Source organism: Pinus tabuliformis, chromosome 5_1 (genome assembly GCF_031772625.1).
Source record: "Pinus tabuliformis cultivar Carrire ecotype Pingquan chromosome 5_1, CPIR1, whole genome shotgun sequence".
Lineage (NCBI taxonomy): Eukaryota > Viridiplantae > Streptophyta > Pinopsida > Pinales > Pinaceae > Pinus > Pinus tabuliformis.
In genome coordinates this window covers 323,276,362-323,348,450 of record NC_142305.1, presented here as the reverse complement: position 1 = coordinate 323,348,450, position 72,089 = coordinate 323,276,362, and the positions used below count along the sequence as shown (strand labels likewise).

The 72,089-nt window shown below is 36.9% G+C and overlaps 1 pseudogene; it reads right to left on the bottom strand.

Annotated features, from left to right (window-relative positions):
- Window positions 1-34,190: 34,190 nt before the first annotated feature.
- On the bottom strand, window positions 34,191-45,235 carry LOC149164662 (putative LRR receptor-like serine/threonine-protein kinase At4g37250; annotated as a pseudogene).
- Window positions 45,236-72,089: the final 26,854 nt, after the last annotated feature.

Genomic DNA, 72,089 nt, shown 5'->3' with positions numbered 1-72,089 from the left:
GAAAGAAATGAGGTGGAGTGAGAGTGATTGGATGAATGAGATGGTGAATGAAGTGGGCGAAATGAGATGGAACAAGGAGGAGAGAGAGATTTTTTTTTTTTTTTTTTGGAAAATGTGAGGTGTCAGGTGACCCTGATTTTCACCTCAGATTTTCTGCATAGGACTGCCAATCAGAGACTGGTTTTCAGGCCTATACATTTGTTTTTTTTTTTTTCAAAAACCAAAGATTAGGCTGATGGAGGAGAAGAATCCTTCTCCACCAACCTGATTGCAGAATCTTCTTTAAACAACTTGAAAAATTCCTCTTTTGAGAGTGGCTTTTGGTAGATATTCAAGCGATGGCCATTCACAATAAGAGGAGTATGAAATTCATCAATAGTTTTCACTCGAACTGCTCCATTGCTAAAGACTTCATCAATCTCATATGGCCCAAGCCAATGAGTTTGAAATTTTCCTTTGAAGTCTTTAAACTTTGAATCAAACAATAGAGCCCAATCTCCTTTCTGAAACTTCTTCTCCTTGATGTATCTATCATGCCATTTTGTTCTTTGATGCTGAACTAGATCGGTTCTTAAAATGGCATCTTGTCTTATCTCATCTAGTTCATTTAACTGCTCCATTCTGTGCTTCTGGGCTTCTGAAAGATTCATCCCCAACTGGACTGCCATCTTGAAAGTTTTGACTTGAAACTCAATGGGGAGCATGACTTCTTTCCCATAAACAAGTTCATAGGGAGAATATCCTGTGGTACTCCTCCATGTAGTTCTATAGGCCCATAAAGCTTCAGGTAGCCTTTCAGCCCAATCTCTTCTATGCAGATGAACAGTCTTGGTGATGATATTCTCAAGGACTTTATTTGTAGATTCCACTTGACCATTTGCTTGCGGATGGTAAGGAGTAGATGTTCTATGCTTGATCTTGTATTCCTCCATCAGCTTCTCCATCGGATTAGATGTAAATTGGCTTCCTTGATCTGTTACAATTTCTCTTGGGACACCAAAACGAGCGAAAATATCCTCAAAAAGAAATTGAACAACTGAATTTTCAGTGGCAGAAGGGAAAGATTTTGCTTCTACCCACTTAGTAACATAGTCAGTACAAACCAATATATACTTCTTTTGTTTAGATGGCGGATTAATGGGTCCAACGAAATCTAAAGCCCATTTTTCAAAAGGTTCGATGAGTACCTGTGGCTGCAATGGCATCTCACTTGAAAGAGTTGGTCTCCCAATTCTTTGGCAGCTGTCACACCTTCTGACATATTGCTTTGCATCTTTGAAAAGAGTAGGCCAATAATATCCCAAAGAAAGGATTTTATAGGCTGTTCTCTTGTCAGCGAAGTGTCCACCGCATGGCTCGTCATGGCATGCCTTAAGGATGTCAGGCATCTCATCTTCCCGAACACATCTTCTAATCACACAGTCTAGCCCTGTTTTGAACAATTCATTAGAAATCCATGAATAACTTGAACTCTGCTGAATAATCTTTCTCCTTTCATTAGGAAAAAGATGTGGAGGTAGTTTCCTTGTGACCAAATAATTAGCAATATCTGCATACCAAGGGGTTTTAGTAATTATTGCAAACAAATACTCATCAAGAAACTTATCCTCTACAGGAGAATCTTCGTTAGCATTTTGAATTCTAGACAAGAAATCAGCTACTGTATTTTGTTTTCCTGGTCTATCTAACACAGTAATATTGAATTCTTGTAAAAATTGAACTTCGAGCTCTAGCTAAAAACCTTCCCCTAGAATCTCTAGCTCTATGCATGTCATTTTTTTTTATTATTTTTCTTCAAGTCAAGTTAATAGTTCTTTTTCTGATCTTCCAGGTCACTCTAGGTGCAAGAAGAGAGCATACTCAAGAAACTACTAAATCAATAACTTTCTCTTTTCTGATCCTCCAGATCACTTTGAAGTGCAAGAGGAGAGCATACTTTGATAGGTTATCAACTTCTTTTCTTGAAATTTTATGTTTTTTTTCTAAGAATATGGCTACTTAATTTCACTTCCCCGGCAACGGCGCCAAAATGTTTAGTCAATTTAGTGTTGTCTAAATTGCTATCATAAATTGTCAACCCAGGGCTCGTAAGCTAATGAAGTGAAGGTGTACAGTATATACTTAAGTAACCTCTTAGATCTTTTTGTCGTTTGGGGGTGTTGTGGTCAATTTAACTTCCTAAGATGGAGTGATGATTTTATAAACAAATGAGTGATTTGTGTGTGTATGGTGGTTTCTAAATGAGTGAATGTGTGTAACTGGTGGTTTCTAACTACCTTCTAAACTTGCAAAGAAAGAGCTTGAAAGAAATAACTTGAAATGAAACTGAAAGCAAAGCATAAAAACCACTTTCTAATGGCACTAGTCACTACTCATGCTGCTGCAATAAAAAGGTAAGAAAAACCACTTTAAAGACCAATTATAATGTTCATCTCTTCCTAACACTCTGCTTCCAACATATAGTACTATGTGAAACACGATTAAGAAGTAGTTAGATATAGGTCTAAAAAGTAATCAAGCTCTAAGATGACAAATTATAACACCACTGTGCCTCTCTCCAACATTCTGCTTCCAACATACATTGTAATGTGTAACAAGTGCAGAAAGAGTTATTGATATAAGTCAAAAACTACTCAAAGCAAGCTGTGATTTATTAATATTCTGATCTCTTAAAGATGAACAACTTATGATAAGGAGACCATCAATATGTTAGCATACAACTTGAGAGACTAAACTAGAAATCAAGCTAGAAAAACAGAATAAAGGCAGCAACTATGAATATGACAACTGAAAATACCATTAGAGATAAAGCAAATACAACAAAGACACACAATACCGGGCTAACACCTGCAGAAAACAATCCTGATCAGTTAAAGTAAATGCTGGAAATGAGATGACAGTGAAAGTAAATCAAAACTGTACATGTATTAAAGAAAAGGAAAATTGTTGAATTCAAAAGAAGGAAATGGCAATAACATAAAGGTAAATTTACTGTACAAAGGCTGTTATGAATGGGGGCCCTCCATCCACAAAACCCAAGGAAAGATCAACTACTTGAAGGAGTCAAAACAGCACAGTCTTCTATTAACTCATATGCAGAAATTACAGTAAAAAGTGCTGAAACAGCAGCTTCAAAACAGAGTTTCTGTACACACTAAAATTGTAGCAATTACATAAACAAAGCAACTAAAAACTAATCCTTAAGCGTGCGCAGACGCTGGATTTTATAGGCGTATGAACAACTGCCTACTGCGTAAAACATGAAACTAGAAATTAACTGACAGTCATGCTAATTAAATGGTACAGCAACACGTAAACAGGTCCGTGTGTTATCTGGAGGGTACGGTCGTCATGGATGTTGAATCCAAGGTTGGATCCTGTCTCCCATAACCTGCATAGCGTGGAGGAATCGCCATCTGGAGTGACGTGACCTATCAGCTCACGCAGCACCGTTTGAGCTGGCTTTGTTGACCGAAGTTTGATCCACGTTGACCGGAGGTGTGCGTGGCGTTGCTGACCAAACCAATAGCATAGGAACCTTTAACACCTTCATTCCCACGTGCCCATGTGATTCGTTTTTCAAAATGACACGTGGAACATAGAGATCAATGAAAAGGCTGCGGAATGACTAGATAGCTGCGGAATTGCTGAATGGCTGCAGAATTGCCAGACAGCTGCGGAATCTCTGTGCATATGTCAAAAATCTAGACAAACAGTCAAACATTAGCAAAGTTAACCAATCATGCTTAAAGACATCAAATGTAATGATCTGGATAGGTTTATGAGGAAAATAGGGCAAAAGAGAGGGATAAGTGAGGAAAAGTTGTAGGTAATGATAGATAATTAGGTGCAAGTTAGAGGCTCTACATTACGTTGTTGTCCTTCCCATGATGACTTCCTCTCCACACTCTCTACTATGTCTCCCAGCATGTGCATGCCACTGATAATAGCATCCAGCTTTTGGTCTAAGGCTGAGGGTTCCTCTTTAAAGGTGGTTCTTCTCTCAGTTCTAGCTCTGTTTCTTTTGGCAATTAGATTTGCCTCTACGCTAATAGCAACATTTTGCATGTCTGCAAAGGTTTGAGGGGCTCTTTCCCTCAACTGATAAGCCATGTCAGTGTCAAAACCATCAGGGAATTTATACAAAGCAAGATCAGGTGGAGGTCTTAAGTTCTGTGGTATTGCATTATAAACATTATTGAATCTTGCACAATAGTCCAAGACAGACTCTTGAGGGCCTCTTTTGATGGTGTCATATTCAGATAATATATGCAAGGGGTCTTTCTTTTTCTCCCATCTATTGATAAATGACTGGTATAAGGCTTCTGGGTCTGCTATGGAATTGGCTGTGAGTGATCTAAACCAAGTCCTGACATTAGCTGTCAAACTTTGGACAAAAATTTTCATTCTCACGCTATCATCATCTATCTTGTAGTTCTCAAAATAGTCTTGCATATTCTTGGTATGCTGGAGGGCTGTGCAAGAACTAGTTCCATCAAAATATGTGATTTTAGTTTGATAATCCTGAGGCATAGCCCCTGGATTAGCAGGTAATTGCAAGGGCGCATATCTATTGGCCATGTTTACAGGGATAAATGGAACAACAGGAACAGCCGGAATAGCTGTAACAACAGTGGTGGTAATGGTAGTATGTGCAGTAAATGGAGGTGTGGAAGGAGTGCTTTGAGAGGTGGACGATGAACAAGGGGAAGTGGGGGTTGACCGAAATAAAACTTTGACAGGGGTTGGAACACAGCTTGGCTGAACTGTTTCAGGGCTAAAATCAACAAAATCTTCTCTTTGCTCTAGCTTCCTGAGGTTCCTTGGGATTAAATTTGGATTTTCAAAAGCAGCTGGGGGATTTGGGTCTGGATTTGACCTTGTATAACGTGAGTTCCTTTTGGGAGCCAGATTCTGAATTTGTTTTGGTATTTTCTATGAATGTTTTTAGAATTAGCAAGGAACTAATCAAATTTTGGAATAGCTATCTATAGCTTAAAACTAGCATGAAGATTGACTGAAGCAGCTTTTATTTACTCCTGTAAATGCAAAGCAAGAACAATTTCAAAGGCTCCCTGGCTGACATTCAGGCTTCATCTGTACTTTTAAGGAATATACAGCAATTGGAAAATTCATTGTCCCCAGTGGAGTCTTGTTTGAAAAAGACGATGTGGAGTCGCCAGGTGGATGATTTATCTTTTGGGGTGTCTGATCCCTGTCCACCATCACAGATCAGATCTAAACATGAAAAAGTTTTGAAGAAAAGGAGCACTTTCTCCAGAAAACAAGATTTCCTCTTTGAAGCAACCTTCCAATTTGTTTCTTGTATTTTTCTGAGAAGTTCCCCAGTGTGGTCGCCATTTATGTTAACACTCAGGTTGTTCCCTTTGACTCCCAAGGGAATACGGCCGAGGCAACCACAAACCAATCTTTGGACTGCAGGTCCTAGCCTACCTGCAACCAGAGAGGGCTCTCTCTTTATAATTTAACTTCGTTGAGGATGGTTTTAGGCTAGTTATTGAGTTCAAGGGGTTTTGTTTAAGTTTTGGTGGGAAGGATGATGCTTTCAAGCAGAGAGGATATGTATAGTATGATAAGTTCAAACCATTGGGCGTGGAGTCATGGAATAGGACTACTAGTGCGTTGTCTTAATCACAAGAGGAATATGGAGAAAGATAGTTACACATGAAACAACTTTCAAGCTAAATGGAGATGGATTGAAGGTTAAGGAATGAGAGGCAATTAAGAATCTCTCTTTCAGCTTAACAGAGGGAAGGTGAATGAGCTCTATCTAGGAGTAGTAAAGAATCCCTAGATAACTGTCAAACATGGGTGAATTAGGGTAAATATGAGCCAAAGGGAAATCATATTCATTACCAATTCAGTTCAGATGAAAACATAAAGAAACAGCAGAAATTGAGCATAGAGTGCAGTTAAACAAGTTCTAAGCTAATCTTTCTTTCTGCTATTTAGATGGTGATACATGTATGATATGAGCATATATCAATGAAAACAGAGGTAAGAGGCACTTATTGAGTCATATTGCAGCACAAGAATTCCACATTCAATTCTTCAAAACATTAATACACAACACACAGTCCATTCTCCAAGCTTTCAACAGTCTTTGATTAAGGAAAATATCAGGTATACAGAGCGAGTCTCTCTTGGAGCTATACAACCAACCAACCCCTTAAACAATGAATTAGGGTGGTTTTATAAGTAAAATATCTACAAAAAATTAGATCTCAGACAGATCTATTGTAATAAGTGTATTTAACCTAACATATGTCTAAAATAAATGCGAGAAAATATCTTCGAGCTGCGTTGGGGGCAGCTGTATCAAAAAAGGGTTAATGTGTTGTCTTTATGGCTCTGTGCTAATCACTTAGCCATAACTGTGCTTTCGATTTTAATCCATTGCTGTTCGGTGGCTTTAAATGCTTCGACTGTGATCGGAGAGCTTTGATGGGCTTTCACCTCTTTCTTTAACTTTGTTGGAGGTCATTCATTGTTCACCTGCTTTGGGAAATAAAGATTTCCATTAAAAACATTTGACTGATACTCTTTGCCACTTCCTTGATATGATTTGGCACTGAATGTGCGCCTTTTCTCACCTCTGAAACTCTTTAAATTGTTCCATCGACCTTTCATGGCTTCTATTCAGCCCTCTACTTGCTTTAGAAACTATCTTTGCCCCTTTTCTGAATCCTGCGCGAAGAAATTCTTGTCATTTTGCGACTTTCAGACCCCGCTGGTAGCCGAGCCATGAAAGGGCTTTCCATTTTGGCCTATTTCCCTCAGCGATGTGCGATTAGCACTAAGCGCTAATCGCGCATCAAAAACTGCCTCGGTTCTTCATTCCGGGCATCCGTTGTGCAGATTTCGTGCTTCGCTCTTTTTGACAATGACGTTAGCATGACGTCAGCCGTGGGTCCCAGTATGGCGGTGACATGGCAGGGTGATGTCAGCAGGGTGACGTCAGCAGTACGACCGGGTGACGTGGCAGTACGGTGGGGGTGATGACGTGGTAGTACGGTGGCAGGAGGCCGACGCAGGTTGATGACGTCATGATGACGTGGTGCTAGCGTAGGAGGGCGGAAGGCGGTATCCGGTTTTATGTCGCACCGCTTTTGTGCAGAAGCGGTTTCGGAGGAAGGGGCTCCGCCACAGCCGGGAGGGCGACGCGTGGCGGGAGTACGACGGGAAAACTGCCCATCTCCCGGACGCTAACCCTCGGCATGTCGGGGCACAAAAAGACCCACCCACCGTAGATCTCGGGCGCATCAGATCGGACGGTCGGCGGCACGATCAAAACGACGGAAGGATAGATACGGGGCCCGCAGCGCTTTTTATTAATTGTTTTAATCTGGCGGGGGGGAAACTTTAGGAAAGTGGGTTTTGGGTTATATACAAGCGGGGTGAAATATATTTACATGCATGACCTTAGGATAAGGGCGGGAAATGAGTATTGTAGGGTTAGGACTTAGGGGAAATGGTTATTAGTGTGACCAGATGTCAGACTAACTCCAGGTTAGGACACAGAGGGTTAGTAGGAGCCCCAGATGGACTACTATTTCCCAGACTTGATAAATATGGCTATAATGCCAAGGGGAGGGGAATATGTAATATTTTTGGGATTTTATACAGTTCTAGTAGTGAATAGGGATAGGAAAGTAGCTAGGGAGCTACATAGTAGAATTAGGAGTTAATATGACTTTATGAGGTGAAAGTATAGGGGAGAGGCTAAGTTTGTGAACTGAAACTTAGACATAAGAAGTGCATGGACTGTGGAGACATGATTTTACACAAGAAATGTGGCTTCTTTTCACTGAAGAAAGTCAAAACTTGACTTGGTGCTTTACAAAAAATGAAGTGATAACAGGACTGGTTGGGCAGATCCCAAGGTCCTCAAGGGGATGTTAGTGAGTGATTTGGGGAATGAGAAGAAGGGGGAGTTAGGCATGCCTCGCTTGAGCTCCTCTAAATGGGAATTGCCTTGCACTTGTGATTTGAATAGATATAACACTTGAAAAGACGAAATGTATCACACAGCTTGATTCTGTAACCACAAAACTACTTACCCAGCCTACTTACCTAGCATTTTTTCTTCTTTTTGCATGGGTGCACTTGGACTTGCAGACCCTGATTATTCCTTTTTTCTTTTTGCTATCCTCCTATCTAAATCTACACTTATTTCTTCCAAGGGCCCAGATTAAGCAGTTGGGCTCCTTTGTTTCTCTACCTATCTACAAATCTGCCAAGATTAAACTGTTTGGACAGATAATGATTCTCTATATTCTAAAACAAGAAATTGAAACCTAGGGAGGCCAAGATTAAGCTGTTTGGCCTTCCCTTAACAGAAAATTCTTCAAAAATGGTTAACTCATCAAAATTTGGAATACAACAGTGGCATTTAGACTGGCCCACTTTCATGGCCTCTTCTTTGGCCTCTTTTTGGAAATATGGAGCATTGCAGCATGCAAAGTATGACATATTTGGCACTTTCAACTATCAATCATGAAAGATGAACACCTGTTGCAACAGGAGGCTAACAACAATCACCGATATCTTTGGACCTCCGATATGCGATCTCTGATATATCAGACCTCTGATATTCCTTCCTAAGGCTTTAATCCTTGAACTTCAGCAGACCACATCTTTTGATGCAAGAGTCCATTGTTGGACTTCCACATATCATTGGAAAGCTTGTTCAGAGAAATTTCCAATGGAAAGGGTCTGATTTAGGCTTTGAGTCCTTCTTCTGCTTAGAAAATGACTTCAAATTGGTCTACTCATTTACTCTTTGGATGGATTAAAGCACATTTTGCAATAAGTGAAAACACTATGAATGCCAAATTACATTGAAATTCTTGAATATTATTAAAATTATCAATAATGAACATGAATAATGAGTGATAAATGTCGTTTTTATTATTAATTTTATTCTCAAGATTGGGTTGCCTTGGAGATTGGATGGTATGGATTTAAAATAAATGAAAGAAACCAGGGAAAAGCAATGTTTGTTCCCAAATAGGTCACCTAAAGAATGTTGACCAAGAGAAAAGTTTGTGTGCTTTCTCTAATCGACCACTTGAATCTCGCCGGGCAAGTGAGATACTGGGACTAAGCCCATTTATTTTATGCTCAAGAGAGGTAGTGGATAGTTTCATGAATTTACAGATGCATTTAGAGTATAAATAGTCTGATTTTTAAATTTATAGAAGGTAAAATATTAACAGAATTAAACTTTCAAAATAAGTAAAATAAAATAATCCATAAATAGTACACTGTACAAAATATATCAACAAAAACTTAAAATACAAATTTACTAGACCACCCAATAATCAATGTTTTGGTAGCCATTGGCACAAAAACTGTATTTAATATGTTGAAAAACTACATAATCAAAACTAATTTTTTCAAAGATAATTATTGACATAGATTTAATAAACTCAAAGAAATACACATAAAATATGATTAAAAAAAAGATTGATTTTTATTAAAGAAAGTGAGTACAAGAATTTGAATGACGGGTTTCTATGAAAGTCCTTGATCAAACTTATTTCTAAATGTTTACAATGTTGCAAAATCATATACAAACATTCGGTACAACATAAAGGTGTGTAACAACTTCAATAAACCCTTCTATCAACCTAATATGCTTTGAATCTTTTTTACTTTATCTGCAAAATTTAAGGCTATTAGCACTCGTTATAAGGAATTAGACCTTCTGTCAACAAAATAGTTTGTAGAAAATTCAATTTTAATTGTAAAAACTGCAGAAGAATTGAAATTTTTACTTTGTAACCCTTGCCTCTCTTTGGAAAAAAGTTTGGTTTCACCAATAGTTAGCCTCTTGAACTCATAGAAATAAAATCAGAGGGAAAATAACAATTTAGTAATGTTATTGCATACCTCTCCTCACAATGTAACCTCTCTTCCCTTCATAGATTTAGTCCCCTTTTGTATGTCTTCATTACAGTTGGGAAGTTCAAATTCTTTGGGGAATTCATTATTATTTTATTTTTTGACCATGTTTAATTTAATTACGATGAGTTATAAAGGGGTGAGTTAAATTAAATTTAATTCTTATTATAATTCTTTAGATAGGTGGGGTCCTTATTTTCCTTAAAATTACTTTATTTAAAGTTCACTTCCCAACCATAAGTATTTGATTAATAATAAAAATAATTATGAGGTAAATATCGAAAAATATGTATTCTAAAAAAATATTGTTGTCATACCATGCCATATAAGGTTCAACATAAGCTAAAAAATAACCATAAACCATATACACATGTGTTAGCAATAAACATAAGACTTAAATGTATCAAATCCGCCTTGTGCCTCCCATATTTTCCATCAAAAGTATGCATTATGAAAATCATTTAGCGATGGAAAAAACTCCTCGTGTCTCCAAGAATTATACATATATGAACCATAAAAATAGAACATAGCATAAGATAAGTCTTCTAAAATTATAACACATATACTCCTCAAAATAGATATTCCACAACTTAAAATATAATGCTATCATGTATTTCAAAATTGAATGATAAAGTTGTATTATGCATGCCAAAATGTTATGAGTGAAAAATGAAACATAATTTGTATATGTAATGATTTAGGAAAGTAAACTAGTCTAAAAATGATCTATCCATGAAAATAAACATATAAAATATGAAAACCACATATATCTAATAGTTTGTCATGTGATGCTAGCTTCCCTTTGATTGTACTTTCTGCCTGTTATTCATACCGATCATGGTGAGAATGGGAAGTAACAGAGTGTGAGGATCCATGGGAGTAGTCAAATTTCATAACTTGCGCCTTTTTTTTCCCTATATCACTACAACCTGAGGGACTTAAGATATTTTTTGTATGATAGGAATAACATGCGAGGCTGCACATTGTAGGTGCCAAGATGGTTGCAACAATGGAGGGGTGGCGAAGGAGGAAATGAGGAATTTGGCCATACATGTGTTGGTTTTTGTTGTGGGTAAGTATTATCTTTCTGACCATTGTTGTCGGGGATAAAAAAATTTTAGGAACATGAGGTGACACAGGTATTCCAATGCTTGGCAGATGATTAGGAGATGGATGGAGAGGGAAATATGCTTTTTGTCTTGCGATATTTAGGAAATTGGTTTGCAGTAGTTGGTTTAGCTCATCGGATTTAGCATCAAAATGGATAGAAGACCTAGGTCTCTTATTCCTTCTCTACTATGGGTTTTTTCCTCCTTCTCTATTATCATCTCCCATGATTGTGCCTACTAAAAAAGCACATTCTTTGGAAATAAATTTATCATGTTAACTCAGTAAGAAATATAATCAGTAATCTATTCATGCTTCTACTATTGTAAGGGAAAATGAAAACTCATATGGGAAACAATGACTCGGAGAAAAGGGAAAACTCATGTATGTGTCAGTAAGAATACTATGGCATATATTGATCATTTATCTAAACTAAATAGTAATGAAGATAAATCATGACACTGCAACCATATGTTAAGATACAAATAATAATTGATGTGTGAGACCCCCTTTTCTTTCCAAAACACATGTGAATGGGCATTCAAACTAGATAGACGATAAAAACATGTGTTTGTGAGGTGATAAAATAATAGACTATGCGTTCAAGTGAAATCAATAAAAAATTGATGACTAAGTATGGAAAATATGTAATAATTAGAGCAAATTTTAATTCATGATTTTGTAAATACAATGTAAAAGTAATATTTGAATCTAGTGGAGTTGAAGATAGTTATGATACTCCCCACAAAGACATTTTTCATGGCGAGATATATGAAGTGTGATTCTCCCATTATGAGGTACCTCGCCCAGACCTGAGACTAGAGTGTATCAAGGGTATGTGAATGTTAATTTGTGTTAATTCGCCAATATAGTGGGGAGAACCTACATTTTTTTAATACCTATCACATAAAGATATATGAGCTTTAAGGAAAGAAATAGAATGGATCATTTGTATCTATGTGTGTATTCCTTACTAGAAGAATTTTGTGCTCTAAGTTAACTGTGATACTTCATGTTGACATAGGGCATGTGGTGAGTTTTTTGAAGAAAATTTGGTGTGTGCGAGGGGGTTGATATTTATATGAGGAAATATAACCATAACTTGAGAAAGATGGGTGTGATACAATGGAGAATTAGTAGGCGAGGGAAACTAGGTTGTGTTTCAGTGGGTATGCGATTAAAGTACAATATATATGACCAACACATACAAGATACCAAGTTATCATGCTCCATATGAGATATAATGAATTTTGTGTGAGGGGGCTATATTTATTAGAGGGATGGGAGTGTGACAATGGGTGTTTGGAAGATGATGACTGCAGTTGAGGTCCGTAAGGTTGGTCGATGTTGTTTGAACAACAAAATTTTTTTGTTATCATATGTCATGACACAGTTGCCACATTGCACCATACACACCTAGTGGAATCATCAGTTGAAGACGAAAAAAACAAGTCATCAAATTATTGACAATATAGTGAAGGCATATGCCTTCATTTGACCCTGGAGATATAATTTTTTTCAAAATATATTTTTCTTGTACAGATAAAAACAAACTAAACTAGGCATGACTTATATGTAATTTTTTTGATAGACGAGGGCAATTGACGTGAGGCCGAGAGGCCCTGAGTTTATTTTGTCTTTTTATAGTCTACATACATGCAAGCATCTTGCGGCCATGGATTACCTGAATGAGTTAAATGGTGATAAGTCATTTTTTAGAGGACATACTAAAGACTAGTAATAGAATATGTGTGTGTGTGTGTGTGTATTTACGGAAGCATAAAATTGAGCACTAAAAGAAGGGACCATCACTTAATGATCACGTAGAATGGAACATACCTCGCCAGAAATAATTTGTGGAATAGAGAGGGAGTGTTTCTGTAACTTTACACAAGGATATGTAAAATAGGGATTGATTCTCAAGATAACATACAAGGTGATAGACTTCATGGCATTATTGGGCCTAAAACGCATACTGAGATTAAAAAAAAAAAGAGTGGAAATGAAGAATTATAGGTAAAAGGGGCTTACCTAAGACATATCCAAAGAAAACTGGTTAATAACCATAAGATTACAGTCCATGAACTCTAGTAGAAGAGGTGACATACATTTTTTCCTATGTTTTTATGTTGCGATAGTTTAGTTGTGATCAGTCTAGTGTTCTAGTTTCTTGGCACTTTCATTCAATAATTGTTATAGGTATTCCTTCATTCATAGCCATACTAAACTTGAACCAAATGTGCATGAGTATCTAAAAAATTGAGGAGTGGCGGCTTAGAAGTCATACTGAAACTCATGCATTTAGTTAAGAAAATGACAATTTTTAATCCAAAGTACTATGAAAATGAATCACCATTTTGATCGGCTAGAAAATTCTGTTTGGAAACATAGTGCAGTCTACATGGCCATTTACACAAGAGGCTCCATTGAATTGATTGGTATTAGAACCCCATCATGTCAGCGGAATTTGCTACTAGATGATTTACACGTAAAATATTATCATTAGCTTCCACATTGAATCACTTAAATGTATGTTCAGGTACCATTGTACAAATGATGAATAGTAAAATCACAATTTGAACCATATTGATATGCATTAAAACTTAGGGCTAGACTCTGTGGACATGCATTGGTGCAACAAACCTATACCCTCCACAAAATTTAATGTGCATTGTTGTTGATGAGTTTCAAATCACATAAATACTTCCGGTAGGTCTTGGCAGTGTCAAATATGCAAACATAATCCCCTTCAACAAAATACATGATAATTTTTGTATGTGATCAGGTGCTCAAAATTAGGTTGCAATGCGACGGATCAAAATCACACATTGGTGAAGGGAGGTGTTATAGTATTGGCCCCCGGCAGGTACTGGGTTGTGATACGATCGTACATCTTGCACAACACTACAGAATTGACTACGACATGTTTGGGTTGCGATGCGATATCGCAATCGAAAATCGCAACATGGTACAATGTCCCATATATACAAGACTCTGGTTCTTCACCGATGGCGAAATGCAATAGGTTCCTAGGATGCGATGCGACTATAGGATGTAGTTTAATGGTCTGTCATGTCCATCGAATCACAATCACACATTGCCCGCCTTGTTCATAGACCATAAGCCTGCAGGACTCCACCGATTGCGATTTGCAATAAGATAGTCAGTGCCAATAGATTATGGCACATCATGCGGTGAAATGTTCACCTAGTTAGCATATTTTTGGAGCTAATTTGTAGGATCATGCCGGAAATGGGGCAATTTGTGTAGCGAATAATGGGAAAACAAGGGGAAGTCATAACTTCTTCATTTTTCCACCAAATTGGATGCAAAAAGAGGTTAGATATGTTGGAAATAATACTGAGAAGGGGGGGGTGAATCAGTATTAGCAAATCAATAATTTTTCATTTCCATAATCAGATTTATATATGCTACTTTAGTTAAGGGAACTCAAGTGTACACACAACTATGTTTAAAGGGAACTAGCGTATATCCAACAAACTTATGATTCAGTTAATTCATCATATGTTGATCTTTAATCAGTGCATCAATACTTCATTAACCATATAAATAGTAACTAGGTGCAGTAAAAACAAAACAAAGCATCACACATAAGAAACACACATGAACACCAAGATTTAAGGTGGAAACCCAATGTGGGACAAAAACCACCTGCTGTTGTCTTCTTTTAATATAAGAAATACCTGTTTACAATCTTGTATTGGTGCAGACTCATACTAGTACGCAGGCACCCACCTGCAGAAGGCTACAACCTTCTCTAGTTCTCTAGGTTCTACTGGAAGGGAGCTACAACCCCCTAGCTCTTGTACTAGCTGATATGTTTACTAGTACGTAGGCGCCGACCTACAGAAGACGACGACCTTCTTTCTTCCTTTAGGGACCACGTTTCATAAATTTTCAGACTGGATACTCCTGGAACACAACACAACAATATAAAACTCAAATTTCATACTGGACCCATCAACAACATTGAAGCTCAAAATCAATCACCACTGCAATACAACCATCAGATACATCTGTATCAACCAATCATTGAAACTCAATCACCAATCTCTGAATCAACCACAACTGAATCAATCAGTCACTGACAACCCATCATTACTGAAGCAAATCACAATCAACTAATCTAAACATTCAGAATACTGTCATCACAACACAGTCACCAGAACACAGAGCAGAACCCAGAACTCTACAACAACCACTAGAACCAACTACAAATTCAAATATCATATTTCATAATGTATACGCTACTCTGATGAGTTGAACCAACGTGTATACTCACTTTTAACAAAGCGAAACAATGTATATGTCTGCAAACATTAATTCATAATTTTGTAGCTATTCCAGACTTTAGTCAGACCCAGATCATAACATTTACAGAACAACACATGCGTCAGTATTCAAATCTAGACTATACATGATCAAACCATATAATGATAATTCATTTCAAGCCTTAATATCCCGATCCATCATTAGATCTTGTCCCTCATCAATCGCTAAGGTTCATCCTTGGTTCAGATCAAGCAAAGGACCATAAGCCAATAACCTGCATACTATATCTCACACTTCATCAGATGATCAATACTTGCACACGTGGCCTAATTATCTTCTCCTCCTTATATAGTCTTAGGCCATTCGTAATACCATGGAACAAAACCACTTAGGATCAATAACTTGGACCAAATACCTAGGGTCAATACCTCGGACCAAATACCTTGGACCAATACCATGGATCAAAATACCATGGACCAAATACCTCAGACCAAAACTTAGTTTTCCAAGATATACGCTTGTTTCCTTCTATGAAAGTGCATGTGTATGTATACGCTCCTTTTGTTCAGTAAACCTGAGTGTATACATAGCTTGGTCAAGGTGAACCTGCATATACCTCCCTTTCTTCATTCTTTGTAGTTTGATCTTTCATCTGAGTGAGTTTCCATCAAGGATAACACCTGTATCATAATGCCAACAAGATAGCCATTTTTGAGTATTCTAGACTGACTAGAGTAGGTTTCAGAAGCATTTGAGCATTATAAACATATAGTTTTACACTTTTGATAATAATAGAGAGGCCCAAGCCATTGGAAGCTAGAAAAGGAGACGTAGCTCAAGAGGGGTGAACTCCTTTATCATGTTTTGTTGTAATGTGTTTTTGATGATGTTTTGTACATGTTTATGCCACTGTTCAGTTTCTAGTTTACGTTAAATTGCTCATAAAATTAACATAAAAACTCTTCATTTTACTTGCAAAAATTGATGAATCCTGTTATCGCAAAATCTAGTGTCCACTCAGAGCTGCTAGTCCCACTAAGACTGGTAGCTATCTTAGAAACAAACAAACTAAAGCTACTTTTGCTTTCCTTTATGAGAAGTAGATAAGAGGGGAACAAAGGACACCAACCTCAGTCTTGCGCTTGGTTCCTTGCTTAGTTCCTCTCCCTTCTGACAGATCCTTGCCGCTTTGCCTTCGTCTACCCAGCTTCAAAGAGCACCTGTGGATCAAAGCAGAATAATACTATTGAAGAACAAAGATCTACAATCATAAACAATATAGGACCAGATATATATTGACCACACAAATGCATAGATCATCAAACATGTAGGAATGTGGAGGAAAACTTGAATAGCTTTATTAATATCAAGAAAAGCAAAGAGGATTACAACCTATTGTTCTGACCCAGCATCATCCTCCTAGCATGAAAGCCCTTCTTCACCTCATGAAAAGCTTAGATCACCCAATGCTATGATGTTCCACCAAGAAACCAACAACAGTTCTTTACAAGATACAAAATCCCAGCCTCTGGATCTCTAGGATGAGGGATCCATATATAGATGATTGCAGGGGGGTGAGTCAGCTTCTGGGATTTTGATTAGTGTCCTCTCTCTGATAGTTCTTGATTCCACTTGGAGGTTGATGATATCCTACTCATCCCTGGGCGAATTCAGAGAGGTCAGTGTCATAGGAGAAGTTTCTGGAAGATTCTATGATCATCCACCTCGCAAACTGTCTCTGCCATTTGTGCACTCTCGCCCATCGCACCCTGTAGAAGGGCTTTTCGGTATGCATCACACCCTTTTCACTGTGCAGGTAAGATGCATCGCACCCTCTACACTGGGCAGTCTGTATGGTCCAGTTTTGACCAGTTCTGGGCAGATTCCTGTGGAGAACTTCTGGGAGATGATGTAATCAGCTCACCTTGTTCTTTTAGGGTATGGAACAACAATTTTAGGGACTTAGGAGCCCTTGGTTTATGGACATGTTTGATTGGGTTTGCAGTGCCCAAAAACGTCTATAACGGTTGCCCCCTAAAGCATGAGGTCGTTAATCTTTTGATGTTGGGTGAAATGCTTTATCATGAGGATCCGAAGTTTTTTTTAGCTGGAAGGTGACCTGTAATAAGATACAATACAATACATTATCTTCATAATATTTTTCATGATCTAGACAAGGCGGGCATTCCCATGCTCAACTTTATAAATTCATTTTCATGTACATAAGATAGACAACCGTCTGAGAGGCAGACTGATGATTCTGATAGAGTCATCATCCTTTGGTTTGGATGATCATCTGTGCAGCAACAATGTACATTTGATGTTTTTATTTTCCTGAATATATCGCAACCCGGATGGATGAAACTAGATCCAGGGTCTTCAAACTCGTTCAATCTTCACTCAGAGTACAAGTCGATCCATGTGAAGGATGTCCTGGAGTCGAACATTGAAAGAAATTGCCTCATTACTAGCTAATGATGTAAGTTGTTAACAGGCGTGAGAGGAATCACCGATAATGATGATGACCCTCAAGGTACTATAGTACAATTTGCATGGTGTGGAAAGGGACTTCGCGTCGAACACCACACAAAATCTTTCGGTCAAAGGCCATTGATGTAAACCTGTTTCTGGAAGTGAGAAACTTGCCATTGAGGCATGCAAGCTTCAAAATACTGAAAGGGTTGTTCCTAAGTCGACTTCTTGGATAATGAGCTGATGTCGACAAGAAGCGACCTGTCATAGGAGGGCCTTAATGGATCCCACATACACGACACAGAACAGAGTAAATGATTTTGGAGGTGAAAATGATCTGATGATACAGGGTTTAGGGTGGTGCTCATGAAAGAATCGAGCGTGAATGTATTGTAGCAGATGAGACATAGGTGAATTCTCTGAGCGAGTTCTCTTGAACATACCGGCGACACTGACATGGATTGGTAGCATTAACCCCAAATATGGATGGTGTGATGGACCAATGGTGATATGACCAGTGAACGAAACAACCCAACCCGACTCGAATGCCGAGTGAAAGTGTCATTTTCAAGAGCGACTTGCTACCAATAAAGTTTCTTCAAGTTTTCCTCCCAAATTTTCCCCAGTCATTGCTGACCAGTACCTCTTTATTTTTGTCAAGCTTGAGGAGGATAACATATGCTTGTTCTATAATTTTCCCTTTGGGCAAACCCGTCGCTATGTTTTAGCGAGCCTAGCGATGGTGAAACTCATTCTTGTCTGTATGGACAAGTTTGTTGCTATTCGGTTTTAACGAGTTTAACGACAAAGATAACTCGGTCCTTTTCAATTTTAGAGAGTTTGAAAGGGACGTAAAGGAAACTCCAATAATCTTTTTTCGTCATATAATCCCTTAAGTCCGAAAAAGTATAAACTAATATGAAAGGGATGAATTTTAGGTAATTTTAACGAGCTGAACAAAACATGCGCTCGATCTTTTGGTGTAATGATCCCTCAGGTCCAAAAAGATTAAAATCTAGAGGAGGGATAGCACTTCCGGTAGCTTTAACGAGTTGGAGAGGCCAATTGCTCGGAAATATTTTCATATTTTATGAGTCAGATGAAAAGAGCTTAAAGGAGACTCATTTTTTGAGGAACGAGTGATAATTTCAGGTAGCAGCTGATTCCAGGTAAGGTTTGGAATTTTCCAATCACGGCAGTGTCATAAGGATGGCTAACAGGATCACTCTTCGCAGCTATTCCTCAAAAGGGGTAAACAATCAAATGGAGGTGAATGATCGACTAAAACAGAGTGGAGGTGATGGTAAGAACACAACTAGGGCTCAAAAAGCTGATGATAATGCATTCACAATGGTTATTTACCAGAAATTGGTTCATTTTTTAATGAGCTTAAACTCTGGGGGAATGTTTTCTCATTGCGAAGGTTTAATTTTTAACGAGCTTGAACTTTGCATAAAAACTGCTCGTGATAATGATCATCGATTTAATTTCATCGCCAACCACATTTTTCCTTCAAAGGTTGTACTGCCAGTTCAAATGCTTCATCAAATTGATTAGAAACGAACAATATATGTTTCAAAAATTGAGCTAAAACACTAATATTTTACTCGAATTACATGAAAAGTAATTTAAAAGTGGTTTTTACCCCTAATTTTACCATTTCATTTGAACTTTGGTTTGTTGGAGCTCTGGAGGTGCTTTTCCCCTTTGATTTTCACCAGCTGATTCCGGGAGATTCTGTGGACGATTCTCGGTGCCGTCTGGACCAGGTAGGAGCTAAACCTGAGCTCTTCAGTTGCATTCCTTCCTTTTTGATTTCTGTGCATGTTTCCCTGTTTTTTTGAGCCTCTGGGGTTTGAAAAATTCTCCCTGGCTCCATCGCACCCTTCCTATGTCAAAAGGTGTGATGCATACTAGCTTGGCTATGGGCCAATCAGTATGCATCTCACCCAGTACACTATTGGGGGTGCGATGGGTGCGAGAAGGGAAATTTTTGCATTGTTTGCTCATGGAATTTTTGCTTGTTTTTTTCCAAATCAGGACCCTGACTCTTCTCTTGCTTGTTTTGTAGAGATTCATCAGAGAAAAATGGTTGTTACATGGTGAGAACACAAGCATGAAGAAGATAACATGCTTGCTTTACATGATCTGGTTACGGTAACTGCACTGCGGAACTGTGGCTTGTTCAAGTTTTTCCGCATCTCTAGCATGAGGCAACAAATCAACTTGTTGCAATATCTTCTCGATGCATGGGATCCTACCAATGAGGTGTTTCAGATCAGAGGCAAATCTATCCCCTTGATTGTCATGGACATCTATTTTTTGACCGGTTTATCAAGGCATGGTGCCCCTCTTTCATTATTAGGTTCTACCTGTGGGGGCGAATCCATGATAGATTATATTCGCCGGTATTGCAGAGAGGGATCTCAGACGAGTAGGGATGGCAAGATCAACATCCGAGATGTCAACGATCGGTCCTTGAGGACCATTCTTTTCACTTTTGCTAGACAGGCTGGTAGTGCGGCTCTTCACATGGCTAACAGGTCTTATATGCAGTACGCATTGGAATGCCTGGAACCAAACGTGTTCAACTGGTGTGACGCAGTACTCCCTGTGATGAAAGAACAACTGACCAAGGTAAAAAGCGGAAAATCCAAGAACTTCGGCTATGGTTCTATTTTGACTGCTTTCACCTTGGAAAAGATCCCACTGATGCAGCCACAATACATTTCACTTGGCTTACCTCCACCGACTGAGCCACGGATGCAGAGATGGGTCGAACTTATAGCCCGACATGCTGGTCAGTCCCAGGTTTCCTTTTTTGATACCTTCTTCGAGTGGTTAAACCACTAGGAGATGGTTTTTTCTGAGTATCCATACGCTGGTATGGATTTCCAGGGTGACCCAGATTTGGTGTTGCCGGCTGGTGAGCAGTGGGGTGCTATCGGTAAATTATCTAACCATATCTCCGTTTATCATTTCTTTTTATAATTTTCTTGTGCTTTCTTCTATCAGGACTAATCAAAACTCATGTGCTCATGCAGATATTGGACCAATTCAGCCAGTAGTACGTCTGAGAGTACCAGCTGCCGCTCCAGTAGAAGAGGCTGTGGGGAGGGCTATCCTTCGCGACCTTGATGTGGCCAAGACTCTTTCAGCATTGCAGGATCAGATCGAAGGCCTCACTCTCGGTATTCCGAACGTGAGGACCAACGAGCTGCCTCTGAGGTTGCAGTGACATACTACTGGCGTGCCGAGTCGATGGACTAGGCTTTTACGCATGATTGCACAGGCGGTGACTTGTTATCACCATCATCATTAGACTAGGGTGCCCCCCAACATTCTTGAGTATTGGGTCATTTGACCGATTTTGTCCTGGTTACAGAACATTATTTATCAACCATAAACAGTTATATATATATTTTTGATTTTCAGAGCTTTATTTTGGTTGATTTAGGTGATATTGATGCAAATATTTGATGAAATGCTTCTTTTATAAATGTTGCAAATGTCTATCTAACACATAATTTGCCAATGAGTCCGTTAATTTGTTTAAGTTTCTGGAAATATGATGATATTGAATAGAATCAAACTGCCTTTCCAAAATCTTGACCCTTAGGAACATGTGATAGATAACTGGATTTCGTACAGAGTAGATACCAGTGAGTTGTAGGATGACGAGTTGTGAGTCTAGCCTGACGATGAGTCGGCATATGCCATGTGTAATGTCATCAGAGAGGAGCTCTATCAATGCGCTTTATTCAGCAATATTTTTTGTTGACTGACCAATACATACCCCTCTGAAACTCACTAACCTGCTGCTTGGATCGAAGATGGCCCAGGTCGCAGAAGATAGGTTCCGTGAACTACAACTCGCTCCATCGGCATATCCGACAAATGATTCCAATAGGTTCAACATCTGCCACAAACGTAAAAGCGGATCACTCAACCAAAACAATTACCCTTAGCGAAAACAAAAATGTAACAAAAGCATAGAGGTCACTATCTTGAGTCAAGCATAGTAACACTTAAGGTACAACTCATTACGAGGTTGCGCTAGTGGAATCCCATCATAATCTACTAACTCGTAGGCTCCTTTTGGTAATACACGTTTAACAATGTAGGGGCCCATCCATAAGGACTTGAACTTACCTACTCCCAATTTATCGGATTCTTGGTTGTAAAGTAAGACGAGGTCACCTTCTGAGAAGACACGGGGTTTGACATTCTTGTCGAACTACACCTTGACTCGTTTCTTATGGGCTTCGTTAGCCAAAGCGGCATCACGGCGGGTTTGATCCAATTGGATTAGTTCCAAGAAATGAGCCTCCTCTTCTGAAGTTCCGGGTAGAAGGTCGACCGTGAGTTTGAGGGACAAGATTTCACACTGAATCGGTAAGATTGCTTCTAGGCCATGCACTAGTTGAAAGGTTGTAAACCTGGTCACATTCCTTACCGATGTCTGGTATGCCCACAAGGCTGAGCACAGGATCAGGTGCCAACTCCTTTTATGGACTCCAATTATCCTTTGTAGCATCCTCTTCAGGACCTTGTTGATTGCCTCAACTTGTCCGTTGGCCTGCTGATAATATGGAGTAGAGCTGTCATGGGACAACCCTATTTTGGTAGCCAATTCAACCATCAAGTGATTGCGAAAATGCGATCCATGATCTGTGACTATGGCCTGTGGAATGTCGAATCTGGAGACTCTATGATTGAAAAAGAAGAGGGCAGCCGTTTCACCACTTTTGTTTAATGTAGGCATCGCCGTAGCCCATTTGGTAAAATAGTCTATTGCGACTATGATATACCCATGCCCCCCCGCCGAGGTGGGGTTACATGTCATGAAATCTATGCCCCATTTGGCAAATGGCCCAACAGTAGCTACTGGTTGCAGAGGTGCGGGTGGTATTCTAGTTTTTCAATCAAAGATTTGACATGCATGGCAACTTCTGACCGTGGTTATGCAATCTTTGAACATTGCTGGCCAGAAGTATCCTGCTCATAAATTATTTTGCGTCGTAGCGTAACCAGATTGATTCCCCCCACATGCGCTTGAATGGCAATCATTCAGGACTTTTTCGGTCTCCTCGTGGGTGAGGCATCTCCTCAGAACTGTATCGACAACACGACAGTAAAGTGTGTCATCGGCGATCATGTAGTCTTTTGCTTGGTATCGAATGCGTCGTTGTTCCGAGTGGGAGGTATTAGACCCATATGTTTGGGTTTGGAGATAGATTATTACGTCTCCATACCACGAATTGCTTGAAGATATCAGAAACAAAGATTCGTCCATGATTGCTTCTTCTGATGTTGCATCGTTGAACGATGATGGGAGATTGCATAGTAACTCCGTGAAAACCAGGGATTTCTTCGATTTGGATTTTATAAATTCTAGATCAAACTCTTGTAGAATTGCTATCCATTTTTAATATTTTCCCCCCAGCAACTGTCGCGACAATATATAAGTCATGGGGTTGAAATTTGATAGAATGGTAGTTTTTCGAAAGAGGACATAGTGTCGAAATCTCTGTATCACTTGAACAGCTGCGAGAGCTAGCTTTTCAACATAGGAATACTTGCTTTCTGTATCATTTAAGTTTCTACTCAAATAATATATAGGATGTTCAATTCCATTGTCTTCTTGAACTAAAACCATTGCGATGGTCGTATCTGCTGCAGCCAGATACAGGTTAAAGTCTTTTTGATAATCAGGAGTGTACATTAATGATGCTTTTATTAGGGATTCCTTTCAAGCATCAAAGGAAGCTTGCGCGACTTGATCCCAGACGAAGGGTACTTCTTTTTTCAATAGACAAGTATAACCTTTAGCAAGTTCGGCGTAATTTGGAATGAAGCTCCTCAGAAAGTTTGCTTTCCCTTGGAGTTTCTGAATCTGAAGCAAATTTGAAGGTGGAAGCAAATTAATGATCGCCTGAACCTTACATCGGTCGAGACAAATCCCATCCTTTGAGACCACAAAGCCAAGTAAATGACCAGAAATGACATAGAACACACATTTGTGTGGATTGAGTCGTATCTTGTAGTGTCGGCAAGATAGAAATATTGCTCTCAAATGTTGCAGGTGATCGATCTGCTTCGTGAATGAGCCGGAAGATCGTCAAGATATGGTTGACCGATGTTTTTGATGTCATGGAAGGCATAATTCATTGCCCTCTGAAATGTTGCCCCTGCGTTATTTAAACCAAAGGGTAGCTTGCGATATGCAAATGTGCCCCATGGACAAATAAATGCAGTCTTTGACTGTTCCTGTGGGCGGATATTGATTTGATTATACCAGGAAAATCCATCCATAAATGAAAAGATTTCACATCCGGTGCATTCATCAATTATCTGGTCAATGAAGGGTGTAGGGTAGTTGTCTTTCGGACAAGCTTGATTTACATCCCTATAATCGAAGCACACTCTAATAGTTCCTTTTTTTTTCATTACAGGAACAATATTCAATACCCAATCGGTTAGAGGAACCAAGTAAATAAAACCATCATGGAGAAGTTTTTCAACTTCTGCCTTGATGGCAGCGGCTTTCTTGGGGTGCACCTACCGTAGCTGTTGTCGTACCGGTTTGACATCGTGATACATCTTAATTTCATGTTCAACGATTCTTGAGTCAATGCCTGGAATTTCATCATACGACCAAGCAAAGACATCTTTAAATTTGCAAAAAAGAGCGTGTTATATTTCCAGTTCTGAAGGAGATCAAGATTTGTCGACATGAATATTCTCTACAACATCTGTTTTGGTTGAGATATTTATGGCGATAGTCTCTTCAATATTGGACAGGTTTTGCTCGAAATCCACCATGTTTACATTATTTGATAGAAAATCAAAAACTGAGGGATGATGAAGGTCACTAGGAGTATCTTCTTTGTAATCCAGAAGATGGGAACAATGGTGGTAATCTTCCCATGGTACCCCATCAATCATCATTGACTGAACAATTCCTTCGTCTGTATAATGTACTTGCGACCAAGGATCTGAAGGGGTACCATATTCTTTAGACCTATCTATCCAAATGCTTGATGAGCATTGATTTGGGTTTGCCTCCCATGCCGAAAACATTGATTTCTACAAGATTTCCATTGGGCTTGGAGGCAATGCCTGCAGATGATCCATGTTAATATCATTTTCAGAGATCTTTCGAATAGAAGATATCATGTTATAGGTTCCCACTATTTCCACTTCCGCCAGATTGATTGGAGGCGGTAGGGCGAAAGTCCCCATTAATATATGGTCTTTTAGGCCTACTCCGATATTTTGAAGCAAATGAGGGCTTCCGTGGATCATCAGAATGCTTCCCGTAACTTGTGAACTGTTGGGGAGAAATGTCTATTGGTCGATGATCGTAATTCCTCCTTGAAAGGAAAATGCAATCTTCCTAAAGTAGGTTGACACAATGGCTGCCATATCATATATCCAGGGCCTTCCCAGTAGGATGTTGTAATCGAGGTTTCCATCAATTAGTTCAACATCTATTTCTATTGTTTTTCCCTCCAGTTCGACTTGGAAGTTACTTAAAATCCCATATGGGGTGTATGTTTATCCATCAAATGCTTTTAATGTTTTCGAAGATCGCGAAAAGGGTGGAGATCCTAAAGTTTTCCAGCAACTCATCGGCATAATACATGTAGATGCCCCCTCATCAATAATTGTTCGATGAATAGTTTTGTTGAGGGTTTTCACTTGAGTAAGGAAATCTAGTTGAGCTGGTAACTGAGGGTCATATCCTTTGTGATTAAAGGACACAAGATTGGAATTCGTTGGGTCAATCCCACCTATCGCTGATAATAAAGCCTGCTTTTGAGAGGGGAAATTTTGCAGTACCTCAAGTGTCGACATAGCAGATAGCGATTCAGCCAGATCCTCCACTATATTATAATGCTGTGCTGCTCTGGCACGAGGATTAAATGTCGATTTGTGTACTACTCCCTTTGGTGGCCTTATCGTTAGTTCAAGAATGATGGGTGGCACAACTTCGGTCGAAGTTTTTGTCGAACTACTGGGTTGATCATTGGCCTTATTGTCTGATAGTTGTTGATTCTGTAATCTTTATTCCTTGTTGATATCAAAGCATCATTTTGCTGCTTCGAAACCGACAACATTAGCACCTGGGATGGGGAAGCATTGTCACTAGCAACCAGATTTGTTCCTGGATTTAGAAACGAATCAGTCAATACTGCCATGGTTTTCAAATTCTTGAAGAATTTTCTAAGCTCAGCTTTATACAGACACTCTCTTTTCCAATGATCCTCATCACATATAAGGCATGGACGATTTGGTTTCCTATCTCCAGAAGGGTTTGATGAAGGCTTTTCAGGGGACGACTCCTCCTGTTTCTTCTTCTTCCCTTTCTTTTTCTTCTTGCCTCCTGGTTGCTTGGTTTCTTTGCCTTTGTCAGTCGATACGACATTTACTTCCAAGGCGAGAAGTTCTGCATTTTCATTTTGACCTGAAACCGTACGGGCCTTCTTCGACTTAGCCTTTATGGTTATCGTTCTGGTTGTTCCTATCACGCCGTCCCCGGCATGAGAGACTTCGTTCGATTTAGGAGAGGGAGGAACGGAAAATTCCGGTCTAGGAGTATCAGGGATTTTATCGTAGAGCATGCCAGACTGAGTATAGATCAAGTCTAAATATTGCGCACGAGCAATTACTTGCTCTTCAGTGATGAATCCTCCCTTTTCCACATATTCCGTAATAGAAGGTAACAACGACTTAATAAACCATTCAGCCAACAACTAATCAGGAACATATGTTTTTACCATTCTACGACGACGTCGCCACTCATGAATATGATCGGATATGTAAGTGGCCGTCATTTGCTTGAAATTGGTAAGAAGCTTTGTTCCCGTTTCATGCCTTATGGGTAACTGAAAATGGGTTTAAAAGGTTGTGGCTAGGGTACTGAAGTTATCAAATGAAGCTCTAGGAAATTCGATATACCATTTTGCTGCCGAACCAGTTAACGTTCGCTGAAAAAGGCGAAGCCTGATCGAATCATCGTTTAGAGTGTTAGATGAACACCATAGATGAAAGGTCATCACATGATTCGACAGATCTTCACCTGGATTTCCATTAAATTTAGGAATATCTGATGGAAGTTTATGAGGAATCGCTAGCCACCAAGGGGCGTAAGCGATTGGATCGTTTGTTAGCCGGTTTAGATATGGTAACTCTAAAGTTGCCAAGAAGGGCAGTTGTTGATTCAGGTTCGGCAAAGCATACCCAGGATAAGATGGGATTGCCTGAAAAGTGGGTCTTTGCATACCAGCATAGTGCATTTGATGCTTATAACTTTGATAAGGTTGATGGGCATAACCATTATGAAAGGGTTGATTTTGTCCGTTTTTAATATACGACTGCCCATTACTTGCAAAGACTTGGTGCTCAATTCCTTGGTAAACTCGTTGGAATTGTGGTTGTTGATATTGCACTAGCCATGGTTGTGAGACCATGTGCTGTTGTCCAATACTGGCTATTTGACCAAGATGAGGGGTAATGGTACCCGTTTGAGCCTGGGTCACTCCAGTTAAGGAGCCACTAACCCCTGATTGTGGTGGCGTCATAGGGACAAGGGGCTATTGGATTGCGACCTCAGAGACTTGAGGTTGGCATACAACAGGTAAAACTTGTACTTGCGACACCGTCACAATAGCCAGTGTAGTGGGGATATTTGACATAGGCATACTTTGTTGCATTGAGTATACAACTCTTGGTTGTTGAGGTAGTATTGGTATCCAACCACTGGATGTAATTCCAACACAACCCGAATTCTGTTGCGAACCCTCGTATGTTTGACCTCCCGGAGGAGACAATGAAAGGACATATTTCCCCCCATATGGCGGTAGTCTTGTGCTTAATGGAAGGATTTTCCTTTGAAGACCGGACTGCCCAACTTAACACTGTGAAGGATTAATTTGCTGAGACTCAACATAAGAGATTCTAAATATTATTCCGGACGAAAAAATGGGAACAGACCATACTGTCGAAACAGCCTTTGGATGGATTCCATCCAGCGATTGAGAGCTAGTTGCAACAGATGGTACACCGGCAAACATTGTCGGAGTGGCAGCAGGCAATTCTGCCGCTACTGTGCCAGATGACACAGTCCTAGATGTCGACAGTTGTTCAGACATATCTAGTCTATCCAAAAGGTTTCCTAGCGATTCTACAGGAACTTCCGATAACGGTAGACTAATTTCTAATGAAGAAGGATATAGAGTGATCCCAACTCCAAAATGCAATGGAGTACTAGATGGTGGATCCTCCACAATCTCTTCTATAGCAATCAAACCAGGTGGAAGAGGTAGACCGTCAGGTCTGTAAAATATTTTTGGTGCCGAAGAAGGTATAGATTCTGCAGCGACTGATGTTTGGAGAAGCGATCTGCCAAAGCATTAAGTTCCCTGCGAACATGAGTGATCTTAAATGCTAAAATTTCAGAGACATTTTTCCAAGTTGTTTAAATATATCTTTTGATTAGCTTGTTAGAAGGAGAATATATCTTTTTAACCAGATTGAAAACCAATTTTGAATCACCAAAATCAGTAAGACACTTACATCCCATAGAAATTGATTGCTCAATTCCTAAAAGAAGAGCTTCAAATTCAACAATGTTATTTATGTAATCAAATTCTAGCATGAATGCATAATGATGCATTCTACCAAGAGGATAATATAATTCGACACTTGCACCATTCCCTTCACTAGAAGAGGCACCACCAAAGTTTGAATGCCAAATTTCATCATAGTGAGAAACCTCAGGGGGAGGTGGCATGTCTTGCACTATAAAGAGGGAAAATGCAACTATCTCCTCTTCAACATAATTGATATAAGGATATGGTAAGCCTTCAATATATGGTGTAATCTAATCTTCCCTATAAAATATTATGTTTTTATTGTTCTTGGGCAAGGTCATTTGATTTTCGTCCAATGTGATGTAACCGCCAGTTCTAGTCTAATAGTCCATATCTAAAATGTTGGGATAATTACTAACTAGCATGTCTATGACTTGCACATTAAAGGTGGTCCTAATATTTAGATGAGCACAAATGACAAGAGTGATATCATTGAATTCATCGATAGTCTCTTGTAAAGAATCATTGAATGCAATAACTTTTCTAGGGTTGTACTGTGAACATTGCAAACCCAATTCTTCCATTATAATCTTGGGCATCACATTAGGTCTTGAGCCTCCATAAAATAGATAACAATGTGCTATCTTGACTTTTACCTTTATGGAAATATAAAAAGGTGGATTCTTAAAGTAACTTTATAGATTATGTACCATGTAAACCTTTTCTTGAGAAGGTTCCTCTCCTTATAACATTTCTAAAGCATTCACTCGTGCTAGCATTTCTCCTTCAAGGAAACATTTCAATTTCCTTTGATATTTAGGAATAGCTTCCATATTGAGCAACGAGGCAATGGACTTAAACTTAGCTATTTTTTCAAGAATGTTGAATTTAGGCCACATGGAAGAAGAGGAGAAGTAGAATGTATAATTTGGGAGGCAGATGAGGTATTTTTAGATGGATGAGAAAGTGATGGGTCTATAAATTTGGATTATTTGGATTTTGACTTGTTTTAAAATTTGATGCTTTGCATTATGGGCCCTAAATTCACTTCTTGTGTCCACTACTATCACTTCATCATTTTCAACCCAATCAAAGATTGCAATGGTGAGATAAGGTCTCTTACCTAAAATCCACTCTCTTGCAGGTCCTCTCTTAATTTAACAATTTTTTTCATTGTGATATTCTTCATAACCTAAAACCAAATCTAATTATCACAAACCTACATGAAAGCTTCTCTACTATACTAAATGATCAAGATCAAAATTTACATATATAAATATAATTTTAAAAAAATACATATATTTAAAATTTTACATTTTTTTAAGTAAAAAGATATAAAATTATATTCGTAAAAACAAAAATATCCATATATATAATTATTAATACTATAAAAGCCTACAATTTAAATTGTGCATAAATAAACAAGCAACAAACTTAAAAGCCATTATTGATCATCCCTTCTTGAGAGATTGATCATTCTCTCTTTGATGGTTCTGAGTTCTTCCAACGTTCCATGAATATCATAGAGGTCATCAAGAACCGCCCCCACGGTGGTAATTTTTGCGAAAGCAATTCTGTTCTGAGAAAAGATAGGCTAAAAAATGCATGTAACCACAGTTCCACCTGCCGCCTCTTATAGAAATTGAGTTGGGCTATATCCAACTCTCTCCACCACGTACGCATGAAATAATACGTTTGTATATGGTTTAAGCGTGATCTCCCAAAAATCACAATCAACAATCTATTTATATCTCGTAATGACAAAATTACTAATCATGATCTCTGCAAATGGAGGACAAATCAAATTTTGTATATAAAGTTACATTTAAAATTATCACTGACATACATATATAATGAACTTTAATTTTCAATATATACAAAAAAATATTTTTTATTACTCTACAGTAATAGTTTTAAATTTGTTCATGTTATAATATTTTGGTAGTGGCATGCACTAGTGACTAAGTCTAAAGGCCTCCCTTATAAACATTTTCATCAAAGTGCATGATTTATGGAATTGTATAAAAATTACAAATTTATTTCATAAACATCTTATAATAGATTATATTTTTAATTTTCACGGTAATTATTGAAATTTTTTGTTTTTTAATTAATATAATTTTAAATAAAACTGCAAATTTTTGTTATTTAATTTTTCTTTATATATAAAAATAAAATAGAATTCTTAATATCAATATAATTTATTTATTTAAATTATCAAAACCTAAGAACAAATCATATATTGATATTATAACTTTTAATATAGTTAAAAAATAAATTTAAAAGAATTAATAATTATTTATTTTTATCAAATTTATAAGTGAATAATTTCTTTCTAAAAACAATAAAAATTAAATGTGTTATAATTTATTTTATTTCTAAAAATTTTAATTAAAAATTAGATGTATTGTAATTCATTTATTCTATTTTTTCAAATTATAATTAATATATATATATATATATTTTAGAAAATTGAAATTTTAAATTAACACCATAAGTATTTGGATTTTTTTTAATGTTACTTCTCAACAATTTAAAGTCAAATTCAAAAAAGATTGCATCATCAGAACAGAGAAGTGCTAATCATCCCCTAATCTTTAAATACAAAGTAAAAAGATGAATTAGTGAAATATACTATTCAACTATCTAGCCACTAGTCATGTTTGTACAATTTTGCAGTTTTAAATTGAGATAAATAACGGAAAAAATAGTTAACCGTGTATTCATCAGCCAGGTTTGGACAAAGTTGAGATGGAAATAACGGAAAAAATCAGCGAGGTTTGGAGAAACTTGGACTCACTATATTCCTTGATGATAGAAGGGCTGCATGCAGCAGCGGTACTCCCTTCTGCATGGATGTGGAAAAAAAGTTATAAATATGGAAATTTATAAAGTATAATTAATAAATTTGCCTTTGACTCTTTGTCCACACTTTCAGCAGCCACTGGTGGCTTAACATCATGACTGATTCTAGCCGCGTGACCAATACAGTTACTTGGACAAACCAAAAAAATCAAAGCAGCTGTGAAATGCTTGATATTCAAACCAAGTAATAATATATTTATATTTGATATAAATTAAACTAGCATTTGTACCAGATGTTGTAAAGAAAACGCGTTAAGGCATAAAGTGCGGAAATCGATTATCCATGTAGTGTGTGCATTATTTAACATGGTGGATCTCTCTAAATTTGTTGCAAACATTTATGTTGTTGCATTGCTAATTTATTTAGAACCTACTACTACCTCCTTTTCTTGGAATATTAAATTTCTTATCACCCCATGATGACAATCCCTCTAATTATTGGCATCTCATTTTTTTGCACTTTAGTGGCTTTACCTTCAACCTAAAGAAACATGAATTTGAGTCACTCAATTAAAAAGAAATTGCTAAATTGCTATTTATCAGGTTTTGAGTAAAAATAATTAATAACTCATATTTACAACACTTTAAATATTTACAACCTTTTAAGTCTTGTATTTGTAACTCATATTTATAACCCTTTAAAATGAAACTAACTATCTATATTTTTATTAATAAAAAAAAAATCTTCTTTATAAAACTGAAACTCACATGCTACTCCTATATATTTATCTTATATTTAATATTGAGTGTCCATCAATTGAATGACAAGATGAAAGCTCAACTTAATTGCACATTTTTGAACTGCTATGTGGGAATTCATGTCCCATTAATTTAATGGAAAATTGAAGTTTCAAATGCAGTACACATTTTATACCAGATTCAGAGAGTTCATGAACAAACTTTCAAGATTTTAATGGATCTAGGTCATTTGTATTTTCTCTCATGTTCTGGGTTGTTTGTATTTTCTCTGATGTTGACTATACTAGCAATTGTCCCAAAAGGTACAAACCTTAATGTCGTTTTAATGATTAAGCCTTATGTGAAAACAATCATATTGATGCACTAGTGTACATTGATTTGTTACATTTGTCTTGGTCTATAATAAAGGTGTAAAAAATATGCATTACAAGGTATGTTGAGAATTTTGTTATCTAGTAAGCTTAGAGTCATTCTTGAGTCATTATCTTTACCATCTCAGGAAGAAGAAGAAGAAAAACCTATTGAATTGAAAAAGAGCCCTAAAAAGTATTAGGATCCATGGGTCATTTTTTTGCATCATGTAGCAAGATAACATGGCTAATTGATTATGCCACATGAAGAATTAGCCTTTGCCAATATCTAGGCTTATAACTAGGTGATTTTTTCTACTAATATTCTTATACCAATTTACCATGATAATTCTATTTTAAATTAAAACGTTGTTTGCAGGCTGTTGCGGGAGCCGAGCGTTTGCTCCCTGAAAATATACCTTCAAGGTTCCTTAGGTGGATAGTAGAGCTACTATACTTGACATTGGTAGTATCCAATAGTTTTTCTAGCCCAAAATCTACTATGTATGGCTCCATGTCAAAGCCCAGAAGGATGTTGTTTGGCTTAATATTTGCATGAACAAACTTCCTTTCATGTAAATAAGCCAGGCCTCTGGCTACTCCCTTTGCAGTTTTAATCCTGGCCAACCATGGCAAATAAAAGGGAGAGTTTGATGACCATCCTACAAGATTAGAGAGATATAGTGTTAGTCAAAGGATCTGAAAAGGATAGGCCACTAAGAACCTTAGAAGCTGAACAAGATGATCAAGATTAGCATGCAACAAGAGGAGAATAACAATTCAAACCCTACATGATAATGGACTCCCTTTTGCAATGATTACAGAGAATTGGATTTGGTTATCCAGAATGTTGAAATTGAAAAGGAATCAATACTCTTTGATAAGCAAGGAAAGCATTATACTCGACCTCAGGGAACTCAGTGGGCAAAATTATCAATAACTAGTTATAACAAAATACAGAGAACCCAGTGAACAAAATGACAAATATCCAATTTGAATGAACCACAGAGAACGTGGTGATAAAAACGATAAATATCCATCTTAAAGATAAAAGACAAATGAAATAAACTGCAACATATCCTTGAAACAAAACAAAAGGGTTGATATATATTCTAAAGAAGAGAAAACAGGGATAGACTTTGCAGACACCAGTAATATGGTATAATGGACTTGTTCAATATATAACAACATAAACATTCTATAGAAACTAATATAAACACTGCAACCAATTGTTATCCAGCTAAGTAAGAAGATGTTATGTAGAATAAGATACAAATACAAGCACAGGGTCACTTGTCTTATTTCATGGTGTTCCTAAGAAGGCTTATGAAGGAAGTTGTGTAGCATTCTCATGGTTTTGATAAATGATCATTTGTTTCTGAGATGAACATGTATATATAAATATTCTAACCTAAAAAAGGAGCAGTTTCTTCTTTGTATATGCAAACTATAGCTGAACCAATAAATCTAATTTTCAACATTGATTTGCATCAATTTCTTTTGGTCCAACCAACAATTAAAATCCATCCTTGGCCACTGCAATAATAATACACCATATATCACCTTCCCATTAAAACTAAGAATGAGCTGCAAGTAAACTGTGAGAACGCGGATGCCTCATAAGCATGGAGTTAAGTTTGATCCCTGAGTTTTGCTACAATCCTCAATTGTAGAAATATTGAAATTTTTAAGAAGACTCTGGAGATTTCATAAGCAGCTGATTTGACAACAGAGTTTGTTTGAGTCCCAATCATAGAGGTGTCTATGTCAGTTATGTCAATGTCTAAGTAGAGCTGTTGAATACGGAATGTGGGTGTAAGTCCTCATCTCTGTCCAACTTATGTCAAAGCAAGGATGATACATAGGAAGAAAGAATTGGTTAATCGGTTGTGGATGATGGCATTTTTTCTAGAAAATGCAATACCTCCTTCATTGATGGTCTCTTTTGAGGGGAAGTAGAAGCACAATTCAATGCAATCCCCACAGACACTGAGATTTCTTCCCTTCCTTCAACCTCTGGTTGAAGAGTAGGATCTATGATGCGCAAAAGGCGATGCTTGTCATCAACAAAGTTTTGACCCCATGCTACAAAATCCTTATCTGAAGGTGGCTTCCCAGTAAGAATCTCCAGAAAAATAACCCCAAAGGAATAAACATCCCACTTTTGGTTGGGTTTGAGAGTTTTCAATGCCTCTGGGGCCTGGTAAGGAGATACAAAGTTCTTGGATGTGCCTGGACTGCTCAGCAAATCAGGTGTTGTTTGCAGGCTATCGCAGGAGCCAGTGGAGCATTTTCTCCCTGAAAATATACCTTCAAGGTTCCTTAGGTGGATAGCAGAGCTACTATACTTGACATTGGCAGTGTCCAGTAGCTTTTCTAGCCCAAAATCTGCTATGTATGGCTCCATGTCAAAGCCTAGAAGGATGTTGCTTGGCTTAATATTTGCATGAATAAACTTCCTTTCATGTGAATAAACCAAGCCTCTGGCTACTCCCTTTGTAATTTTAATCCTAGCCAACCATAGCAGATAAAAGGGAGATTTTGATGACCTTCTTACAAGATTGGAGAGATATAGTGTTAGTCAAAGGATCTGAAAAGGATAGGCCACTAAGAACCTTAGAAGCTGAACAAGATGATCAATATTAGCATGCAACAAGAGGAGAATAACAATTCAAACCCTACATGATAATGGACTCTCTTTTGCAATGATTACAGAGAATTGGATTTGGTTATCTAGAATGTTGAAAATGAAAAGGAATCAATACTCTTTGATAAGCAAGGAAAGCATTATACTCGACCTCAGGGAACTCAGTGGGAAAAATTATCAATAAGTAGTTAATATTGATTTGCATCAATTTCTTTTGGTCCAACCAGCAATTAAAATCCATCCCCTACCATTGCAACAATAATACACCATATATCACCTTCCCAAGTTGCCTCAATGTCAGCTAAGAGTTTTTTCTTCCTCCCTTCCAATTGGGTTAGGAGTGGCTTTGATATTGTGTGAGACTTGGTCAACCATGGATGTCTCTCAAGATAATTTATTTCCATCGTAGGTAGCTCCCATCCTCAACCCCTCCCCATGAGGTTTGAACTTGAGATCTAATGGAGACTAGATCTCATATAAACCAATGGTCTACACCTCATGGATTTAAGATCACTATGTATACATGCTAAATTTCGTATATAAATGCATTCCTAGATTCGTTAGTTGCCATTAGACTATGACTCTGGTTTATTGAGATTAAATTTGAGTAGCAAATATCATTGTTTGCATATTTAATTGCAGTTATTTCTTTTAATCCTAGTATTTGATTTCACATCTAAATTCTATACACATGATTGGATCTATTATGGAATATTCACATATCATGTATGTGGATGTTGATTAGGTATTGTAGTTATCTCTTTTAATCCTAGTATTTGATTTCACATCTAAATTATGTACACATGATTGGATCTACTATGGAATCTTTGCATATCATGTATGTGGGATGTTGATTAGGTTTGCTTGCTGATTTCAATGATGCAATATAATTACGCCTATGTTTTTCATACAAAATATGTTCTACTATGGGAGAGTACAATTGAAAAACCATATAGGAAATCTGACTAGAGAGCAAAAGAAATTTTGAATTGGAGTGCCCATATGACCATGGGAGGTGTGTCTACATACATGACATACTGTAACTCTCAAAACCCCCTTCACAAGTATTGGCAAACTGGTAATTGTCTGCAACCATTTCACATCCTGCTCACAAACTCAAACTAAAGAATTTTTAGACCCGTGCCTTCTGTTTTGGTGTTAAATGGGTAATCAAATGCATTGGTGTGACAATATGCATATTTTCAGCTTAAAAGTTGGAAAAAGGATACAGAGTATTTCTTGAAAAAGGATACGAAGTATTTCTTGAAGATGTAAATCATAATATGACTCATCACAAATAATTTTTCTGAGATTCAGAAGGTTACAAGCAAAGGCAGGAACTCAACCCCAAGATTTCTCCAGGTGCTTCTCTATCCATTTTCATTCTATTCAAACACAACACTGAAGAATTATTTGAAATATCTCTCTACCAGTACTATTACAAACCTTCAAACTTAATGATCTTTCAATTTGACCTGCAACATATGATGCCAGTCCAGAATCTGCTGTCTGCAAGAAAAAACCAACTTAAGGAAGAAGTTTGGACCTTGAATATAGGAAGAACTAAAAACATCATCCTTCTATTTAAAGAACTCATAAAATGGAATACATACCTTCTCCATTTTCCCAAGATCCAAACCTTCAAAATTCTTTAAGGTAAGATATGGAGGCAATGCAAATCTACATTTTTGACAAAGAAAAATCAATAGAAGTCAAAAACAATTATGGATCCAGAATTGAATCTCAACACAGAGGTGTGCCTTACTATCTAGCATGTATGAGTGGATATCACAATGAGACTTTTCAGAACATTAGATACCTCAGTGTCAGACAAGGGATGAACAAAGAGGAATAAAAAAAATAAAAAACAACCATGCAGAAAGAAATTGAACCATTTCACATCCTGCTCACAAACTCAAACTAAACAATTTTTAGACTCGTGCCTTCTGTTTTGGTGTTAAATGGGTAATCAAATGCATTGGTGTGACAATATGCATATTTTCAGCTTAAAAGTTGGAAAAAGGATACAGAGTATTTCTTGAAAAAGGATACGAAGTATTTCTTGAATATGTAAATCATAATATGACTCATCACAAATAATTTTTTTGAGATTCAGAAGGTTACAAGCAAAGGCAGCAACTCAACCCCAAGATTTCTCCAGGTGCTTCTCTATCCATTTTCATTCTATTCAAACACAACACTGAAGAATTATTTCAAATATCTCTCTACCAGGACTATTACAAACCTTCCAACTCAATGATCTGTCAATTTGACCTGCAACATATGATGTCAGTCTAGAATCCGTTGTCTGCAAGAAAAAACCAACTTAAGGAAGAACTCTGGACCTTGAATACAGGAAGAACTAAAAACAACATTCTTCTATTTAAAGAACTCATAAAATGGAATACATACCTTTTCCATTTTCCCAAGATCCAAACCTTCGAAATTCTTTAAGGTAAGATATGGAGGCAATGCGAATCTACATTTTTGACAAAGAAAAATCAATAGAAGTAAAAACCAATTATGGATCTAGAATTGAATCTCAACATAGAGGTGTGCCTTACTGTCTAGCATGTATGACTGTATATCACAATGATACTTTTCAGAACATTAGATACCTCAGTGTCAGACTGGGGATGAAAAAAGAGGAATCCTAGATAAAATGGAGACTTCTGACTTATTTTAAGTTTGATACATTATAGGTGCTAAATGATTTTTCTAACCCTAGCGTCGCTTCTGATCCTAAAAGAATTCCACAATGTTATGATTTTTATTGAGAGCTGAGAAAGTGTTAAAACATGGGTACAAACTCGTAACGTTAAAGAGGAGTATACTCTGAATATAAGATTTATCCCACGTGTCTACCTAATCCTGTCAGCAAATCTAAAATAATTGATATTACCATTGGTTTAGGAGCCTATAATACAATTGGATGGATATGAACTCAATTACATCTCAGAAAACATGGGAAGACAATCATATGGGTGGAAATGATAAACTTACATAAAGTTGAAAAAAGAAAATGCCTGGTCCAGTTGAAGCAACCTCTTCAACACTTGATGTAGCCCATGAAGAAAGCGTCTACAACAAATATGTCCAAGCCTCAATTTTTATCAACACAACAAACTATTTCAACATCCAAATCATTATAATTTCTTAAATCCTTAATAGCTAGAAGGAAATTAAAACATTCAGAAGATCGATCCCACAAAGAGAAGACCGATGCCCAAACCATTATAGTTCCAGCAGCTCTTGCAGTAGCATAGTCTCCTGTAAAAGATGATGGATTCACTTTCAGAAAATATATGCATCAAAATAGGATGTTAGCTGTAATACAATAATCTAATGCATACCTTCGGGATGAGCCATCTTTTGCATGGCAGTTGGAGCAATCATAATAGGCATTGATATCTTGAATCCCAACACAGTGGTACTCAGATCCACCTTTGTTACATCAACCAATATACGGGGACAGAACTTGATACATACAACATCAACCAAAAGCTTTGTAATAATGTCAATTCCCCTTATGCTTGTAATGAAAGAGGTGCCATAATGTTCAAAAGTTTGGGCCAAGACAGGGTGACTAGAATTGAAAATTATAGCTATTCAATGTTTATCTAATCTGATTGCAGTCATAAAGTTGGTGAAAATATAGATACAGGAGCTGAAGGTACATCTTTTTCAAATGACTATGTATTAGCTGAAGGTACAGTAGCTAAACAGGGGAGATTGTGGAATCCATAAGAAACTCATAATATGCAAGCAATTGAAGGGCTATCTTTGTAAAAAAAATAAAAAACAACCATGCAAAAACAAATAAACCATTTCACATCCTGCTCACAAACTCAAACTAAACAATTTTTAGACCTGTGCCTTCTATTAGTGGATATCACAATGAGACTTTTTAGAACATTAGATACCTCGGTGTCAGACAAGGGATGAACAAAGAGGAATCCCAGATAAAATCGAGACTTCTGACTTAGTTTAAGTTTGATACATTATAGGTGCTAAATGCTTTTTCTAACCCTAGCATCACTTCTGATCCTAAAGGAATTCCACAATGTTATAATTTTTATTGAGAGCTGAGAAAGTGTTAAAACATGGGTACAAACTCATAACGTTAAAGAGGAGTATACTCTAAATATAAGATTTCTCCCACGTGTCTACCTAGTCCGGTCAGCAAATATAAAATAGAATGAATTTTCACTACTTATTTCTAATGTCAGACTCCCTCTGCCCAAGTCGAGGTGTGTCCACAATCAGTGCAATTGCCTTCAAACCAGCCCTCTCCGCTCTTCTAACAAGTTGTGCAACAACATTCCTATTCTTGTAAACCTGCCAGCAATGACATCTAAATTTTAACACCACTCATACATCCACATTTAGTAAACCCAACACAATATAACTGATCTTACCATTGGTTTAGGAGCTTATAATACAATTGGATGGATATGAGCTCAATTACATCTCAGAAAACATGGGAAGACAATCATATGGGTGGAAATGATAAACTTACATAAAGTTGAAAAAATCGAATGCCTAGTCCAGTTGAAGCAACCTCTTCACCACTTGATGTAGCCCATGAAGAAAGCGTGTACAACAAATATGTCCAAGCCTCAATTTTTATCAACACAACAAACTATTTCAAAATCCAAAATCATTATAATTTCTTAAATCCTTAATAGCTAGAAGGAAATTAAAACATTCAGAAGATCGATCCCACAAACAGAATACCTATTCCCAAACCATTATAGTTGCAGCAGCTCTTGCAGTAGCATACTCTCATGTAAAAGATGATGGATTCACTTTCAGAAAATATATGCATCAAAATAGGACGTTAAATGTAATACAATAATCTAATGCATACCTTCGGTATGAGCCATCTTTTGCATGGCAGTTGGAGCAATCATAATAGGCATTGATATCTTGAATCCCAACATAGTGGTACTCAGATCCACCTTTGTTACATCAACCAATATACAGGGACAGAACCTGATACATACAACATCAACCAAAATCTTTGTAATAATGTCAATTCCCCTGATGCTTGTAATGAAAGAGGTGCTATAATGTTCAAAAGTCTGGCCAAAGACAGGGTGACTAAAATTGAAAATTATAGTTATTCAATGTTTATCTAATCTGATTATAGTCATAACGATGGTGAAAAAATAGATACGGAAGCTTAAGGTACATATTTTTCAAATGACTATGTATTAGCTGAAGGTACAATAGCTAAACAGGGGAGATTGTGGAATCCATAAGAAACTCATAATATGCAAGCAATTGAAGGGATATCTTTGTAAAAAAAAAAAAAAAAAAAAAGGTAGAAACAAATTGAAACATTTCACATTCTGCTCACAAACTCAAACTAAACAATTTTTAGACCTATTCCTTCTGTTTTGGTGTTAAATGGGTAATCAAATGCATTGGTGTGACAATATAAATATTTTCAGCCTAAAAGTTGGAAAGAGGATACAGAGTATTTCTTGAAAAAGGATACGAAGTATTTCTTGAAGATGTAAATCATAATATGACTCATCACAAATAATTTTTCTGAGATTCAGAAGGTCACAAGCAAAGGCAGCAACTCAACCCCAAGATTTCTCCAGGTGCTTCTCTATCCATTTTCATTCTATTCAAACACAATACTGAAGAATTATTTGAAATATCTCTCTACCAGGACTATTACAAACCTTCCAACTCAATGATCTGTCAATTTGACCTACAACATATGATGCCAGTCCAGAATCCGCTGTCTGCAAGAAAAAACCAACTTAAGGAAGAAGTCTGGACCTTGAATATAGGAAGAACTAAAAACAACATCCTGGTGTGTCCACAGTCAGTGCAATTGCCTTAAAACCTGCCCTCTCCGCTCTTCTAACAAGTTGTGCAACAACATTCCTATTCTTGTAAACCTACCAGCAATGACATCTAAATTTTAACACCACTCATACATCCACATTTAGTAAACCCAATGCAGTATAACTGATCTTACCATTAGTTTAGGAGCCTATAATACAATTGGATGGATATGAACTCAATTACATCTCAAAAAACATGGGAAGACAATCATATGGGTGGAAATGATAAACTTACATAAAGTTGAAAAAAGCGAATGCCTGGTCCAGTTGAAGCAACCTCTTCAACACTTGATGTAGCCCATGAAGAAGGCGTTTGCAACAAATATGTCCAAGCCTCAATTTTTATCAACACAACAAATTATTTCAAAATCCAAAATCATTATAATTTCATAAATCCTTAATAGTTATAAGGAAATTAAAACATTCAGAAGATCGATCCCACAAAGAGAAGACCGATGCCCAAACCATTATACCTCCAGCAGCTCTTGCAGTAGCATACTCTCCTGTAAAAGATGATTGATTCACTTTCAGAAAACATATGCATCAAAATAGGATGTTAACTATAATACAATAATCTAATGCATACCTTCGGGATGAGCCATCTTTTGCATGGCAGTTGGAGCAATCATAATAGGCATTGATATCTTGAATCCCAACAGAGTGGTACTGAGATCCACCTTTGTTACATCAACCAATATACGGGGATGGAACCTGATACATACAACATCAACCAAAATCTTTGTAATAATGTCAATTCCCGTGATTCTTGTAATGAAAGAGGTGCCATAATGTTCAAAAGTTTGGCTGAAGATAGGGTGAGTAAAATTGAAAATTATAGTTATTCAATGTTTATCTAATCTGATTGCATTCATAAACATGGTGAAAAAATAGATACGGGAGCTGAAGGTACATCTTTTTCAAATGACTATGTATTAGCTGAAGGTACAGTAGCTAAACAAGGGAGATTGTGGAATCCATAAGAAACTCATAATATGCAAGCAATTGAAGGGTTATCTTTATAAAAAAAATAAAAAACAACCATGCAGAAACAAATTGAACCATTTCACATCCTACTCACAAACTCAAACTAAACAATTTTTAGACCCATGCCTTCTGTTTTGGTGTTAAATGTGTAATCAAATGCATTGGTGTGACAATATGCATATTTTCAGCTTAAAAGTTGGAAAAAGGATACAGAGTATTTCTTGAAAAATGATACGAAGTATTTCTTGAAGATGTAAATCATAATATGACTCATCACAAATAATTTTTCTGAGATTTAGAAGGTCACAAGCAAAGGTAGCAACTCAACCCCAAGATTTTTCTAGGTGCTTCTCTATCCATTTCCATTCTATTCAAACACAATACCGAAGAATTATTTGAAATATCTCTCTACCAGGACTATTACAAACCTTCCAACTCAATGATCTATCAATTTGACCTACAACATATGATGCCAGTCCAGAATCCACTGTCTGCAAGAAAAAACCAACTTAAGGAAGAAGTCTAGACCTTGAATATAGGAAGAACTTAAAATAGCATCCTGGTGTGTCCATAGTCAGTGCAATTGCCTTAAAACCAGCCCTCTCCGCTCTTCTAACAAGTTGTGCAACAACATTCCTATTCTTGTAAACCTGCCAGCAATGACATCTAAATTTTAACACCACTCATACATCCACATTTAGTAAACCCAACACAATATAACTGGTCTTACCATTGGTTGAGGAGCCTATAATACAATTGGATGGATATGAACTCAATTACATCTCAGAAAACATGGGAAGACAATCATATGGGTGGAAATGATAAACTTACATAAAGTTGAAAAAAGTGAATGCCTGGTCTAGTTGAAGCAACCTCTTCAACACTTGATGTAGCCCATGAAGAAAGCGTGTACAACAAATATGTCCAAGCCTCAAATTTTATCAACACAACAAACTATTTCAGAATCCAAAATCATTATAATTTCTTAAATCCTTAATAGCTAGAAGGAAATTAAAACATTCAGAAGATCGATCCCACAAAGAGAAGATCGATGCCCAAACCATTATAGTTCCAGCAGCTCTTGCAGTAGCATACTCTCCTGTAAAAGATGATGGATTCACTTTCAGAAAATATATGCATCAAAATAGGATGTTAACTGTAATACAATAATCTAATGCATACCTTCGGGATGAGCCATCTTTTTCATGGCAGTTGGAGCAATCATAATAGCCATTGATATCTTGAATCCCAAAATAGTGGTACTCAGATCCACCTTTGTTACATCAACCAATATATGGGGACGGAACCTGATACATACAACATCAACCAAAATCTTTGTAATAATGTCAATTCCCCTGATGCTTGTAATGAAAGAGGTGCCATAATGTTCAAAATTTTGGCCCAAGACAGGGTGAGTAAAATTGAAAATTATAGCTATTCAATATTTATCTAATCTGATTGCGGTCATAAATATTGTGAAAAAATAGATACGGGAGCTGAAGGTACATCTTTTTCAAATGACTATGTATTAGCTGAAGGTACAATAGCTAAAGAGGGGAGATTGTGGAATCCATAAGAAACTCATAATATGCAAACGATTGAAGGGCTATCTTTGTAAAAAAAATAAAAAACAACCATGCAGAAATGAATTGAACGAGATTTCCTACAAATATACATCAAATGGAAAAAAGAGAACAAGAGAACCCACCATAATAGGCGTTTTCCAAGCTTCGATGTGGAATGTAGTCATAAACCAGCAATTTTTCCTCTATACCCCAATAAAAATCTCGGAGGCGAACAATGTTGGGATGTTTAACCCTACTGATTGCTTTAGCTTCTACTTCAAAATCCTTGTACCTTTCCAAACCACCATCATCAAGTCGCCTTACTGCAAAAGTCAGCGCATCTTCCAGAACTGCCTTATACAATATAGTATAACCACTGGCACCCAATATATATGCGGAGGCTCTGAGTAGCTTATCTAATTCCATGTCAAGATCTCCATTTAATGTCACAAAATTTCCTTGATGTTGATCTCCATTGTCCGAGGCACTTCCATATGAGCTCTCATCAACTTTTTTAAGGCAGAGCCATCCAACTCTACACGAACTGGAAGAACAGTCTCAATTGTTGTCCAACTGAATATTCCTGGTATTAGGCCCATCCTCTGACTTCTTCTTTCTTCTTGTTCCCCAGTAACGGTACATAAAAACTACGCAAAGGAGGCTTATCCCTGCAAAATCGCCAACTACAATGGCAGCTATGGTGCCTTTACTTAGACCTTTTCCCTTGTTAATAACAGGCATGGCTGCAATTGCTGAAGGTGAGTTGATTTTTGGAGGATCCGAGAGTGTTGAAGGAATTGAACATAAATTTGTCAGTGGGTGACCACAAAGACCTGGATTACCAGCAAAAGCATCATTTTTCTGATGCAAAAGAGCTCCAAACTGTGGAATGGGTCCAGCCAAAGGCACAAGGTTACCCTTGGCATGAAAATTGCAGACGAAAATTTGCAGGCATCTTCAACAACACCCAACACGAATCTGAAGAAAAATTTCGACAATGGAAATGGATTTCTCAATGGCTTTTCTTCCTCTGGGGTGGATTCACCCTCGACTCCTGCAGATTCAATCATGAAAACCATTTGGACGCAGCAGTCATCGTCAGACGATTCATCTCTGACCTTATTTGATCTGGATCTCATTTCCACATTCAGGAAATCCATGGATGAAATTTTCCCTATAGATTCGATGGAGCCCGTTTCAGAGGTCTACAGCACGAGAAGCAAGAGCGGAGAAGACGAAAAGGGTACCCCAGGCAAATCTTTCAGGCTCCAATCTAGCAGCGTGAACAATTGCAACCACTCAACTACCTTCCCTTGATCGAACGATTAACAATCCTCCAATCGTCTAACACATAATCTAACGGCACACAGGGATGACAAGTAGATTTTAGGGGAGTTCATTTCGAAGGGAAATGCCTTACGGCATAATTAAACAACATTATTACCCAGCCAAAATTATGCTGATATTTTCATCGATAGCTTTAAGTTAAATGAGGTTTGAAGCATGAACGATAAATTTCCAAGGTAAGGATTCCGACAAGGCATTTGGGAGACGCTTTAATGCACATTACTCTCCTTGTCAGAGGCAAATGTTTGCAGAGAAAGTGACTTTTGGAGCTAAGTTCAATCATAGTGGCTATATATAGATATTGAATATCTCTGGGACGAACAGATCTGACGAAGAGCAATTTGGAGAAGCGTTTTTGCCATAATAAGGCCGAATAGAAGAGGTTTGAATTGTTCCATCCATGTCCATGGCTTATGTAAACGACAATGATCAGTGGTACGTTTATTGTACCCAGCAAGCCCCCTAGAAATGAAATATCATTGGCAGTTGCACTGTTAATCCTCGACACCATCGTCATTGCCATTGGCCTCTTCATGTTCTCTCAGCAAATTGGCGGTGACAGAACCCATGGTTTGTCTATGATTTTTATCCGGAAATAAAGCATTTCATGTTTGTTCTATTTCTCAAATCTATTTTTGGATTTTTTGGCCTCTTATATCGGTGTTGCCTTACTGCTGAAGATTGAGGGTTATATCTGATTTTATTTTTGTGGGATTTCTGTTTATTGTTGAGGAGGTATGTTGTTTGCATTGTTGGGAACAATCCAGTTTGTCCCAAGGTTCTATTATTCGAGAATTGCATGGTATGCGTATAAGGGCTACAATGGTTTCTCTTTCTCAAACATTCCAGTAGTGTGAAAAATTTCAAAAACTGAGTTCTTCGGCTTGCAATCTGATCTTATATGTATTATTTGGGGTTTAGTGGGATATTTATTTCTGGGGTTAGGGTTTAAGGTTACGCTGTTCAACCTTAAAATTATGGCCAAATTCTGAAAAATTGAAAATTTGTTGGCCTCTTCTGTAAATGAAAGATTGTGCAAATCTTTTCTTGAGGTTTTTTTATTTTCAGGTGCCAATTCAATTACATTGTATAAAGGATATGAGTGTTTGTTAATTCTATGAAAAGCTAAGACAACTTTGGGGATTATTTAAGATTTCAGGCTACAAGAAGAGTCTCCTCCTTTCCAATCCTTCTTTATGGTTGCTGTCAATTCCTTAGTTTCTAATGTCCAGTTGTGCAAGGCCAGGATGCCCTTTTTGCTTCTTTTTTTTGGGTAAAACATGGGACACATTGTACCAGAATACATATAGGGATTCTGCAGAGGATTCTGTTAAGGTTAAAGTCAAATAACTATGAGTAAAATTCATAGGTACTTTTTTGAAGTACTTATTCTATTTCAAGAAAGATCATTCTATTGTACTAAGTAGTGTGAAATGGCCCCGCTTAATTAAATATTGTGTTAGTTCAAATAAGTTTGATATAATTTAAAATAGGTCGTGAACTACTAAGATTTGGCAGCGCTTTATGAATGTTCAGTTAAGTTAGTAGGCTGTTGTCTAGAGGCATAGTTTCAAAGAGAAAATGCCATCTGAAATGAAGATTGTTTATTTACTTGTGGAAAATAACCATTAAATAGTCCAATTGAGAGGCAAATGCCAGTATGCAGCCTGCATTTTTTATTATCAAAAGAAGTTAAAGCTTGTTATGCATACCAAATGACAAATACCAATCGTTCACATCGCAATAAGGGTTGGAAATTAATTAAAGTTGCAGATGGAACACATATCCCCATATTAAACCGCGTCCTAATCAGAGAGTTGCTATGATTGACAATCTAGGCCATGACATTGCCACATCACATATACACTACATCCACTTTCATTATAATTTCTTTCTGACATTTAGACCCTACTCAGTTTATGTTTGTTTAATTTTACCAGCCCATCTTTGTGCTATCATTTGCATTTTGGGGTACCGGTTGGGGCTAAATATGAAACCAGAGGTCCTCATGGTTATCCGATGGAATTGTAACCTTGTACACTAAAGGATACTGACATTTCCAATCCTTTCAAAGAAAGAGCAGTCTCACCCAAAGTATCAATCCAAGAGTTACAGAAAGTAGGCGCGAGACAAAATATTACAGTGCGCATATAAAACAGAGAAAGAACCATACATTTAACATATTAATCATAACAGATTGGGGATAACATCGTCAAAGCACAAAACCTTCCACATCCGTACGATCCATTGACAACAATATCATAGAATCTTCTCGGCTATCCATTGTATTTATCCAAATCATAGTCAGAAATTCACCATCATGGCTGCAGAACAGAAGTATCACAATCCAGAATCTACACAGTAAGCACTTAGGGCATCCATTAGTAGACTCCCAAAACTGTCTAGATACCAAGGATGCATGACTAGACTCCATAACAACATTTACAATGACGTTGCAGATCCTATTCATAGACTGAATGGTCCCAAAACGGTTGCAGAATGTGAATGTTGTAAGATATTATGAAATCTGATATGCTGAGCGCAAAGTGATCTGACGTGCATAAATTAAGTGAACTCCAGCACAAGAAATACAAGCAAGCACATTCCAGGCGCAAGGTATCCTGGCATGCTTACCAAAAACCTTAAAATAATGGTTAGCAAGTTGCAACACAGTATACATAAAGTGCATGATCGTATCTATCGTGCGGAGAAGACGAAAAGGGTACCCCAGGCAAATCTTTCAGGCTCCAATCTAGCAGCATGAACAGTTGCAACCATTCAACTACCTTCCCTTGATTGAACGATTAACAATCCTCCAATCGTCTAACACATAATCTAATAGCACACAGCGATGACAAGTAGATTTTAGGGGAGTTCATTTCAAAGAGAAACGCCTTACGGTGTAATAATTTACATATTAAAATAAATTAATAAAATTTTAAAGACTCACAAATATAAGTCATCTCAGGTGCACATATATTAATGTGGTAGAGAATGATCCTATGTGAAAGATTTATCTATATTTGGTAATGCATAAGACCCTTAGGTTGAGTTGGGCATAATTAAAGTGAGTTCATGAATGGAAACAAATAGTTATGTAAAAAGAGAATAATTATTCACACAAAAGAGAACAATGAAAATGTTGAATTTTTATTATTACTAAGAAAATATTTTATATATGTTAAACAACTATAGGAGCTTTCATATGGTCAAAGTCTAGTTTCCACCACTACAAAATTAATCCATAGGGATCTCGAGGACCACTCTTTCTCCATATTTTTCTATAAATCTTCCTCTGAATTGAGTAGAAGCAAAGTCACCCTCTAATCGAATTGTGGAACATAAGAGAATACCCCAACATCAATATCCATGAGGAAGATAACAAGTTCTTCACAGTAGCGTCACATATGGATTCGTGGCAAAACCTACCGACTAGAGTTTTATTCGTCATAGAACAAGCTCTCCAAATATTCCTGAAAGGAACCCTTTCAACATATTGCTCATAAAAACTAAGCATGATGAACCTGAAACCAATGATTTTTAATGCCAGTGAAAAAGAAATAACTAAACAAATTGAGAAGGATGAAAGAGTAGTAAAATCTAGGCTATAACTTGTAATCAAACTACCTACAAACCATTTGAATCTAAAGAAGTGAAATACCAATCCTTAAGCCAATTACATAGAACTAATGGAGTCTTTTGAAATTTTTAGTTTATGGTTTCAAATGAGCCTTTTGAGTGTTAGTTTCTCATGGACACCCCTTAACCCTCGAGCATTAAATGATAGAAAAATCATGCTGGAACTTGAAGGGAACTATAGATAGTTGCATGCTTCCCTTTCTTCATATCATGCATCGTGTCTTGCTACATTTTTAGCAAGTGGCATTTTTACCCCCACAAGGTAAGGTAGAGGAGAATCTAGGGTTAGAACACATTTGAATAAGTAATCTTATTTTAGCCTAACTTTGGACCTAACAACATTGGAAATTTGTGGGAGAGAAACCTTGTCCATTGTGACAAGGGGATAGGGATCCCCCTTTTCCCTCCAATGAATCCATATGAGAACAAATAGGCTTCAGAGAGGCTAAAATAGGTGTCTCTCTAGTGCCCACCTAAGAGAGAGCCTAAAATAGGTGTCTCTCTAGTACCCATCTAAAACTGAGAATAACAAGGGAACATAAAGTACATACTTCTTTCCATTTGCAGAAGAAACATTGATAAATGGATAATTAAAGAGAAACAAGAACTCATTAGAATATGATGCCTTATTGCTTGATCAACAATGGGAGATGTAGAGAAAGCATCCTTTGTAGCCTTAGGAAGTAAGGAAAGCACACTTGAAGCCTCTAAGACAAAGCTAATACGAATGATTTTCAATTTCATCATTTGTTTCATTAATTCTTAATAGGTTGAACTTCTATAATTGGTCAATTCCACGTTTAGGTACAACCGTTTACGCATCTATCCGAATCATATTTTGTCCATCATAAAATGAATGGACTCTATTGTAATTGAGAAATTACAAAGGAGTAGCCAAAAAAATTTAAGTGAAATTTTATTTGTATTATTTAAATTGGTTTTTTGTATATATTGATTCAACATTCTGAAAAACCCCTGGGTACTTGGCTTGTGTAGCTGTTACCCATCAAATTTGTGATTTCAATAAATTCTTGCCGGATTTTAGAAAAATTAAACCGGAAAAAAAACTTCCAAAAAATCGCACTAAAAACAACTTGAAATTAAAATAGATTATTCTGAAATCAATTCTATCTTATGATTTTATTTTATTTTATAACTTGAGTATATTTTCTTATTTAAAATGTAATTATGTTTTAAAATTTGGTTGGGTATTAAAATATTGTATAGTATTCCATTAAAAATTATTATTTAAATTTTTTTAATGAATTTGATTATAAAATAGAGTTGAGAATAAAACTTTTTAATATATATATATATATATATATTACAAATTTGACTATAAAATAGAGTTAAGAATAAAACTTTTATATATATATATATATATAATTTTTAATTTTCATTTCAATTATTAAATTTTCAAAGTATTTTAATTAATATAATTTAGAATAAAATTGAGATTTATTATTATTATAAATATATTTTTAAATATATAAATATATTAGTATTTAAATATTTTGGGATATTCAAATTTTGAAACATTTATAATTTAAACAAAGCAAATTTAAAATTGTACTTAAATTATTAAACATAAAAACAAATCATATTTTATATATATATATATAAATTATTTTAAATGAGAGAAAATTTCAGCGGTTATTTTTGAAAAAATTTCAAATCAAATTCGAAGGATGCATTATCAGAGCATAAAATTGCTAATCATCATCATAAAATTTAAAATTTTAAAGTCAAAACCCAAGAAGGATGAAGCATCATCCGAACATAAAATTGGTAATCATCATCATAATTTTGATTACATAGGAATTGAAATAGTGAAATATGTCATTCAACTATCTAGCTAATTAGTCATGTTTGTACAATTTTGCAGTTTATATTGCTACGGTATTGAAATAATAGAATGCATATGAGTGCATGGCTCAGCGGAGGGGTAGACGGATAACTCGCACCTCGCCGGCGTTCGAACCTCCATCGTGCTGCTGCGCTGCAGCTAATGCTGTTCCATGGTGAATTTTCTGGTGATTTGGCGAATATTCAGGCTTGATGTGATGGATGTGGATGTGACCGTTATCAGCGACAGTCTGATATTTATATATGTAATAAACGAGGGTCCATAAATGCTTTTGACGGGAACTAACCCCTCCCGTTAAAAAAGAAATATTGAAGTAATAGAAATACTAATTAACCTTCCGTTTAAAAAAAAAAAATATTGAAGTAATAGAAATACTAATTAACGGTATTTTCATCTGTGAAGTTGTGCAATGCTTTTGACGGGAACTAACCCCTCCCGTTAAAAAAGAAATATTGAAGTAATAGAAATACTAATTAACCTTCCGTTTAAAAAAAAAAAATATTGAAGTAATAGAAATACTAATTAACGGTATTTTCATCTGTGAAGTTTGCACAACTTGTGTGATGATTAGATATTTCTCTACAAATAAACTAATTGGTAACGCATTTTTTTAATAATATATTTTTTTAATATTCTGTGAATTTTGCACAGCTTACAGATGATTAGATATTTGCCTACAAATAAACTAATTGGTAACGCATTTTTTTTAATAATATATTTTTTTAATATTAAAATAATTAAAATTATTTTAAAATTACATTTTTATAAAATTATTTTAAAATAATTAAAATATTTAAAAAATTATATGGTTAAAATTAAAGTTATACCGTTAAAATTCTTACTTAAAATAAATTAAAATATTAAAAAAATTATTATATGGTTAAAATTAAAGTTATATGCTTAAAATTTTTATTAGTAAATCAGAATTGTAATTTTTGCAATTTTTATTAAATTTAAATAAACAAACAAAATTATTTATTAACTGATAATAAAAATTAACATTTCACCCATTTTTGTGGACAGAAAGTTCAAATGATGAAACAAAGAATGTCATAAGTATAAATGGAGAAAAGATATAAGAAAAGGAATTTGACCATTAGAATGGAGAAAAGATATAAGAAAAGGAATTTGACCATTAGAATGGAGAAAAGATATAAGAAAAGGAATTTGACCATTAGAGAGATAAAACTATTGTGAATCTTAATGAAATTATTAATTATTAATTATTAATTTAGGGGATAGGAAAGGGTAAAGTGAAACATGTATAAAATGTTAAGTCAAAATTAATAATAAGATTAAGTCAATTGAATTAAGAAAATGATTAGAAGAATAATTGGAGAAAAACAAAGTCATGTTAAATTAAGAATTAGATTAGAAGTGTAATTGAAAATGTTAAGTCAAATTAATAAAAAATATTAGTCAAATTGAATTTAATAGTAAAGAGATATGAGTTATATTAAAAAGAAACAATATTGAATTATTTTAATAGACTAACAAAGAATGGAAATAAATAAATAACTAAATTAAAGATTTCTATTAACTATTAAAATGTAATTGAATGTTACTATGAGTTATATTAAAAAGAAACAATATTGAATTATTTTAATAGACTAACAAAGAATGGAAATAAATAAATAACTAAATTAAAGATTTCTATTAATTATTAAAATGTAATTGAATGTTACTATTAGATATAGAATCTAAAAGCATGATTAATAATGATAAAGAAAGGGATAGCTATAAGGGGGATAAGGAGAGGACTAGGGATATTTTATCTCTAAAAAAATAGATTATATTAGGTTAAGAGTAGAGTAAGAAACATTGAGGGAAGGATTGAGATGGGATTAAAGATGAAACAAACAACAATATATAATTTACAAATAGATAAAAATAAATGATTTTATGTATTTGAACTATAAAGACAACAATGTGAATAGAAAATAAGTAATAGAACATTACTAATTAGGATTTTTCTACAAGTGTGTAGTTTCAAAGTGGGGTTAGATTCCATAGAGAAAGAGGCATTCCTACATTTTCGAGTGAACAACCTGCATCATTTTTTAATCTTATATTTGCAAATAGAATTCACTCCATCGCTTACATTTCTTGCCAAGAGTATGATGATTGGACTAGGTGGTAGTTCTCCTTTGTCTCCAAATTATTCTACTTTTACATCCATGCATGATGTTGTGATATCCCCAGACAATGTAAAACAACTATTTATTATTTTAAGTTATAAAAACTAGTTCTTGAATTTAAGCATGAAAAAAGTGAAATAACAGTTACCTGTAATATTGTTTTACTTGCTAAAGCAGTTAGGATTGACAGTTACCAGTCCCTAACTGATTTATTGAGGATTTATTCAAGAAATATCAAGAGGATAGGGGTATCTGAGATCAGGAAGGAAAGTGAGCAAGAAAGGAAAAGGAGGAAAATTTATGCCGAAATGTCAGGCAGTTTTATGTGGTTACATCTGGTTTGGACCGGATAGCCATGAGACCGTGAGTTCTCATACTAAAAGAATAAGTTTCAGATGGCTGTGAGACCGTGAGTTCTCATACTAAAAGAATAAGTTTCTTGTATTCAGAGATAGCTCGTGGGGAGACTAACTTACATGGTAGTCTCAAAGTTGGGAGGCAAAGAAGCAAGCAACAAGGTCTAGTTATCGACCAAATGTGGAAGACAACATGGTCCAGATAAGTGAAAAATCCTCATGTTAAATAGTTAGAAATCTTATATGTATTTTGATATAAATCCATGCAGGTTATTTGTTAACAGAAAGTAGAAATGGGCTGGTTAACCTGAGGAATTTGTATAAATAGTCCATAGATAAATTTTTCATGCATCTAGATGAGAGGTAGATTACGTTTCGTACCGAGTAAAAGGCATAGTCAAAATTGGTGGACCATGAGAGAAGAAAATCATAGAGTTTAGTTAAGAATTTATCATAGAAATTAAAAAAAAACATTTAAATACGAAAATGGTCAGAGTTGTTACACAGATTAAATATTCATGTAGTAACCAGAATGCCATAATCTTTATTTAAGGAGGAAAAACCTTGAATACATAGGTATCGACCAAACCCTGAACACCAGGGACAAAACAAATAACTGTATATGAATATATGATAAGAAAACATTCATATTATCTACCAGAAAGGAAAGCATTATGGATACCAACCTACCAAAATTAACTGAGAAAGCAACTGAGAGAGCTTAAGCAAAAAAAATTAAACAAGAATTTAAAGTTTACGACAGTTAAACCCATGAGGATTCATTCTTTGATTTTAAATCCCTACCCTCAGGGACCAAGGTAGACAATACTACCATCTCTACTTAAAATCCACAGATTGAGTAGAAATTTACAGCTTCAACATGACAAGCAGAATAGACTTTTATCTTTTTTGAAACTAACAAAGAAAATATTGAAAACATTACATTCCCATAATATGATTAAAGATAAATAAGTAAACGACAAATAAAGAACTGTAATTTACTCGCCATGGCATTACAAGGTTGTCCAACCTATCATCAAGAAAGGAAGCTAACAGAGTCAGGTGGGGTTTGAACGACACAAGCCTTTGCAATATATATAAAATACATATCACCCTATTTGAGGTCAGCTAGAAATTAAATACAGTTATTTAAAAAAAACTGATACATTAATAGTGGTATGCGTAACCCTTATTCAAATGTACCAAATGCATATCGCCCTTTTAAGGGCCGGCAATGCCTAAGGTAAATGCATTTAAGTATATTAACAACATAACAATTCACAAATGGAGCTTCCTTCTAAGAGCCGAAACCCTCAACCAAGAAAATCCGTAACAACAAATATTTAGGCAAGCATAAGTACCCGATAATGGGTCAGGACTTTCATTGCCATGCTCAGTGGGCCGAGTGAGGGCTTCCTCCAGCATTTCGCCCAAAAAATTTATCACCTGCAAAACCCTCCACCCTAACTAGGAGGACTACCGAAGGTTAAAAGCTGACATACAATAACAATAGTAGGATAAAAGACTTGAAAATGAAATTAGCATACAAACCACTCAGACAATACCTTATTTAAACACATGTAGAAACCTTCATCGCTGCAGAATGCTGAGCCAGAAGCCCAAGACGCCTGATAGGGAAAACCAGGATGATTAGAAGGCATAAAGCGACAACGTTGAAAAAATTTGGAGAAAATAGCCTCCAGTAAAAAGCGAGCGAAATGTGAATACTTGAGCATGGAGGAAACCTCTCCTCAGAGCATACTGTATCTATTTCCAAGAGAGGGAAGAATGAACTGACATACAACACTACTCCAAAGGCCCAGAAACCCGAGGATTCTCATCCACCGTCTGATCCAAGTGACAACCGAATATCGTTGATCTAGAGCTAATTCTGATGTCAAACGATAGAGTTGTACAACATAAGCACTCCAGTAAGGCGATACCTCCACCTAGGCCAATATAATAGCCAGTGAATTAATGTAGTGCAGGAGGTTGAGTGATAAAGATTTATTGTTAGCTTAGAAACGGATAGTAATAAAGTCCTGGCTTAAATGCAGGTGAGTATATGGTATAGTTAAATCGTGTCTCGAAAGTGACAAGTGGGCCTATGGCCTCTGTAGAAACCCCACCATTGTATATCCATTAAACAATAGTCGCAGAAATTAAGCTATGGTATAACTTATTGTAAAGAATTATATTATAGTAATAAGATATTACATTAGTTGGAGGTAATGTAGAAATGCATTGGTAAATATCTCACAATTTTGGTGCAATTATTAAAATGTTATAAGTAAAGTTCTTTGTTGAATATATAGTATTTATATAAAATTTTCTTTATGCATATTTGACATGCGGGTGTATGACATATGGTATCAGAGAGCTCATGTTGCAAAACTGAGACCTTTGGAATATAAGTAAATAACAACATCGGTTATGTGCACGGAGGAAGCAGGGAAGCAGACATCATGAGGAGGACTGGAAATCCACTACACAAGTCTGTAATGAGAACAAGACCAGCATAATTTCAAGATGGCAATCCTAATGTATGGGTGCAGTTGGGTGATGAGCCGCGAAATACCAATACTGTTATTGTGGAAACTATACAAGAATTGAAGGAGGAGATGACCCAATTAGAGGAAGATAACGAAAGGTTGATGTAGGAGCAGGAAAAGACTATGAAGAGTCTAACTGATAGACAGAATCATCAGCCGCTAGTCCTGTTACACAATATTTTGTCACTGTCCCTGTACTCCCCATTCCACAATCCTGGAGGACCTCTACAGTGAACCCTACATGCTTTCCCATCATGAATAACTCCCATTATGTCCCTCTTCATGAGTAGAACATTTCCCTCTTGCATCATTTCCCAAGAATATTCCTTTTACCCTAGTTTACAAGACCGACGCTAATGACAAGTTCATCCCCCGCTCTGATCTGTGGAGTTTAACACTGGGACTAGTGCCGATCAGCGCTACTGAGCCTTCTTTCAGTTGCGTCGACCCTATTTTGGCAAGTTTTTTAAATATGGAGTCAAAGCTTCCAGGTCTGGAAGCTTCGTAACGGAAGTCTGGTAAATGGTTGGGCTAGATGGAGCCGAGGAATCTAGTTTGGGTTCCTTTCCCCTATTAGGATGGAACAAACCCAAGAGATAAGGCCTTCTCCCATGAGGAGAGGAACCATCCCCCCTCCATCCAAGCTATATAAACCTCTATTTTCCCAAGCTAAACTAGTTTTGGAGTGAGTTTGAATGATCAGAAATACATCTATAGCTTGTAGCTTTCTAGTGTATGTTTGAGGAAGAATAGTGTGTTTTGGTATGGTTTGAGACTAGAGGGAATAGGCCTCAACTTTCATTGTTGAGGGTTATCCATGAGATGCTAGTAGGAGTGTGGGAACCCAGATATGTTAGAGGAGACCAGCAACGTTAAGGGATTGGTTGTAATCTCTTTCTAATTTATATGAATACAACTATTGATTGATTTCCTACATGAAGTGTTATATGACATCTTTATGTCTTAATGTTCCTTAACCTGTTAAGTAGGCTAAATACAATATTGCATGCTATCACATTTGTTGTTGTTTGCTTGATTCAAGTATTTGAAGGAAGGAAATAGAAGATAATTGGAGTGAGGAAGCAGGATCATCACCAAGCGGAATAGTGTTCTAAGAGGTAGGCCCTCTTAATTGATTCTAGCTTAAGGAGATTTTCCATAGATTGTTTGTTTGTGGCTAGACCCACTCTCTCGGGCTAGAGGAATTGTTTGTGTTGGCACTGAGAATTTACCTGCACCACAAATTGGTGACTCCACTGGGGAGAAAATCCTTCTATTTGATTGATTGTCATTTTATGGTTTTGTGTGAACTTTTTTAGTATCATTGTTTCCCTTTACTTTTCTCTTCTTTGCTTGGTTTACTACTCTGAGTCTGAAATTTATAGTGGCAGGTCTGGTTTTGGCTTTTGAAAATTTTTATTTTTTTCTTGAAATCCTCGATCAATGCTCTTTTTTGCCAAAAAGTCACGCTGATTAAGCCTATCAACACTTTTTGTCAGTTAGGCAGTCGCTCCGGTCATCTCGATCAATGCTTGTTCTCAGTTAGGTAGTCGCTCTGGTTCTTGTAGGTGAAGATCAAGGTTTCTCTTAGATCATAACCAGTGTGTCTTGCCCTCTTAATTTCTACCTCTTAGCTTGTTTTGCATGTGTTCTCCCTGACTGGAAAGCTTCATTAGCTTAGTTTGTGTGCTTGTTTGGTTTGGCTTCTCTTTGCTTGATTTTTTGAGCCTTGGATGGTTTGTGGCCCTAGGGCATCTAGGTCATCGTCCATTCAGCTGTTTGTGTTCTCAGCAAGTCAAGTTATTGGTTAGCTACTCCTTTGCATTTCGTTTTTTAGTCCTTTTATTACTTTGATTTCAATTAAACAAGTTTGAAAAGTTTCATTTGTTCTTCTCTTGATTAAGCATCTCTTTTCGGGCATAGATCACATTGCTTGTCTTGTTCTTGATTGAATCATTGCATCATTGGTTTGGAAGGATTCCTCGTTTCGTGCTTTCCATTTGATTGATGTTGATTGTTTTGAAAATTTTTCATTAAAGTGTTTGTGCAAGATTCATTTTACCATTCCATTGAAAATACATAATTATAGTTTGATGAGTCAATATGTTACATTAGCTAGCATCATTGAAGGCTAGAGTTGCATCATCATTTGCATTCAAAAAGAAATGAATTCTCTTTACTGTTGAAAGGACTAGTTGAAGTGCATTCAATAGGAAGATTTAATGCATTTAGGAGATTTATTAGTGAAAGATTTTATTCTTTGATTGTTGCATTGATTGTGTGTTCTCTATCTCTCAATTAGTGTTAACTTTCATCGAAGACAAAGATTTCCTTTCTCATATAGCTACATGTAGGAGTTTTTTCAGTTGACAGTGGTAGGGCCTTGTAATTGAAACCTAATTCAAGATCAACCATTAAAATATATTTAATTAACCTAAGGAAGCATTGGAACTTAACACTTATATTTAGAGGTCTAGGCTAGAGACGTGTTTCAGCGTCTTTAAAACTAGCAGCTGTTGTTCACTTCGGAATTAGACAACGCTAGTACAGACCTATGCTCCCCATACCGTCGAGTATATAAAGGGAGACCCCACTAGGTCTGCAATTCTTTATCCATGGAAACTGAGTCTGCTTCCTTGTAAACGTGATACACCGAACACAACATTTGGGGAGATTGCCTGCCTGTACTTCTCGGTTCACCGGGAGGTATTCTGTAGTTCATGGTTACCTGGTAATCCTCTTGGCTAGATCACCCATAGTAGTCATTTTGGTATTTTTGACTCTGTAAATTTAAAATATCATCGAGCACTTGTCCTTTCGAGCTTGCTCAAACCGAAATAGACTAGAGTCACCTTTTTCCCTTTTCTGGACTCTCAAAACATGAAAAAGAAAATTTTTGTTTCAGTGTTTTAAATTAACTTCCCACGAAATATTCCTTGTTAAATTTATCTTCCTTAGTAATTCTTTAGGGTCGATTCCAATGGAAACATTTCCAGAGTCTGCTATTCAAGGATCCCCCTCGAATGGGAATCGTGGTCCTTTTCCTTCTTTTGGAAATGTTGGTGCTCCTTATATGATGTTGTTGTCTCTTCCTGGGTTAACCATTGGTTTACCTGTCTGGTTGTTTTTGACCTAGGTGGCCCCGAGCGTCCCGACTCCTATACAAACATCTCCTTCATTCAAATCACATCACGATGATTCTAAGGTTGACCCCTCACCTTCTTCCCCCATTTCTTCACCCTCCCCTTCTACTTCAACTAGGGAAATTTTCAAATCTAGTAACCAGGAGGCTAAGAAGAAGAAGAAGAATACAAAGAATAAGAAGTCAGATAAGCGAGAAGACAACCGTGCAACTATTTCTCTAAATGCACTTCTTGTTGACAAACCTTTTGATCCTCCATGAAAGGTAAAATTCCCTTGCAGGCTATGTAAGGGTGACCATCTCCTTCGAGATTGTCCCGACGTTCCCATAGTCTTAGAGGCATGGTATCAAAACATGAATCGACCATTCTGATCAACCTTTAGAGATCATGTCGATGATACACACTCGGCTAAAGATGGTAAGAAGAAGGGAAATATTAGATTCCCCTGTAGGTTATGTGAAGGGAACCATCTTCTTCACATTTGTCCTTTTATGGATAAAGCTTCCAAAGTTTTGGAAAACCTTACAACTCCTCAGCCCCACATCCCTGTTGGTTATCAAAGGCTTTCTTCTAACCCTCTCCTAGTTGGTAAAGAGATTGACTTGGATTCATCTCTTGCCTATCATGCTCCTCCTGAGCATGACCCTCTTGTGACTGTTCCCGACCAACCATTGGTCGAAAAGACTGTCGAATTGGCTTCGCCTTCAGTTGTTCACTGTGTTCCCAAAGAGAGTGGTGATCATATTGCTCATGTTCTTCTCGTATCCTCAAATTCTCATGAATCGAAGGGTGACCCTCCCATCCCGGTTGTTTAGGAGAGTCCTTATCCTTTTCCTACAGAGCATGGAGGAAATCATATGACACACCCACTAAGTAGTTTTGTCGTATCTTTCGATTGGAGTCCATTGACCATTTTCCGCCTTCCATCTTATGTGCCTTTCTAGATTATAGTACAAGCCTATAATATGGTAGTACATGACATTATATTAGATGAAGGCACATTTTTTAGCATCATGTATTTAGCTACTTGGAAAGCTTTGGGTTCCCCACAGCTTGCGCCTATCACTCATAATATGTTGGCTTTCAACAGAGGAACCAGTCAACCCTTAGGGGTCATTCCGAAGTTCCCTATTACTTTGGGAGGAAATACCATCTATATAGACATGATGGTAGTCCAAGGTGCATTAGATTTCAATATTCCCCTTGGACACGATTATGTTTATATCATGGGAGCTCTTGTTTCTTCACTTTTCCATGTGGTTTGCTTTCTGCATGAAGAGAGAGTAGTGACCATTGATCAATTTTCATTCATTGGTCACCAGGTGCCTCCTTTGCAACCATCATCCCCTATCGGATCTTGTTTGCAAGCAGTACCTTCCCTGCCACAGGTCAATTATGTGGCTACTCGTTCCATCTCTACATCTGCTGATGATCACACATATGGTATTGTGCATTATGTACTAGTGGCATTGGAACCCGATCTGTCTTCGGTACCAAATGACATGTATTCCTCCCAAAGCATGGTTCTTCCATCTAGTGAAGACCTCTTGGGAGCCATGTTCTCTTATGGGTCATGAACATATGTCGTGAGGATAGTTCTTGGGCTTATGTCAACCTCGTTAAAAAATGAAACAAGGATTTGTGAGGATAGTTCCTGGTTTTGTGTCAACCTTGTTAAAAAATGAAACAAGGAGTCATGAGGATGGTTCCTTGTCTTGTGACAACCTCGTTGAAAAATGAATCAAGGAGTGTGAGCATAGTTCCTTGTCTTTTGTCAAGCTCGTTAAAAAATGAAACAAGAGTATGAGGATAGTTTCTTCTTGTTTCTATGTCATTAAAAAATGAAACAGATGTCCGAGGATAGTTCTTTTACTATGTCAACCTCGTTAAAAAATGAAACAAATGTCTGAGGATAGTTCTTTTACTATGTCAACCTCGTTAAAAAATGCAACAACTCCCTTTTCCAAATTGAGTATTTGATTAAGATCTCATAAAATTCCAGTCGAGTCTTTCCTTGATCTCAAAAGTGAAACTTCATTCCATCCACCTTCTAGCAACCCACTGTGTACTTCAGTGAATGAAATTAAGTTTGGGGGGCATATGCCTCGGCTCTCATCCTGATGGGGGCACGCCATTTTTCTTCATCCAAGCAAATTTTTTGATTTCAAGCTTGTGTAAACATGAAACCGAACTCAAGCACAATTTTTCGTTTCAAGCTTGTGTAAACATGAAACCGAATTCAAGCAAAGTTCCCCTTGGTTCAAACTTGTGCAAAAATGAACCCATGCCCAATTTACATCTCGTGATTGCTGTTTTTATTAGTTAATTTCTACTAGATGAGCCTTGGTTGTTTCATTCCATCACCACCATCTCTTTGGCCGATCATATGCTTTCACTTGGCTATTGTACCCTTTCTTGAGGAACCGTAGTGATGAGTGGTTTTACTAGCCATCATCTTGACCTATTAGTGTTTTGAGTAGTTCCCCCTTAACCGGAACCAGTTGCTACCCTTTATACCACTCATTCCTCCAAGGCGAGTCACCTTTAAGCTCTTTTCTGACTCATAAAAAATTGAAAATATTGCCGAGTATTTTTCCCTTTTTAACTCGTTAAAGAAAATAAAAATGGGGGTCTTCTTTAAGCTCTTTTCCGACTCTTTAAACACGAAAAGATTGTCGAGATCTTGTCATTTTGAACTCGTTAAAGGTTACAAAACGTTGTTTACCAGTATACCTTTACCCCTTTTTTAGGGTGGGTTAAACTATACTCCTTGACTGAAATGGTCAAGTAGTTCTCTCAAGTATCGTTTTCTACCTTTTAGGGCTCGAGAGACACAAATGTACGAAAAGGGACCATGTGGATTGTTCTTTTCCATGTCTTTTTCAAACTCTCTAAACATGAAAAAGATGTCGAGTTTCACCTTTTTCGGACTCATTCAAAAATTAAACGACATAGGACTTGTCATTATGACGAGCCCGAGCTACTCCTTCCTATGGCTCTTAAAACTTACTAGGATGGATCCATCCAAAGGATGGACTTATATTACAAGCATATGATATCCCCATCAAGCTTGTGTAAAAATAACTGGGGTACTCGCCAGAAACGGTGGGGGAAAATTGGAAGTATTTCATCAGTTGTATTCATTTGAGGTAGCCTGTCGCTCTTGAACATTGACACTCATCTGCTTTAAATGTTGGGTTTCTGGGACATCCTGACTCTATCACTTTCCTCCCTGGGTTATGGGTTATCCATTTTAAACCTCTCATATGATCTCTACCACGTCACCATGACCTTTGATCTTATGATCTCTGTTGACACCTAATCATAAGGATTGGGTGACCAATTGTAACTAGTGTAAATATATAATAGAGGAAATGGAGAGTCATCAGGAGATGAATTGAATAGTCACTCCCTCTTGTATATAATAATGAACAACCTAAATGAATAACACAATTTCATTTGACGAGTTACCTCTTGGTCTAACATGGTATCAGAGCCAGCTCTATCTTTGGCATCATAGTTTGCCCTTGTAACTCCCTCCTGGCCTATGTTCTGCCTATTTTGTAGAACAGACACCTTTGTCATGCTCCAGAGGCCTAAATAGTGCACTGTCATATGTGTTTCTATTCCTGACTCTTCAGAATAGCCAACAGTTACATGCCCTACTCCATTAAGCACTCCCTCCCTCCCTTGCCATCTCCACGCTGCATATTATGCTGCTCCCTCATACATACAACTGCTTCAATACATACAGCTTCTCCCTTACATATGTTGCTCCTTGTATGTCAGCTCCATGGTAGGGTCGGGCTGGCCTGTACTGCTCTGGTTATAAAGCCTGTGGACTATGGAAAAGCACTGTGCTTTCCCAATCGTGTGAGAACCCGAGGGAACCACCAAATCTTTGATAGAGAGGCTGAAGCGTTTGAATAGTTGGGTGAGAGCTATGGCATTGGCTCAAGGACTGGGCATTATCTTATCTGAATCCTCAAGGTTAGCAATTAGGCTGTCTCTTCTACCCAGAAACACTTCCCACAAAGGTCCACTAGTCAGAACGACGACATCCCTTGCTACTATGATGATGATGTCTACGCAAGAAATAATGTAATAGCCTTCCATATAGCGTAATAATGCAGCGCTGAAAGATTTGGTTAGTACGCTCATCTATAAGTTTGTTGACGATTCCGTGGTTTGCTAGGGCATCTGCCAAGTATACACATTATCATATACAGTGTCTATGCTCTCTCCGCATTTTTTTAATACAGGTGTTTTGGATATAACGCAGGCCTGTTTTATATATTACTGTGTGGAATGGATACTATTATGTACCACTTATTGGATTTATTGAGTGTGTCCATATCTTTGTTATATACATTAAAATTGTAGTTTTTTTTTACAAGCAAAAGTGCAATTTCTTACAATGTATTGGCAGCAGAAGTATAGATATATATATATATATATATATATATATATATATATATATATATATATATATATATATATATATATATATATATATTAAATGCACTCATTAATATCTATTGTGGGAGTGGTCCTCAATGGGAAGGTAAATTAAGCTGAGTGGTCTCGAAAAATCAAACACACTCTCATTTTTAATGAGTTGTGGAAAGGAGTGTGTGTTGGAGACGGAGACAAAGAGATAGAACAACCTACCTCAGACAAGGAATTCACCATTTGGGAAAATAAGAAAAACAAGGCTTATGCATTGATTGCAGCATCAGTAAATGAAGAGGTGAGTCACCATTTTCACCATTTTCAAATTCTTTCGAAGCCTTACAAAAACTGAAGGAACTCTATGACTCACACTCTACACTTGAAGTTCAACTCATGATTAAATTGTTCACCCTTGAATTACAAAATGATGATCCTCTTTCTCTTGCATCAGAAGTAAAATCTATTATGCATGATATCAAAGTCACTAATGTTGATATGGACATTCCTCTGATAGATTTTCTCAAGGCACTTTATCCCACTTACTCAAATTATATTGAGTCATTATAAGCAAATGGAAACCTTAAAGATATTACCTTTGACTCCCTTGTGAAAACATTTGCTGAAAGAGAGAAAGATTTTGGGAAGAAGACAATTCCCCAGTCTTCAAACAGGCTACATGCCTTGCACATAGAGAGAAGAATCTTGCTCAAGATTCTTCTAGAGGAAGAGGTGGTCGAGGAGGAAGAGGAAGAAATTTCAGAGGCAGGGGGGCAGACACTCTCTAGGAGAAAAGTCAGATTTTCACTGCATACACTGCAAAAGAGATGGATCACATGATGCATCCACATGCAAGTGGCCTTTGGATAGAATTGAGCAGGAAAGAAACCAACCCAAAGGTAAAACTAATGACAAAGAGAAAGGTAAAGCACCTGAATCCGCTCACTATCTTGTGGCACACTGTAATATTGGAGTAAATGAAGACCTATTTAATGCTTCACTTGCTTCTTGGAAAAATGATTGGTTTCTTGATTCAGGAGCAACTTGCCACATGAAATTTAGAAGATATTTTTTTGAAGAATTTACTGACAATGTTGATTGAGCAGTATATTTTGCAGACAAATAAGAAATCAAGCCATCAGGGCTTGGCATAATCAGGCTTAAATTCCCTGGTCTTCCAGACTTTCTTCTGTATCATGTTTTATATCTCCCATAACTGAGGAAAAACTTGTTGTCCTTGGTCCAGATCCACCAGCAAGGACACTCCATTCATATGTTTGATGGCAAGCTTGAGGTGAGAAAAGCATCAGACCACTCACTTGTCATGACCAGGATAGAAGAAGAAAGGCTTCTCAAGCTGCAGGGTACCTTTGCTCATGCACAAAATTTCTCATACAATTTTCATTATGAAGAAGGTACATTTCCATCAAGTTTATTGTGGCATGCTATATTTTGACACTTGAACTATGATAGCCTCTGCTTGTTGAAGAAAAATGGTGTTACTGGTTTGCCTACAATTCCTAGGAAACTTAAGCAATGTGATGCTTGCACTCTAGGAAAGCATAGCAAATAGTGTTTTCATGATTCACATTCTAGATCACATAGAAAAATTGAACTCATTCATTCAGGTTTATGTGGTCCAATGCTTGTTCCTTATGCAAATGTAAATAAATATATGATGACATTTATTGATGACTACACTAGAATGTGTCGGGTTTATTTATTGAAGAACAAATCCGATGCTTTTCAAACATTCAAGAACTTCCATACATGGATTCATAATGATGCACAATCTCATATTAGCTCTATTCGCACTGATAATGGAAAATAATACACTTCAAATGAATTTGAAAACTATCTTCTCCAACATGGGATCAAACATCAAACAACTATGCCCTATAATCCCCAATAGAACAGAGTAGCTAAAAGAATGAACAGGACAATCTTAAATATGGTGTGCTCCATGATGTTTTTCAAAATTGATGTTTTGGGTTGATGCAATTCTATGTGTTGTATATGTAAAGAATAGATGTCCATCTAATGCTATTAGAAACAAGACTCCTTATGAAATGTGGTATAGGCACATTCCTTCGATAAAGCATCTCAGGGTCTTTGGTTCCACATGTTATGCCTTGATACCAAAGGTACATAGAAACAAACTTGGTGCAAGAAGTCGTAAGTGTATCTTCCTGGGGTATTCAAACACCTCCAAAGCATACCATCTCTATGATTAAGTCAATAAAAATTTTGTTGTATCAGGAATTTGATAATCAAATTCCACATCTTGAAGGGGGGATTCCTATACTAAATCAACCCGTGGAATCTTCTTCTGAAGCACTCTCTTCCCTGCATGAAACTCAAACAACGGATGATACTTTGAGTGATGTGACTGACAAAATTGGGAGACTCAATCTTGATTCAGTCCCAACTCAATGAACGGAGCAGCCTCGACCATCTCAGAAAGGTCCCCCAAAGTGGTTGACAAAGACACTTAAAAGTGTTCATCCTGATGAGGTTGGAGAAGAAAGGAACTAGAAATTCAACTCGACAAAATGGAGGTGATGTAGATGACTCTAATTCACCTATTGATATGGATTTTTCTGATGATTGTGAATTGAATTTGTCTATATATTTTGAACCAACTTCCTTCAAAGAAGTTGCTTCTCATGATGAATGGAAAGAAGCAATGCAAAAGGAGTATGATGCCTTGATAAAGAATGGCACTTGGAAGCTGGTTGATCCTCCATTGGTAACAAAACCAATTGGCTGCAAGTGGGTCTACAAGAACAAGTATAAAGCTGATGTCTCACTTGACAAGCACAAAGCCAAGCTTGTGGCAAAAGGTTTTTCATAGAAGGAAGGGGTCGATTATGATGAGACTTTTGCCCCCACAACAAAATGGGCTACCATCCTACACTCTTTTCCCTAGCATCTCAGAACGGTTGGAAAGTCCATCAAATGGATGTAAAAACTGCTTTCTAGAATGGAAATCTAAAAGATAATGTTTTTATGTCCCAACCTAAAGGATTTGTTGTAAAAGGACATGAATATAAAGTATGAAAACTTGTGAAATACTTGTATGGCCTCAAACAAGCACCGCTGGCCTGGTATGAAAAACTAACTGAGCATCTTCTGAAACTCAATTTCAAACATTATGATCTGGATGATGCAACTTTGTTTGTCAAGAAAGTTGGCACAATAGTTGTATAACTTATGGTATATGTAGATGATATTTTGATGATAAGGAACAATGAGAGCTACATTTCATCCATAAAGAAGGAATTGAGGAAAGGTTTTGAAATGACTGATTTGGGCTATGTTCATTACTATCTTGTTATTGAAGTAACTCAACATCCGAAGTCCATATTCCTTTATCAAAAGAAGTACATTGGAGATCTTTTGAACAAGTTTGGCATGACTGCATGCAATCCTTTGACTACTCCAATGGAACGAAACTTAAAGCTCACATCAATTCAAGGAAAAGAATTTGAGGATGCAACAAAGTATAGACGACTTGTAGGAAGTCTCAACTACCTGACTACTGCTAGACCAGACATTTCATTTGTTGTTGGAATCCTATCCAGGTTTATGCAAAAGCCTTGTGAGGGACATTGGTCTGCTGCAAAAAGAGTTCTAAAGTACTTGAAGGGAACTCAATACTTTGGAATTAAGTAAACATGGGTGGGTGACTTCAACTTGATTGGATACTCTGATTCAGACTTCGATGGAGACAAAGAAACTAGGGTGTCTACTTCGGGTTATGCTATGAGTCTTGGATCAGGAGATGTCTCCTGGAGATCATGCAAACAATCAGTTCTAGTAGATTCCACAACAGAGGCAGAATATGTGGTAGCAGCTGAGGCAACAAAATAAATTTTGTGGCTCAAGAAAATTCTGGAAGATTTGTAGGTAAAACAAGTACAAATGACTCCACTCATGATTTACAATACCTCGGAAATAAAGTGAGACAAGAACCCAAAGTTCCATGATAGAACGAAGCACATCAATACAAAATATCATCTGATTCAACATCATGTTGAGGCCAAAACAATCCATCTTCGCCATTGTTCCACTAATGAGCAGATTGCAGACATCTTCACCGAAGCGTTTGGAAGAGAAAATCTTGAAAGATTCAAAATGATGCTTGGACTCACTGACATCCCTTCAGATTAAGGGGGGGAATGTTGACACCTAATCATAGGGATTGGGTGAACAACTGTAATTAGTGTAAATAAATAATAGAGGAAATGGAGAGTCATTGGGAGATGAATTGAACAGTCACTCCCTCTTGTATATAATAATGAACAACCTAAATGAATAACACAATTTCATTTGAGGAGTTACCTCCTGGTCTGACAATGTCAAATGCTGCCAAACTCCGGAGTCATGTCATCCATATGTTCAAGAGAAGTTTTCCTACCTATATATTGTCTGATCATATTGGATTACTCTCATTCATTGTGTTTCCTGTTCCGTGCTAATGATGAAGGATTGATTATGACCTTCCTTCCACGGATTGTTTCCTGTCGATTTCAGCTCATTATCCAGGAAGTTGATCTAGAAACTCCTTTCTAGTACTGTAGATCTTGCATGACTCAATGGCAAGCTCTTCGCACTCGACGATAGATTCACATCATTGGCTTTCGATTAGGGGATTTCACGGGTGTTCGACATCAGTTCTTTTATTCACATTCCGTGAATTGTGCTGCTAGTACCTTGAGAGCCATTGTCATTATTGGTGGTTTCTCTCGTGCTTGTTAATGGTTCACATCATTGACCGATAATCAAGCGACTTTCTAGCATGTTCGACTTCAACACATTCATTCACATGTTAGGATTTTTACTTTGATCGGGTCGTTTGGAGCGCAAGACCCTGGGCTCAGATTACACCAGTCCAGGTTGCGAGGTGATGTGACATGATCATGTTGATATACATGTCTCTTTCAGATGGATGATTGCAACCATAACATGAGTTGTTATATGTGATCCTTCTCATTATTGGATGGCTACGACCATACCTTAACTTCATTATGATCCTCTCTATTGGATGGTTGTGCCCGTGCCTTTGATCCATTTACATGATAATTCTTTGGATGGTTGCGTCCATACCATAATTCATGTATCATTTGTCAAAGTTTTTAGTGATGTATATGTATCTATGCTTGCTTGCAGGTTTTCGAACGATGGATTTTGGTTCCCCACATCCACTTGTAAAGCATTTCACCCCCCACTCTAGTTCGGCCTTCATTCTTTAGGGGGCATCTGTTACACAACATTTTATCACTATCCCTGTACTCCCCATTCCACAATCCTGGAAGACCTATAGAGTGAACCCTACATGCTTTCCCATCATGAAGAAACTCCCATTATTTCCCTCTTCATGAGCAGAACATTTCCCTCTTGCATCATTTCCCAAGAATCTTCCTTTTACCCTAGTTTACAAGACCAGTGCTAATGACTAGTTCATCCCCCATGCTGATCTGTAGAGTTTAACACTGTTACTAGTGCCGATCAGTGCTACTGAGCCTTATTTTAGTCACGCTAACCCTGTTTTGGCGAGTTTTTTAAATATGGAGTCAAAGTTTCCAGGTTTGGAAGCTTCGTAACGGAAGTCCGGTAAATGGTTGGGATGGATGGAGCCGAGGAAGTTAGTTTAGGTTCCTTTCCCCTATTAGGATGGAACAAACCAAGAGATAAGGCCTTCTCCCATGAGGAGAGGAACCATCTCCCCTCCATCCAAGCTATATAAATCTCTCTTTTCCCAAGCTAAACTAGTTTTGGAGTGAGTTTGAATGATCAACAAGACATCTATAGCTTGTAGTTTTCTAGTGTATGTATGAGGGAGAATAGTGTGTTTTGGTTTGGTTTGAGACTAGAGGGAAGATGCCTTAAAACTTCCATTGTTGGGGGCTATCCATGTGATGCTCGCATAAGTGTGGGAACCCGGATACGTCAGAGGAGACCAACAACGTCAAGGCATTGGTTGTAATCTCTTTTTGATTTATATGAATACAACTATTGATTGATTTCCTACATGAAGTGTTATCTTACATCCTTATTTCTTAATGTTGCTTGACCTGTTAAGTAGGTTGAATACAATATTGTATGTTATCACGTTTGTTGTTGTTGTTGTTTGCTTGTTTCAGGTATTCGAAGGGATGAAAAGGAAGATAGCTGGAGTGAGGAAGCAGGATCATCACCAAGTGGAATATTGTTCTAAGAGGTAGGCCCTCTTAATTGATTCTAACTTAAGGAGATTTTCCATATATTGTTTGTTTGTGACTAGACCCACTCTCTCGTGCTAGAGGAATTATTTGTGTCCACACTATGAATTTACCTGCACCACAAGTCCCTAGCCCCAAGCACAAAAATATGACAGGGGAACAAGAATTGTGAACTGAGAATGTGGAAATAAAAGGTGGTGATGAGAATCATGAACAAGAATTTGATAATGTGTTGGGGCACAAGAAACAGAAAAGATAGAAAATGGAACTTCAATGGGAGTTTCAAAAAATAAATCCTCCCCTCTTTGATGGTGAACAAGAAGAGGTAACGGAAGCCTGGCTCATCAATATGAACAAGTATTTCCAACTATATGAGTACGACCATAATTTAAAGGCTTGTTTGGCCATCTTCAAGCTACAAGGGAAAGCCACCCTGTGTGGGAGGAAGTAGAAATAGTTCACAGAGTAAATGAACAAAGCATAAACTCAGAAAAATTTCAAAGGTATTTTAAAGAAAAATATCTAACTAAAATATTTTATGATGAAGAGGTAAAGGAGTTTCATGATCTTTGTCTGGGCCAATTGTCCATGGATGAGTTCATTAAAAAAATCACATCATTACTTCAGTATGTTCCTTACATACCCGAAGAAAAGGCAAAAGTGCAGTGGTTTATCAGCAGTCTTCCACTGTTCATGAAAGAACGACTGGAGTTGGATAACTCGAAAACCATGGATGAATTTATACGGAAAGCGCAAATATGCTACTAGCAAAACAAACAAAAGGGATATGTGGGAAAGAAATGGGTCGACAAAAAGGGAATTAAATTTTCTTCTACAAGGGAAATAAGGGCACTATCAACAAAGGATATTCTAAAGGTCAAACTAACCAGAACATGAATAGAAATCATCCTAGATTTAAATTACCAAGTGAAACTAAGATGAATGAGAAATCAGCTAGAAATGAAGTAGAATTAACCAATGAACCACATGTATAGTGTTGGGTATGTGAAGGCCCGCACTATGTCAAAAACTACCCACACCACAAAAGAGATGATCAGATTTCACATATTCAAGAAGCATCTAATGTGGGAGAAGTGGCAATAAGCATTCCTAAAATTAATGTTACCCTTGAAGACCATCAGGCAAAATTTCAACCAACCATGGTTGAATTTGAAGGTAAAGTTTTTTACTGAACCATATCCATATTAATTGATCCCGGAGCTACTTTAAGTTATATTAGCCCCAAGATAGTGGAACAATGTTGTTTGCAAGTTGTTAAGTTTAAAAATCCTTGGTTAGTACAACTAGCCATGGGAGAAAAAAAGGGTGTTGGCCAAAGTCAGTGATTGTCCCCTAACATTAGCTAGTCAGTCTATCAAGGAAGATCTGAATGTGCTACCCTTGGGATCATACGACATCCTTATAGGTATGGACTGGTTGGAAAAACATTGGTCCCTCATTAACTATAAAACCAAAACCATTAACTACCTGGATGAGAAAGGAGAGAGATAGGAAATTCAAGGTATTTAAAAACATCTGCAATTAAGGCCTGTAACAACCTCCCAATTAGAAAAATTCATCAGAAATGGCTACCAGGTTTATGAAATACAAGTAGGGTATGTTGACTCTAAGGATAAAATTGTTTCATTAGATAATATACCAGTGGTACAGAATTTTCTGGATGTATTTCCTGAGGAAATCCCTGGACTACCCCTAAAAAGGGACATAGATTTCACCATTGAGTTGATTCTGGGAGCTGCCCCGGTCTCCCAAGCCCCTTACTGTATGATTATACTGGAGCTAATAGAATTAAAAATGCAATTGCAAGAGCTACTTGAGAAAAAGTATATATTTCCTAGTGTGTCCACTTAGGGAGCTCCGAAGGTGCATGGGTTACTGTCAGTTAAATAAGATGACCATTAAGAACAAACACCCCCTACCCCATATAGATGAATTATTTGATTAGGTAAAGGGTGCAACCATTTTTTCAAAGATCGACCTTCGCTCGGGTTACCATCAGATTAAGATAAAAGAGGAAGATATAGCAAAGACTGCATTTAGGAATCGTTATGGATAGTATGAGTTTGTAGTGCTACCTTTTAGACTAACTAATTCCCCAACAACCTTCATGTGCCTCATGAACAATATATTTCATCAAGTTTTATACAAGTTTGTGTTAATCTTTATTGATGATATACTGATCTACTCTCGGAACATAGAAGAACATAAGGAACATCTCCGTATTGTTCTGCAAGTCCTAAGAGAACACTAGTTGTACGCTAAGTATAGTAAATGTGATTTCTTTAAAGAACAAATCCAGTACTTGGGACATGTCATCACCAAGGATGGAATCGCAGTGGACCTAGAGAAAATAAGGACCATCATGGAGTGGCTAGTACCAAAGGATGTAGCTGACATAAGATCGTTCATGGGTCTAGCTGGATATTATAGACGATTTGTGGAAGGTTTTTCTAGGGTGGCATATCCCATTACCTCTCTGCAAAAGAAAGGAAAAACCTTTAGGTGGACCTCTGATTATCAAAGGAATTTTGATCATCTCAAACATCTACTTACCACCACACCCATTTTAAGCATTGATGATCCTAATAAATAATATGTGGTGTGTACGGATGCTAGCAAATAAACATGTAGGTGGCGTATTAATGCAAGAAGGAAAAGTTGTTGCCTATGAATCAAGGAAGCTTAAAGAATTTGAGCAAAAGTATTCGGCCTACGACTTAGAGATGTCAACAGTTATCCATGCCTTAAAGATGTGGCCACATTACTTGATGCGTAAGAATTTTTTGTTAATGATTGATCATCATATTCTAACAAACTATTTCAAACATCCCACTTTGAATGCTAGATAGGCTCATTGGGCTGACTTCCTAAGAGAATTTGATTTTGAAATGGAACACTTGAAAGGAAAAGAGAACCAGGTTGCAAATGCCTTAAGTCGGAAGGTAAATTGTTTGTATCAGATTTCTTTCAGTGAATCACAAA